We start from the raw sequence: 72,089 nt of genomic DNA on the forward strand, positions 1-72,089 counted from the left end.
GCAGCTCCGTTTTGCCATTTTTACTTTAGCCTCTCAAGTACATGCTCCAAGAAACAATACAAGAATACCTTTTCTGAGCTTGTGCATATCATGCAGCTTAGCCATCTCTCCCTCACCAGCTCATATGAGTTTTTTTTGAGTAGCTGATACTAATTAAGTGATACTTGATTGTCTGGTGAAGAAAGAGATCTTATTTACTGGATTCCTGTGCTCTGGCATGACACTGACAGAGTGTCATCTGATGTGGTCTGGAATCCCTTTATATTACCAGTGCCATTGTAGCTACATTGTCTATTGCAGGATCAATCCCTGTGTTGCTAGCAGTTGGTGGTGTACACAGTCCTCTGTCATGCCCAGCAAATCTATGTTTGCAACACAACTTAATGCAATGTCCTTTCCCCTTTCTCAGATCCTGGAGGGGCTCTTTTGTTGCCCATTGCTTGCTTAAGTACAGGATGTAAAATCATAAAAAAAAAATTGTTCTCTGCAGAGGACTGAGGCTTTCAGGGAGGCCTGTAGTTGATAAGTCAAACTCTCAAACAGCCCCCTGGAACGAGTGCTGGCATTGCTCACTCAGCCTGTCTGCATGCCCTATATGACTGTTTTCACTCACAAAGAATACTGCAGGCAACCTTGATCATCCTCTGAACATTTGTTGATAGACACCCTCTTTCTTATCCTTGTGCAGAGCTGCTCTGCTTGCAGGTCTCCAGCACTGTTGCAGTACTGGGCTGAAGGTAGCAAACAGATGTCTTAAACATTTGACATCAAGAATGGTATCTGTGCAAGGTCTGACACAGAAACCCCTCTCCCCTTATAATAAGTATCTTTGTATTTTGCTTTTTGCCATATGTGTGAAGCTCTCCTGCATGTAGGCCTCTCTTGTATCTTCTTTCCAGCTCTGATACAGCAGAGGACAGACGACACAGAAAATCAAAGACCTGCTGAGAGTATGTGATGCTTCCAGGATGTTTACTGCAGGTCAGGCTGTCTAGGAGAAGGAGTAGCTGCTAGGCTCATGAGTTTGGTACACTATAGCAATGGAAATGTTCTTGTGTTATATGGGCTTACATGAACTGATTGTTAAAAGAAACATCTTTGGCCCTAGAGCTGATACCTTGGACAAGAGGGATTCAAACTGCTTTTGCGATTTAATTTGCAGTCCCCTGGTATGTGTATTATTCCCAGTACAGTACAAATGAGTGCATCCAGCTCAGTCTGTTTTTCTAACTAAAATATTATTTTTCTTTTCCCAGTTCAAGAAGGCCCTGAACTACAGAATCAAAGAATGCTTTGGGTTGGAAAGGACCTTTAAAGGTCATTTAGTTCAGCCTCTCTGCAGTGAGCAGGGACATCTGCAACTAGATCAGGTTGCGTAGAGTCCCATCTAATCTGACCTTGAATGCTACCAGGTGTGGGACATCTACCACCGCTCTGGGCAACCTTTACCAGTGTTTTATCATGCTTTTGTTTATCTCTGGTCTGAATCTACCCCTTTTTAGTGTATTAGTATGAACTTGCCCTTGTCTTCTACTTTTCCTGGTGTAACCATTGCTGGCCAATGGCAGGGACAAGGCTCAGGGCTGGGTAATACTGATGTGACCTGGGATCATTACTCTTTATATATGCACAGGTGACAACTGAAGCATTTAGCAGGGTTCACAAATGCATTTGTGGGAGCTTTGGGAGGGACTGAAGAAGGATGTATCAGAGGATGGATTCCGAAAACCTTGTCTGCAGAGTCAAGGGTACCTAAAGGGCTGGTCTCTCCTCTGTGGGTTTTAGCTGCAGGAATTCAGGGTGAGCAAGTTCCTAAACATTCTTGTTACTTTCCTTGCTTAAAATTAGGTAAGGGAAGGCCTGCTTTAGCCCTTGATCGTCTCACTGAAATTGCCATAGGTCACTCTGAGGACTAGCGCTGGTGTCAGGAACAAAGTTCAAAGGGTTGCACAAAGTTACCTCTGGCCCTTTTCCCCATGCATCAATTACAGCTGAGACAAAGTCCAGAAGCAGTCCCTGTTTGCTGTTTCACACAGCTGGGATGCTGGCACACGACAGCATTTTGCATATGCTGATTTAAGTGGTGGAAAAATTATTTGCACAAAAATCTTCCCTTTCTCTTAGACAAAGCATTTTTCTCCCCACATTTTGTTGGCACAATCCCATTCCTATCTGTTATTGGGCCAAAACATCCTCCTAGTCAGCATATTTTTCATTCATGGATAAAGCTTTCTTTGGAACTTATTTTAAGAAGCTCAGTGTTAGAGGCAGATTTTTCTCCCAGTTAAATTAGTAAAAAAACTCTCACTGCTTTGCCTTTAAGACAAATTGAGACTCTGGTGACAATGGGGACATTTTTAGAGGGGTTATGATGACCATGGACAAGGTTTTGTTGCTTTTACCTTTCAAAAGAGAACTGTTTTAGGTGGACGAACAATTAGAATATTTGTCTCTTTAAACAAATGGTTCTTGGAGCCTGCACGGAGAGGCAGTCTTCCTTGCTGCGGCTGTGAGGCTACTCAGAGCCTCCAATAAATCAGCATGCAGGAACTGAGAGCTCTGTCCTTGAAGAGATGCACAGTGACCTTGCTTATGCTTACTCTGGAGGAATAACCAGAGGAAATGCAGGAGCCCAAATAGTGAGTGGTGTATGACTAAAGGCACTGCATTCTGCATGCAAATGCTATGGTACTGAAGGCACGGTACGACTGGCACACTGCTTCATAAAAGCAGCTTTCCTGCTAGCCTGACCAGATTGCTGCTGCTGTTTTTTTTTTTTTTGCAGGGGACTGAATGAAATCCTCATGATCGTTACGTGCTTGTTCAATAATAGCACACCCCAGTCACGTCTCCTTGCAAGCACATTTTGTTGGAATCACTGAGCAGAAGCAAAGAAGAGCTGACGACTATGTGTTTCCAACGCAGGTTGCCGGAACCCTGTCTTTGCCATTGGCTGCAGTTTTCTGGTTTATTTGCAGCTTCCCCCATCTGGAATATGAAAATGGGATTGAAGTAGATAATTGCTAGCAGCGGGTTTTCAAGAGAGGCTTAGAGGGAACAGAATGCCTCTCACACAGCACAGGCTGCCGGCACTGAAAGAGCTCTGAGAGATGATTTTAGATGTTACCCACGTCTGAATCTCCTGGAAACTTTACCATGGAAGCGAGCAATTGCGCACAATCCTGGAGCTAACATCCAAAAGGGGCAAGGAAGGGGCAGCAGGGCCAAACAATGGGATACCTTGTCCTTGGATTGCTCACAGAAAAGCCAGCAAGCATTCCCCTCTACTTCCCAGCAAAAAGGGCATGAAGGTGACAATGAACTGATTTTTCCTCAGTGGAGCTTCAGTGGCTTTTAAGAAGGATGGGATACACTGACCCTTCGTCGAGCAGGGATTTGCTGGGAAACAGAACTTTGTTCTTCATATTCATCTGCGCCTTTGCTGTGGTCACCTTGCTGCAGCAGATTCTCTATGGGAGAAACTATCTCAAAAGGTAAGGGGGATTTGAGGGAATAGGAAAAGTTGTTTGATTAGACAATGGAGACAGAGACCCAGCCATACGATTATAACAGTTCAAAGTGCTTCTTCCTGTTAAGTTGACAATATTAATACCTTGTCAATCCAGGAAGGTGCATCCAGCATCTGTAATGTCTGTTAGATTATTAATAAAGGATAATGTTAGGCAGAATACATTGATTTATGTGTTTATTATATTGTGTTTTAGTATCACCTATTGTAAAAATCTGGGTCTTTCTTGACTTATACTAGACTGACTTGTACCATCCTAGTATTTACTCCTGATCAAACCCTGCCATATAGGCTTTTCACCCTATGTAAGTTCAAGCTGAAATGGCTTGAGAGGTTGAATTAAGGTAGCACACTCATCACCTAAACTTTAACAGCTTTAGAAACAAACATGTGGATGCAGGTCCTAAAATGAAAGTGGCAATATTTGTATTCCAAATAACAGAGAGAGCACTTCATTTTTCACTGCTATATTCTCATGAATTACTGCTGAGACTGCTTTCGTATAGAGTACATCAGTCTTTGATCTCAAAGTGGTACTGCTCTTTTTACAGCAGACATCAGTGGGGATCCTCAAGTGTTTAACCTTGACCTATGCAGAGTTTATTTTACTTTAATCTAGCTTGAGGTGTTATGGCTTGAATGATTTTATAGAGGGTAAAGTCTCTCTTACTTTCCTTGAGGTAAGTGGATTTCAGTAGTGTAGGCAACTGCTGTGGAATTTTATACTGTAATTTATCATCATTTTACCAGGAGAGATCAATGTTTTGGTTCCTGTCTGTTTTGCAGCTCATGTAGTTGTTTGCCTTGTGCCAAGAGCAAGCAAAATGCTGATAAATCAGCAAATGTTTTGCTGGGGGTGGGGGGAACAGCAAGCACGATATTAATATGTATAGACAGGAGTGTTGTAGTTTATTCACAAAACAATTTGTATGCCTTGACTAGCAGTGAGGCCTTGGCTGGGGGACTCTAATTTTGGGCACCTCACTTCCAGAAAGATGTGGCTTAGCTGGGAAGAGCCAGGGAAAAGCATCAAGCATGAGCAAAGGTGCAGCAAACTTGTGTTTGTTTGGCGTGGAGAAAATTGAGGAGAGAACTGTCTTGAAATACCCAAAACTGTTTCTGACAAGAGAAGGGTAATGAACATAATCTCTTTGTAAAGACTCATGACACAACAAGAATCCACGGACTCAAGCTGCAACAGGAAAGATTCTAATTTAAGCATGAAGGGAAACTTTTAAAGGAAAAGGCTACTCCAGGAGGTATAAAACTTCCATCTTTGGGTGCTTCAGGAACCTGGTAGGTAGACAAGGGTAGTACTGAGCTGTCTTGATGTGTTAAGAGGGTGACTTTATGACCAGTTGTTCTCATCGACCCTTACTTTCTCAGGTTTTCCCATTTGTCCTGGAAGCCTTGCAGCCCTACCAGTGCTTGGTTTTCTAAGTTGAAATGACTGCAACAGGATTAGAGAAATGAGAAATAAATCCCTAGTATAAACTGAAATTAAAAATAGCAATGCAAAGATAAAATGATGAGAAGATACAATTATAACTCTTCCAGTGAATGAGGAATGAAAAAAGAATGATGTCCAATTCTCAGGCTTGCAAGGACGGTCTGGTTCTGAGTACTCTCCCATCAAAGGGGCTCAAGCTAGGAGATGCTTGTGTTAGAAGCTGATGCTATCTGTGAGGTTCCTTGAACATCTCATTGCTTGGATCTCCAGAGACCCCGGTGGAGCTGCTGGTTTTGGAGAGCATCCTTGCAGAAGAGAAGTGGGATATTTATAGCTTTGATGCTGCTTGCCAAGCTGGAGCTTTGGGATGCTACCTAAAGCTAAAGCCATTTTCTTGCCGGGATTCAACATGCTGCTTTTTTTATGATAGCCTTTGCTTACCTCTCAACACCTGCAACAGTTACAGGCCGCTGAGCCTCTTGCCAAGACAGCAGGAAGAAATGCCCTGGTGTATTTAGAGAAACATGAAAATTGCCCTGAAGTACCATTCCAGTAAATGTACAATGCTTTTAAGCCTAAATATAACACAGAAATAGAATGTTTCTTTTTGAGAAAATAGTGGAAATGGGCAAAGGCCAGCAAGGCAGGGGGAACTGACCTGGATATTAGGAGGAAGTTCTTCACAGAGAGGTTGATTGCCCATTGGAATGGGCTGCCCAGGGAGGTGGTGGAGTCGCCGTCCCTGGAGATGTTCAAGAGAAGACTGGATGAGGCACTTAGTGCCATGGTCTAGTTGATTGGATAGGGCTGGGTGATAGGTTGGACTGGATGATCTTGGAGGTCTGTTCAAACCTGCTTGATTCTATGATTCTATGACCTAAACCAAGCAGCTCGGTCACAACACACCATAGACCAGGGACTATTCCCAATAAGTGGATGGACAAGGGCATCCTTTTCTGGGAGAAAGATGGAAAAACTGGCTGGCTGGCTGTAAGTTGTGCCATGCCACTTACCCTTACAAGTGGGAAATGGGCTAGTTTTGTTGCCATAAAGCCCCACATGAAGGTCTCCATGGAGGGTGCCATGGAGACTCATCATCCTGTATTTGCCCACTATGCTTCTAAATCCTGGCTATGGGGATAGCCAGACTGCAAACAGGAGAGAATGCTCCAGGAAAGAAATTCTGCTCAGTGAAATTTGGTAACAGGTCCAGACTTTGAGCAAGTCCTCTCCTTCTCCCTAATGAGCTCCTGGCATTGCTGGAAGAAAGGGAGAATGCAAAGATTGAATGATCCAGCTATTCACATATTTTTCAACCACTATATAAAGTTTTCTTCTCCTTCCCCTGCTATTTTGTACCACGTCATTGGAAAGCAGAATCCTGCCCTCCTTCTCTTTCCTTTTTCAGTTTTCCCCCAAGTGTGATGGATGGGGCCAATGGTTCGTACCTGTAGAAGCTAAAACCTTAGTGAGAGAGTTAAACTGAGAGCTAGAGAATGACATCAGGAAGCTCTGGTCTCTGTAGCTGCTGATCCTGAGTAAAAAGGATGATGAAATGAAATATAATTAAGGGACTTCAATACAGATCTCTGGGGTAATTATTTTTATTTTAGGATTAATGTGATGATTAAAAATCTGCTGCATTGATCTGCTAAAGTAGGTTAAATGCTCTGGACTTCTGCTTAAATCCAGAGCTGCCACTTGCTTTTGTATTGTCTCATCTTTCCAATGCTTGGCTTTCAGCTGAATTTTCTTTTGAATCAGATGCTCAGTCTTTTTTGTGAGCTCTTGTTTCGCCAGCAGGGAATAATCCTGGATTACATCAGGAAACTGTCACTACAGTGAAAGATGTTGAAGTAGTCCCTGTTTTTGTCTCTCAGTCTGTAGCATAGGAAAGATCAATAGGACAGTCCTTGCCTGCTTTGGCAAGGAAAAAATACCAGAGCAATAATTTGCTATGTACCAATATTCTATTGGCAGGAAATTCACTAGATACTGATTTTTTTAACAGCCTGACTTTTCCACAGAGTGAGAGTCAGCCAAAGGGAATCTGCTCCTTTAAAACTAATTTATATATTTTTAATTTTATCCAAGTGAGGACACATTTTCAAAGCTATTCAAAACTTTTATACAAAAATTATGCTGGAGTCTGTCAGAGTGGACATGTACAATAACTTAAAACACAGCAAGAAACAGCAAATGTTCCTATTCAGACAGCCTGCATTACTTAAAAACATTATATCTTTTAAATTAGAACAAAACATCTCTCCTATGTATGTCTACCCAATAATTAATATCAGACTCTCATAACTTGATGTTATACCACCATTTTTGGTGTTTCTGAAGCGGATTTTATTTACAATTGCAATTCAGTCTTCAGATATCTTCACCGCTTTCCTTATCTCCAAAAGAAAGATAGCTTATGATTATTTTTTTCACCACATGGCTAACTAAGGAATAAAGCCACAGAAAATACTGCTGCACTATGCCGTGAGAGATCAACAAGATCATCTCTTAGAATCGTTCAGGTTGGAAAAGATCTTTACGGTCATTGAGTCCAAGCATTGCTAAATCTGACACTAAACCATGTCGCTCAGCACTCCATTTACATGTCTTTTAAATACCTCCAGGGCTGGTGACTCCACCATTTCCCTGGACAGCCTGTTGCACTGCTTGACAACCATTTTGGCAAGAAATGAGCTACTTACATATCTTACATCTCACTTATACCAGCAACAGTAGTAGTTGTGACATGGACATTGAGGCTGCATGTGACCTGAGTTGTATTTTGTTCTAAGCTGGGCTCTTGAGGAACTAAAAGCAACTCATGTTGGTTGAGGGCTGCTCTGTGTTCCTCTGGACTGTTCATAACACCCTCTGAAGATACTAACCATAACCTAGGACCATCTATTCCAGTGTCTTAAATACTTAAAAATACTTAAAGTGCTTTGAAATACATACGAAGTGTACTGAAGTGTCTTTCCATTTAAAATTTTTTCCCAAGAGATGTAATTTGAAGGTCACTTAGTGAGTGTCTCTAATGCATAGATTTGTGTCCCTTCCATTTGTAACCAGAGTGAAATACTATCCCATGAGTCACCTCTCTGAATCCCTGATGAGGAGGCAGAACAGGTTTTTGGTTATGGTCAGTTTTCTTCAGAAGAGAAGAGCACTAGAAATGTAATGAGATAGCAAAGTCTTGAAATTATATGCACCAGTATGCATGTGCATGGGTGTAGTCATTACCTTAAAGGATCTAGTCTGGCATAGCAGAAGACGCTGAGACTCCATCCTTGCTGTTCTTGACACAGGGTATTCTCAAGAGCATTTCAAGGGGATGGGGACTGGAGTGCTGACATTGCCACCAAACTAACCTTGCAAAGAGAAGTTGCTAAACCAGCTCCCCGAGAGGTTAGAGGAGCTCTGGAGCCTGTGCTGGGTGAAAACTCAGGAGAGAGATGGCAGCAGGGCAGAAAGGCAGAGGAAACGGGGAGCTGAGAGATTAATTCAGATGCCCACAGTCATCCCCTGCTGGTCATCCCATTTTGCTTCTCGTTGGTACTGTTGCTTGCTTTAATGTGAAGTGCTTCTGCCTCTCTGCATCAAATAAAAGGAGGGACCTCACAGGTACGTGGCATGTGAGTGAGAACTCTGTAAGAATTGGCAAACAATTGCAGTTTTATTGCAAGCTGCCACAGAGACTTTTGTTGTGAAATGTGTCCCAGAACCAAAATCTTGCTTTCTGCTACTTGGAGGTTTTTTCTGAGTCTTAATTCCAATTTCCTTTTAAAGAAGAGCATGAAGTGACTAAAGTTTTAGTAGCAAAGCATGAGGGTATGTTATTGCCACTCTTGCAGTCCCTGGCAGTGCTGTCTGTGGCTCTGATGCAGAAAACAGGCAGTTTGATGCCCTGCTCCCTCCAAATTTGCTTTATTCCTAGAATTGCTGTCTTGCACCTCTGCTGTTATGATGGCAAAACCACTTGCTGATCTAGCCTATGAGCTGCCAGTCCTTCTCTGTTCTTCAGATTACTGTAAATAGCAATAATGGAAGTCAATTCAGTATTTTACGTGTCCAAATTGCATTATCCTGACTGTGTTATTCCCTAGTGTGTTACACCATGGTCCTTCCTGAACTCAAACTGCAGGGAGTGTGGGTCACTACTATAGACATTTGCCCCTTTTGCTCTGCTCTGGTGACCCTGCAGCCCTAAATCAATTCACACAAGCCTACCTTGCAAAGGACTTGTTGGTTTTCCTAGGATTTGAATCATACTGGGCCATAGCTCTGCAGAAGCTTCTTGCCCTGGAGTAACAGATGTCCTGCTTACCAGCCAAAATGTTTCCACCATCTTCACTCATTAATACAGAGACAGCTAAATGCCAATTCACATAACAACCCAGTAGCAGTTTGTTTCAGCCTCATTTTGTTGTGGGGGGTTCTAGGACTGCTTCTGTCCGTGAAAACAGCTCTTTTTGACTGTTTGGCTGAGTGTCTTGGCTAACTCTGCTTTCTGCACTTTGCATGGATCTGTTGCTTTTGTGTGACAGGATAATGGCTGGATTTTGCCAGTGCACAGTACTCCACACCCCATAATCAACCCCCTTTAATCTGAAGTGATTTAAACCCAGTGATGTTCCTTTAAAAAACATATTTCTTAGAACCTGTCATTAACATACCGTATGTAGTTTTGAAAAAAAAAAAAAGACCTATCTCCTTGCCCTCTGTGTGGAGTATTTGTGGAGTTTTAGACTGAATATTAGGAAAAAATTCTTCACCTAAAGGGTTGTCTGGTGCTGGAGCAGGCTGCCCAGGGAAGTTGTGGAGTTGCCATCCCTGGAGGTGCTTAAAAGACATGGGGATCTGCTGAGGGACATGGTTTAGTGGTGGACTTGGCAGTTTTGGGTCAGCAGTTGGACCAAATGATCTTAAAGATCTCTTCCAACCTGAATGATTCTACATGCATGGGCAGACATAAAGCTCAATCTTACCTGCCTTTACAGAAAGCCAAACCCAGAACACAATCTTCATCTCTTGAGTTGTGCTATACCTCTGCCCCCACAGCCCCAGCTGTGGGTGACTGCTGACCTTCATGGCCCATGTTGCAGCCCTCCCATTAATTCAGTCTTTTATTTTTGACCTGATTGGATTTCCCTGATTGTTCTTCTTGCTGGATTTGGTTCAGACATAATCACTGTGCAGAGCTTTGTATTTTTTTAATTTCCTTGGACCTCATTCTTATCCTTGATTGCTTTTTCGTTTCATTTATCATTTTTTAATTCAAGTGTGTTCATTGTTCAGCAGTCCGTACTTTCCTTAGGCTAACTGTGGACTTAACCTCTCATTTCTTTGAGACATCCTTGCCCTCTGTTGCTCGCATCCATTTTGATTTTTTCATCAGGCCCACAGATAGTCACTGTCCTTCCATATTCTCTTTATTTAGCTAGTTTTATGTTTTAGTTCTCATAATGAAAACCTTAAAAGCAGTATCTATCTCTGGTAGTTTCATAGCACTTTCCAAATACAGCCAAAGAAAGGCTTTTCACACCACTGTCTGAAAATCTCGGGCAATCCACAGTTTGGAAGTCTTGCACAAATGGCAGGATGAAGTTTTGAGCATGGAGAGAGGAAATACTGCCTGCTTCTGTGGCTGATAATGGGTACAGACACATTGACTCTAAATGTCATTTTGTTCATCGCCTTCAGCATGAGTTCTCAGTGCAGATGGGGCTCTGTAGGTATGTTTGAGCTACCAGCTCAAGTGTCAGAATTTGCTGGTACCTTAAATTATTTGGGATTTTCTATAAGTCTCTGTGCCTGAGGCTTTATTGGTCTTTTTTCTTGAAAGCAGCCTGACTCACTGTCAGCTCATTCTGTTGTGGATTTTGTGTTGCTCCTAATTATTACAAGTAGTAATATTTTGAATAATATGAATCATTATTACAAATATATTATCTATTACTCCTTGGATGTTTATCTTCCAGACACAAATGAGAAAAGGAAAGATTGTATTGCTGCTTTGAAAAGTATCCTTGATGTCCTTGACATCCTAGTCAATGCTTTGTCCTGTTTAAGCAGATTAGCTGAGTGTTGCTGCTGAGTCTGTTTTATCTTTCCTGGGAAGGGATTTTAGACAGGTTTTCCTGACACTACATGTGAATATCTGATGCAAGGTTAAACACAAATGTGAAATGTGCTACATGAAACATTTTTCTATGTAATAGTGGTTCTAATCCAGAAGCTTCCCACCTATGTTTCCAATTTTCCTCTTTGTGCTAGTCAAAATATACTCCTCCACTACTTTATTACTACCATTTCCCTCTAACATGCAGAGCCAAGCTTGTCTCTTGTATAACGCTATATGACCACATGTATGGTGTAAACTGAAGTGCCCATTTCTCACATCCTCATCCATATTTTCCTTTTCATGGGACCCATATTATTTCATTTCTTCCTTTGCTGTGAATATACCACTCCTGCTCTTCCATACATATCCATACATTTTCAAAACCTTTTCTAATGATCTTCTTCCCAAAAGAGATCAAGCAACCAGTCCAGTGGTTACCTACTGTCAGCTGGCTTGCAAAGCTATAGGTCCCTGAGACAAAGATTGGTCACTGTAAATGCAGTCAGTAGACGTGTGTATGTAAGTGCATCTGGACTAAAACTTGCATTTTACAAATTTTACTGGACAAATAAGTATTTTTCTGCAGTAGACTGCTCACATTCCCCTCTACTTCCACTGAAGCAAACACAACTTCTATTATGGACTCACATAAGCATCCTGCTGAATCACAGAATCACAGAATGTTAGGGGCTGGAAGGGACCTTGAAAGATCATCTAGTCCACCTCCCTGTGTAGACCAGGATCACCTTTACTAGGTTACACAGGAATGCAACCTGGCAGGTTTTGAATACCTTGAGAGAGGGAGACTCCGCAACCCCCCTCCCCAGCCCGTTCCAGTGTTCTGTCACCCTTACAGTGAAAAAAATTTCCTCAGGTTTCCATGGAACGTCTTATGCCTCAACTTCCACCCATTGCCCCTTGTGCTGTCATTGAGCATCACCAAGAGGAGCCTGGCTTCATCCTCTTGGCACTCACTCTTTACATATTTATAAGCATTAATGAGGTCACCCCTCAGTCTCCTCCTCCAAGCTTGAAGAGCCCCATCTCCCTCAGTCTGTCCTCGAAAGGAAGATGTTGCACTCCCTTAATTATTTTTGTGGCTCTGTGCCGAACTCTTTTAAGCAGTTCCCTGTCCTTCTTGAACTGAGGGGCCCAGAACTGGGCACAATATTCCAAATGCAGCCTCACCAGGGCAGAGAACAGGGGGAGGAGAACTTCTGTCAGCCTGCTAACCACAGCCATTCTAATACCCCCCGAATGGCATTGGCCTTCTTGGCCACAAGAGCACATTGCTGGCTTATGGTCAACCTTCCATCCCCTAGGACCTCCAGGTCCTTTTTCCCTTCACTGCTCTCCAACAGGTCAAGAGGGTGGGGTGCTGCAGTGCAGTCATGTCACCCCTTTGCTACGTCTGATACATGGAGTTGTTGTTTCCCAGGTGCAAGACTCTTGCCCTTATTGAAATCTATTAAATTTCTGTCCAAGTCTGGCTGAATGGCAGCACAGCCCTCCGGTGTGTCAGCCACTCCACCCAGTTTGGTGTCATCAGCAAACCTGCTGACAGTGCACTCTGTTCCCTCATCCTGGTCTTTGATGAATATATGGAACAGCACTGCTCCCAGTATTGACTCCTGACTCCAGTAGATACAGGCCTCCAACTAGACTCTGTCCCACTGACGACAACTTTCTGACTTCTTTCCTTCAACCACTTCACAATCCACTGCACTGCCGATCACTCAGACCACGCTGCCTCAGCTTAGCTGCAAGGATGCTGTGGGAGACGGTGTCAAATGCATTACAATGAAATACATTCATTTGCCCCAGAAAGGTTTTCTTTGTGCTATGACTGGTAGGGTTTTGATGATGGATTCTTCACTGGAAGACGTCAATGCACACATGGTTTTTTTTCTGGCATTGTAACACAGGTGAATTGGACCTGGGTTGGTTGCTTTCTTCCATTTGTTCTGTGCCTTTCTAGATTGCTTGTATATTTATTTCAAAATGGAGTGGAGTTTTAAAAGTGCTGTTAAACTATTCAGTAAGCATTTGCCTTTCTCTTGTCATCTAACTTACTGTCTTCAGAAGCTGTCTGGGCTTCTTGTCAGGAAAGGGCTAGTGTGCCTCAACTCTGCTGGATTAGATTTGATCTCAATGTCTGATTGTTACCTAATGGATGCTTTACTCCTTTTGAGCCCTTCTGATGCCTTTTCAAGTGCAGTTTAAATAAACTTGCTATTTCTGGCCTGCATAAAGAAAGAAAAAAGAGTCCTTGTCTTTTTCTCCGCAACTCCTTCCTGTTACCTCTGTTCAGTGCCATGCTTGTCTTCATTTGTGCAGCTGTCTTTTGTATTGGAGACTCCCGATCTACCCTATTCTTATCTAGCCTTCTCTTAATTTCTGATCCATTTTAGTGAGTGTTTTCAACCACTCTCATCTGCAGGTCATTTGTGCATACCAGTGTTTTAATTTTATTTTCCATCCACCCTGTGGACACAGTGAGTCATAGTTTCCATGTTTTGCAGAAAGAAAGAACTGGAGCTTCCGCAAGATTAACCATCTGTGACATCCCTGTTAGTAGGCCAGGGCCATCATTTTTCATTTTCAAAGGGAGAAGAATGATCAATTAACACTGAAATCTTAATTTCCTCCTTTCAAGGACACAAGAATTATGAAATGGGGGAACTGAGGTACAATGAAATTCAGTGATTTCTCACTGACTTCAGGAAACCTATTCATGGTTTGAACTGTCTGTCAGGTACTGTGTATGGCTTCTGTGGTTGGGTACTATGTAACAATATAATGCAGCACCATGACCAGGCTTGTGGAAGTATGGTTATAAAATTATTAATGATGTATATAGAATTACTGTATATACTGTAAGCTTGTAATTGAACAGGAGGCAGAGTCAGAAAGGCTGGTCTTGCTGTCACCTCTTAAATGGCTTCTTTGATAGTGAGAATGCACACAGAGAGGGAAAATGAAAACTGGTAAAAAGAAAAAATGGGAAAAGTGAAAACAAATAAGCAAGGAAACTCCTGGGGACATTCACATCTCCCTTTCACCCCTTCAGAGAAGGAGCCTGTGGAGATATGGTTTGAGTCAATGACCTTAAAGGTGATCTTTCCAGCTTAAACGATTCTGTGGTTCTATGACTCCTGTGCTTCCCTTTGCTTGACCATCTGTGGTAGGTCAGCAAGCTGACTCAGATTTTGGCTTAGCTTCTCCAATATAAAATGACAGTGGTTTCTGTCTGGTTTTGCTTTTGGGTTTAGTCTGCCTCTACTAGGTGCAGGATAGGGATACTGTTAACTGTCACCTTGACAGAGAAGTGAAAATAGCCTACTGGCTGGAACTAAATGAGCTGAGCTGGTTATTTTTGCAGAATGGGTTGATGCTGGAGTGGCAGGTGCTCTTCTATGCTCTCTCTTTGCACTGCCTGCATGATGCCCCTGTTGCCATTCAGTCCTTGTTACTCACAGGTGCAGATCACTGTGTTACTCATCCGCTTGCATTGAACTGCTCTTCTGTCTTGAAAGCACACGGGTCTCTTCTGAATAAATTCTGTTATGTACACGGTCATGGCCTTGCTCTCTGGTCAGAGCTCAGACAGGACTGACAGCATGGCTTAACGTATTTTGTGTCTTCCTTATTTGTTAGCTGTAGAATAGCTCCCGTTCAAGTCTCTCCTTCTTGTCTGAGATGAATTTTCGTCTTGCCTTTGTGCTTCAGAAAGGCAATGAGATGCTTCTGAGGTGGGATCTCAGTGTGATGGCAGCACAGATATGAAGCTTCTTGCTGCGGTGCATCCACTTGTTCATTCTTGCCTTACAGTTCAAAAACCTCATAACTATTTGGCGTCCTCTGCTACCACTTGTGCAGTAGTCATTTCATGTTTGGATTGCAGCAAAAGGCTTTTTCCTTTGCTTCCTGCTGCTTCTTGACAGCTGGTCTTGACAAACTCTTTAGAATTACTGCCTCTTTGTTAATTTTCTGGGGTTTTTTCACCCCCTCACACTATTCTTATATTACAATAGTGTTAATTTGACCACATACTGATTCAACGTTTACAGTTTCCAATTAGGATCAAAGTATTGCTTTGACATTTACCTGAAACTCAAGGTCTTTCTCTAATTCAAGGTACAACATTGCTTGTACTCTTATTTCTTAGAGAAAGGTCTTAGATTAGTGACGTCCCAAAACCTTGGTAAGAAACATTCCTACAGTGAATGGACAAAACACAGCATCTCCTCACTAAGAGTGTTTCTGGGTATTACATTTTTAATAAAGCCATCATCAGTATCATGCATTAGGGAAATGTGCTAATTTTAGAATGAAATAACATTAAGGGAAGTGGAGAAAATGGCAAAGTCCCCCCATTGGCAATTGTTGGTAATGTTCCCAGGCTTAAAATAGCTTTGCTTTTCTTTAAAACTCTTTGACATGAACTGAATTACATAGGAGACATTTATGTCTACATCTTTTCCTCTGCTTTCTTTCTTGTCTTTTAATCTTTAATCTATTTTTCAGTTCTGCATCTTTTTTCTCTTCCATTTCTGTCTTTCCTTCCTGCCTGTGCTTTTCTATTGCAGTTCTGATTCGCAGAACCTGACTGTACCTATTCTCTGTTTACTTGTTTAAATGTTGCCAGTACTGAGAATGAACGTGTTAAAATATAACTACAGCAATATGACAAAGAAATAAACTGATAGAGTAGTTCAAGTCTCTTCTCTGTTTTCTCAGGCTGTTTGCAAATTTGGCTGACAGATTTTATGAGCTTATGATTCATAACTGAGAGGAGTAGAAAATTTTATATTATTTTAAGTGAAAATATCCCAACTCAAGGCTGATTGAAATAAATGGTAAAATTCTCAGTAATCTTGTTAGAAACAGAATTAATTTAGATCAGTGTTTTTAAATGTCTCATCCTTGATTTCTAATATTACAACCCATTTGTTATTTATGGGAGTTGTTCTTACTAAGAGGTTTATGGTAGCATCACTTCAGAAACTGCAGAGCAGCAGCTTGGTCTCAGTCTTGCAGATTCATGGTGTGACTTGTAGTCCTCTAAATTTGTGTAATGTTGCTTCAGTAGTGTGTTTTGTGTACATGCAAGTCTATGTCTTTTTAACTTCTGGAAGAACCGTGGAAGAGCAGTGTGTGGTCCCCTTCCCCTGTCTGATTTATGGTCAGACACTTACCTTGCTCCTGACCCTAAGCTAAGCTTGCAACTTTGTCCTTACCAGGTGGAAGTGTCATACCCAGACCCTTGCATGCCCATGTCAGTTATTTTTGTATCTCAGTTAGATCCCCTATTCTGCTATTTCAAAGCTAAGTATTTTAAGCTGTTCCTCTTAGGACATATCTCCCATTCCTCAGTCTTAGTCTTCTTGATCTCCTCTTGGACCTAATCCAGAATGTGCATGTCCTCCTTCAAACTTGGTGCCTCAGCTGCAGTACACACTGTTCCCAGAAAAGCGTTGATGAGAGGAGGGCAAGAAAGAGTGGTTTTATGATTTCTTTTGCTTTGTGCACAAATTCACCCCCCTTGGCTTTTGAGCATTTTCTTAGTTTTCCTTTCAGCTATTACCTGAGGAAAGAAGATGTGCAAAGGGAAAGGACCATGCTGAATGTTTTAATTCTTCATTTCTTGTACCTGATTATTTGCTATGCTTCAGGAGACTTCATCTCTGAAGGACACACTGACACCAGCTATTTATCTAGATTAATACTCTATATTTCAGTTTGCAAGTAAATACCAAAGCCCAAAATACCTGTTTAAAATCCAGTTGTGAAGTGCAGTTCTGACTTGATTTTCTCACACTTCTTCACTCTCTCCCCGTGTATCATTCAGTGCTGCCTTTAGCAATTAAAACGTATTTTTAAGGCCATATATTTAGATGACTTTTTACAAAGCATACAAATTCAGAAGATACATGTTTCCATACCAGTTACACTGTGGCAAAAAATGTGATGGACTGTGCTACATGGGAGAGAATCACAACTGTTTATTTCAACGAGCCTAAAAGTGAGTAATTTTCTCATGTTTTCTTCACACCAATATTCTACTTGAAAGTCATACCTTGGACAGCCCCAGCTAATTAAAATGTGTCAGAGCAACATAAAAGTTACAGGAGTCCCTGACACGCCACAGCACTGCATTACCCTATGTCCACGATAGCATAATGTATACACCCTTTGATGTGTAATCTCCACAGTACCTCTGTCCAATCCCTTACATCATCTGACTATAAGATGTAATATCATCGCTACTGTGTTTATGGCAATCAGCATAGTCACTTCCACTTGTTTTAATTTTTTTTTTTAACAGGACAATTGCATCCATTAATTTAAATAAAAAGAAATTGGAATGGGTCTCCTATAAGCAAAAATTTGGCTTCTATATTTGGAATATTCTCATCTTTATACTTAAAAAAGTTTTTCTTTGAAAAAGCAAAATTTCAGTACTGGAGAACATACAAGAAATGAAAACGCGTTTGAAAGATTTGGAGGAAGCTTCTTCCATATTGTTATAGTGATTTTATCCCACATTTTCTGGTGAGAGGAAGCTTGGGAGGGGATGGGGCAGCTTAGGAGGCTAGCTCCCTACATACTTCAGGATTCATTCTCCCCCAAAATGCTTTTACCAAAAAGTCTGTTTTCAATAAAAAACAAACCAGCAAGTAAACAACAGCAACAAAATCAGAAAGATAATAGGCCTGAACCATACAAGAATAAACTTCTTAAATTCTTGGAAAATGTCTTGGGTTTAGGCTAGAAAAAGCATTTGTGGTGGCACGCACCGTACTTTAACTAGGTGGTGGTAACCTTAGGTGGTGGATGTCCACAACACAAGCAACCCTGCGTTCCCTGTACTGCTGAAGGAGGCATAGTTTGTGGGATGGATCAGTTCACCCTACGGTGAAGGCCAGTCTTTGATCAGATGAATCTTTCCCTATATTAACTCTACAGAGCCAATCTCTACTGAGTTTTAAGAATGAAGACAATTAGCTCATGTGGAAATGCCTGCACTGTAGATACTTGAAGTTAGACAAGGTTATCTTTAAAGAACTATGACAACAAGAAGTGGTGTGCACACACTTCCACTGTACAGAACAAATAAACTCCTACTATATGTTTTAGAGCTGTTTGGAGCTGCTACCTTTTTCTGCTACAAGAAGCAAAGAGGCCTTATTTTAATGCTCCATGTTGTTTCTTCTTAATTTCCTGGGCTTGTAACCAATGCCAGTTAGACTAGAGGATGGATGTGGTCTAAGAGATTCTCCAGTTCTTGTAACAAGCCCGTGGACCAGGAAAACTGGGGGGGAGTCTTGGATGCCCTTTCTTTCAGACAAAGTGCGCTGGCAAGTTGCTTCCTGGCTGTACCTGCACAGCTCAGCCAGGAAGTTAACTTCACTATTGGCAGCACCAATGTTCACAAGTCAGCTGCCAGGCTTCTGAAATCATGAAATTGGTTTAGAGTGGAGAAGACTAAAAATAACTATCTGCAAGATTCTTTTTCATTGACGTTCAAGCTAAGGAAAGGATTTGACTTCTGTTGTCAAATGTTTCTTCAGACTCATCTTTTAAATGCACGTAAGACTTATGCACAATTACAGGTGTGTTTTCCAGCAAGTGTCTTGGGGTTTGTGACAAATTTGTGGAAGTTTAGAAAGCAAGGATTTGTGATGACTGTGATATGCATTGGCTTAAAAAATATCATCTTCCCAAGCAGGGAAAATAAGCAGTATAGTGTGACTTGGGAAAGTCATCAAATGACAAATCCTTTGGTAGCATGGCCAATAAATTAGAGTAAGGACATAGTGTCCAGCACATTTAACCATTGCTGGAGATGTGAAATTGAGGTTTGGAGGTTTTACTTCTTTAGTCCGGCAGTTTTCCACAGAAGTCTCTATCATTTTACACTCCTGTCTCTGGGAATTAAATTTCAACCTTGCTCCACACATGTATGTTGTTTATGGGCGTGGATGATTACTGGCCTTCCAATTTGGTTGGAGAGTCTAGTGTTGTTTTCAGTCACAAACTTGTAGAGTCTATGGGAACTGGAAAATATGGTTTCCACTAGTAAGATGATGTCTTGTCGTTCTTGGTGTCTTCTTACCATTTCGATGAATGTGTTGTAGTCATGTTTCTGTGTAAGAAAAAGGACATGAGAACTCATGCTCATAGATTTAACCTAATGAATGATATCAAATTTCAACTGCCTCGTTTTCTTGCTAGAGGGCTGCAGTTTAGCTGGCAGAATGGAGAGGAGTTGGCAAATTGGACCACCACCTTTAATGTCACGGATGACGGAGCAGTGAAGAGTGGCAGTGACACAGGCACCAGGTACCAACATTGGAGGGAATGAATACAGAGATATCTCTCTCTCTGTGAACCACAAATGTGGGTACAGGATGTATGGAAAATGAAATGCAGTTTTCTTTGGCTCCTTGGTACTCCCCATGGTACAGCATATGTCAGGGATTCCCAAGTGTCATGCTGCTTTCCCCCTTCAAGGCCTTGGGGCCATTTTGGAATACACTGTGAGCATCCAAGCAATATGCAGAGGGGTGACTTCTGTGCCTTGGTCTCTCCTATTTCCGTTCTACACCAATGCTATGGGAGAGTGGAACTTGGGTGGGAAATATCCCAACATTACACTATCAATGTACACAGAGCAAACTGGAGAAACTGGCACAAACTTTCTTTGTAACAAAATAGGGACTCAAAAAACCCATGGTCTAACTGAAGTCTTTCAAGGGCCTAGCAGGGAAAGTGTGCTTTCAAGACGAGCAGAATATTTCCTTTATTTACACTATTTTGATAATGTGAGAAGCAATGATTGACTTATTAATAGTAGGGTCTTTTTGATTGATGTATCTCAAGGGTCATGAGAAACTGTGTGCATAGTCAGGAAGCTGGCTGCAGTTCTGCCTAAAGACCTCCAACCCTATCACAGTTGATCTGCATAAATCCAGGTAGTGGTGTAGGGCAAATATTTGGGGTATCTTTCTGTAACCTCAGCTGTAGAGGATAAAATTCCTGAATTATGTGTAGTTTCAAGTTCAATAAGTAGGAAAGAAATTTTAGAAAAAATAGTTATACCTATGTATAAATAAAAGTGGTTTTTTAATACTGTCATTGTGATAACTGTACAGCTACAGTTACAGCTACAGCTGTGGGCCTGATAGCATTTCAAAGGCAAGCAGAAGTACAAAGTCTGGCCTGCCAAAAATCATCCTGTACCAATGAACTGCAGCAATGCTGCGATTCCTGCTAAGCTGTTCCCTGTAATGCAATCCTGTATGAATACCACTGCCACTTGGCTGGTTTGACTAGTTAAGATTCTGTGTAAAAAGAACCAACTTAAGCTGCAGATTTTCTCTCAGAGCAAGTGTAAAATGGTTCTTTCTATGTATGCATCTGTGTATGTGTCTGTGCATCTCTCTATATGTACTTTTGTTGCTTTTTTAAGCGTATGCATCTGTAGTCTGTATATGCAATAATCAATCTTCAGTTTAAGCATATGGCATATGAAAAACCTGAATGTGGCACAAACACAGATATCTTCTTGAAGATATGACAAAATCATTAAATACAGATTTAGACACTTAACATAGGCAATTGAACCGTCACTGGTTGCAGAATGAGGAACCAAAACCCTTGACTGCAAAATCATAGAATCATAGAACGGTAGGGATTGGAAGGGACCTCCAGAGATCATCAAGTCCAACTCCCCTGCCAGATCAGGATCACCTAGGGCAGGTCATACAGGAACATGTCCTTGTGGGTCTTGAAAGTCTCCAGAGAAGGAGGCTCTACAGCCTCTCTGAGTAGTAGCATCACAGCAAAGAAGTTTTTCCTATGTTGGGGTAGAACTTCCTGGGTTCCAGTTTGTATCCATTGCTCTTTGTCCTATCACAGGACACCACTGCAAAGAGACTGGCCCCTTCTTCTTGATACCCACCCCTTAAGGTAGTTATAAACACTAATAAGATCCCCTCTCATTCTTCTCCAGGCTAAACAGCTTCAGGTTCTCTCAGTCTTTACCTGTGTAACACTTAGATGTCAGCTTATGCAAGGTCTCATAGCCGAGACACCAATCAGCATCTGTGTTTTGCTAACCCCAGTAAGTGGAACTACTTGCGAGGCACTGAGTGGCAGTGCTATTCTCAATCTGTTTAGCCTCTTCAAAGACAAAGTGCTTTTTATACAAACAGACTCAAACTGCACAAGTTAGGTATAAATTTCAAGGGTTATTATGTCAATAAAAGATACAAGTTAGAAATATGAAGCTGAAAGATGGAGATTTTGAATTAAGGATGTCCAGCTGCAACATATATTGTAAGTGTGATACAGTTATTTATCCATTTGTCTACTGTCTGAAAGCCGAGAATATAGCAAAATAAGAAAGAACTGTATAAACATCGAGGTGGAACTGGAGGTGAGAATGTTTAATGAGTAACTGCAAAACCATGTCATAAATTGTTTACTATTTACCTTTGATCACCTTTCTTACTGTTATCACTAGACATCTCCTGAGAGTCTTAATCTGACACCCAACTTCAGGCTGTTGATATAAACTGAAAATAAACCTTCCTCTAATGAATAATTCTTTCCACCAAACAGAATGCTTGAAGACTACATTTTACTGACCTGATTTTACTTGTCTGTATTTATGGGTCTCCAGGGAGATGTCTAAAGTGCACAAAACTAATTCTGTGTCAGCAGATGCACAGTAAATACCTTTCACTGTGTGGCTCTGCAGTTTATTGTGTGTTATCACCTCCTTGTGAAAGGTTTGGTGTTTAAAGTTGTTAATTGAAACAGATATTAATATATTATTTATATATATAGAAATGTTTATCACATACGTGGTATCAGCTCATATATTCTATAGCTACTCTTGATTTTTAATCATGTAACTTTAACATCTAACTGTAACAACATGTTGTTGAGACATTGACAACTCATTTTGAGGAATGGTTTATTAATTGAAAATTAAGAACTTCCAAAGCAAAGGCACAGTAAGAGAATAAGTTCATTTGAGTTGTGAGACAGCCAAACTTCTCAAGAGTAGTGGCCATGTCAAAACCAATGAACAGTGAAGATTAAACAAAACCAATGAACAGTGAAGATTAAACATTGCTTGAAAAGGTTCAAGTAGGACAGAAATGAAGAATGTTGTGTTACCTAATTTCAGTTAAAACTGATTCAGACTTTAACTAATGTGGGAAGTTAGAAGTGTAGCTTACAACTGGAATGTTTTTTGCTGTCCAGGGGAGTTCATTAGACAGTTTCAGAAGAGAGCTCCACTGTGCCAGAGTAACCAAGCTAACCAAGGCTTTTAATCCCAGTGTCAGACATTTTGTCAGATTTTGTAGAAGAACCAGTCCATGGAGATAAAATCTAGTACCATGACCTCAGCTCAGTATGTGGCACAATTGAGAATGTGGATCATGTTTGTGGCATCTAATATTGTTGTGGGTAGATGCCTAACAGGGATCTCTCTTTGCTGTGGGCTTTTTGGGCAGCAAAAGCTTAATTTCAATGCATATTGCACTGCACTTCTAGGGAGTACAGAAGTTGTAAATACTTTCAAGGAGCAAAAGTGAAACACTTTAACAGTCCCTAAAGCCATGTGCATGTGTGCTTTCAACCAAAAGAGGACTAGATTGGCTGCAGGCTCTTTGAAGTACCTACTCAGATGCAGTGCCAAATGCTGGGGTTTTTTGATACTTCTGTATCAGCGATTACTCTGGTTTCTACCTTTTGCTTTTCATCTTGTGCTAAGTATTATAAATCTTACAGCATCCTTGTGGGGAATCAGGTAAAAGATTCTATCTGCTGCTGGTTATAAATAGTATATACAAATACTTCTGGAGCTCAGATTCCTCTATTCTCCTTTTAATATGTTTTGCAACTTACAAAGATTGTGATTCTTAATGCTTAAAGCATTTTCTTTGCCAAGAAGGTGCCTTAATGATACAATGATCTGTCTGCTATATCAGTTGTGTTATGGTGTTCTGTGGCACCTTTAGTCTGTCTGAAGATAAGGTTCACTGTAGGACTTTGGCAGTGAGACCACAAAATCACTTGATGGGTGAGAGAAGATGTGCTTTTTCTATTCGTGGGCCTGTCAGTTTGTACACTGAATTCTCCAGTGTGACAAAGTTGGAGCTTTGGCCCCAGTGGATACAAAATAGAGAGTATGATCAGTTGGATTCATCAAATACTCATTTTACAATAATGAATAAAAGGGCTTGAGCCATCTGACCTCATTGGCCAGACAGCAGCTGAGGATGTTCCTTAAGTTGGAATGCTGAACAGCTTGTACAAAGATACAAAAATCCTAAGAGCCACAAGGAAAAGAAAGCCATTGCTTGCAATGATAAACTATGTGCTGGTTTGGGGCCAGACAGATCGTCTCTTGCCCCGAAAAGGGACAAAAGAATGAGACTCACACAAACGGATTGGAGAGTGATGAAAAGTTTAAATGGAAAAGCAATTGGTGAAACTACAGAGAACTACAAGCTACAAAGCATAGTGACAAAGAGTATCCCAAAGCATACAGAACCCCTCACAGAATTCCCAAAGCTTCCCAATCCTTCCCTTCTTCCCACCTGAGGGTAAACCCAAACCCCCCAGGGCTCTTTCTTCCCCCTCCCACTGCTAGGTGAGTCTCAGGCTGGCCAGGTCTGAGACTGCCCCCCCCCCCCTCCATTCTCCTCCTGGCATTAGGCCTAGCCAGGCCTAAGAGGCCTTGAGGATACTCCCCCGGCATTACCCGATAAGAGAGGACATCTCCCGTGGGAGCAGAGAGGGAAGAAAGAGGAAGAGAATGACTCTGCAGATGGCCTTATAGGGTGCAGGACTTATGGGTAGAAATACGTCGTTTCCTGTGTCCACCCCTGTGGGTGGGCACCCAGGACACCAGAGGTGTATCTCATGCAGCAGTGGCAGGGGGCACCCAGCCTAAACTGCCACAAACTAGAATGTGGGGTTTGAGATGTTACTGATGTATAAGTGTTGTCATGTGTTGTTTTGTGCCTCTGAGGTGATCATATGGGTAACAACATCAGCAGCTTATTTAAAATAGAGTGATGGGAATAGGCTTGATTAAAACAGCCAAACAGAAGTTTATTGAAATTGCAGGAGTTCTGAAATGACCTTGATACAATAAGACTTCCTGCAGGATGTAGCTTGGACCTCGTTATGTCATTTAGGGCTATTTCTGCTTTAGCTCCTGCTGCTACACTCCCAGCTGTCGCAGTAGAGCTGTATTGGGTACTATGTTAGACTGGAATTTTAGAGAGACTTGGATCCCAGATAAGTGTACAGTTGAGAAGGGAACAATGTGGCATTGCAGGAGTGAATGTCTTGTCAATTCACACTCTTAATGTGATACTGGGCAACAGAGCCAAGCAATCCCAAATGATCCGTGTGCTGAGACATGAAGACAGGAGATCACAATTAGAGTGGCAGTGAACAGCCAGTGCCAGGTTGTCCAGGAGCTTTTATAGTCGTGATGAAAAGCATATCCTCAGGATATCACAGCCATCATCTTAACTGTACAGATGTGTAAGCTGTCTGTGAAATCATGAGACCAGATCAAATAAGGAATCCAGAAGAGGGGCAGCTGTCAGATATTGTAGATGGATGTGCGTGCTTTTCTAAGATACAAAGAGCTATTGATGAACTGCTTTTAAAGAACAGAAATGCAAAAGCCACTGTGGAAGATCAAACGTACATATTTAGGGCTGATTCATGAAAGCACTTTTGTTCTTTCTAATTTGGAGAATAGGCAAGATATCTTGGGAAATTGCCCTTGTCTTAATGGATGAGCATTTCTGATGCTATATATTATCAAAGGGCTGAAATCTTGTGATGCTGTAAAGAAACAAATCTAGCCAAACATTTCAATATATGCTAAGTCTGTGATCAAGAGGTTCATGAGTTAATAGCTTTTTAACTCAGCTACATGAATCTCTTGGGAAGAATGAGTTCCAGTACCTGATTTTTATTTGATTACTCTTGTTTTTCTAGGAAGAAAACCATCCTTGAACTAAAGAAACCATTTCTATCTTTAGCTTTGAGGCATCAGATACTACTTTTTCTTGCTATACTGTATTGGAATGTTTCCTGCCACTAGTAATTGCTTCCTGGTACAACGTCTCCTTACTTAGTCACCATATGTTTAGATTAAGATTCATACACCTCTCAAACCTTTTAGAACTCACATAGTTTCTGCTAGCATCTCAAGTCCCCAAAGATGAAACAAATGCCACAAGGGTCTGAAGATCCCATATTGGCATTGTGAGATGAACATGAGTGCCTGCGTGCTTCATGGAGTGTGCTCTGACACCCTCACAAAGTTCCAGAGAAGGTAGGGTGAATCTTGACCTGAGGTTGGTCATGGATCTGACCATACTGATGAGTGCAGGCACTGCTAATTGGACAGTTCGCTTAATAACTATTTAGCCTGTGGGGCTTGGTTCATTTATTCTCATTTCTCAGTAACTGGATAATGTGTATTTTGGGAAAGATCTTTGCTTTTCCTGCAGGGTAGGTGGCATCCTTCCTGTGATACTCTGCTCTCTCACAGTGTAAGTGCTGCAGCCTCACTGCGAATGAGTGCAGCACTGCAGGAATGAGTGAAATGAAATGGAAGGCAGCCTGTGCAGGAAAAAATGGTCTTCTTTAAAAGATGCCTGACAATTACACTCAATTAGATTTTAAAACATTTGTTCAATACATCAGACAAATTAGGGCCTCAATCCAAGTGCCACTTGAAGCCAGGATTGAAGTCTCAGGCTTAATTCATGTAGCACTATCAAGAAAAGCTTGGTTTTGATCAAAGCAGGAGCAGCCCAACTGATCTGATCAAAGACCTTAGAGTTAGCTGGTGGACTGGGAAACCAAATTATGTCTCACTAAGTGAGCTTAGTAAGCTGCTCAGCTGGAAGTGAGGTTGCAATAGCAAGCATGAAGGCTAGAAAAGATGAAAGACTTGGTTAGTGAAAAATGGAAAGTTAGAGTAAATAGCATATCATTTCTGGGTATTAAAAAAGGCCATAAGAAAGGGTACTTTCTAGAGCAGTTGCAGCTTGTGTCTTGTTCAAATACAGGATTTGATTCTGGAAAAATGGAAGGCTACAAATGACCTGAATGGACACAGTGCAGTGAGCTGCATGCTGTTTGTGGTACCCCAGGAAAACACAATCCCATGTTTGTTGTGATTCAGTTGTTGTTTTGTTCCCTATTGTAAAGAATCATGAATTCCTGTGTGGATTTTCCCCTAGACTTGTGACCTTTGAAGGATAAAAATTACGTAGATGTCAGCAGGGGAAACAAAGGCAACGCAAGGAGAGGACATTCTGGCAGTGACATTTCAACTCTGTTTTACGTGTATGAAACATGACTTGTGAAGCCCTTTTCTGTAGCAAAGGAGCAGCTTTGTCAGGTTTGTTACTTGTCACTAACCCAGAGCATAAATCAAAACAAACTGCACTACATCCTTGCTGCTTACCTGGATATCAGACTGCGAAAGATGATGGGGAGGACAGTTTCCATTTGTGCTAATTAAGCTTTCTGACAGGCAAATGTATCTTCATTTTAGAGGGAACTACATGGTTTGGAGTGGGAGTTAATAGGCAGAAGCAGCACTCAGAGCCCAGGGAGTGGGTGAGACTGATGCTTCCTCTGGGAGAGCATGAGGGACTGGTCTCCAAACACTCTCAGTAGGACCTGACCCTGCTGAACGGAGGAGCTGAGTTTAAAGGACATCTGTGGGGGTTGAGGGAACCCATGTGCCTTATGCTATAGCCCCGTGTTGTGCACAAGCTGTATTCTGGGAAAGCACAGCTTGGAACGCTTCTGTGGGAAGAGGTTGGCCGGTGCTTCAGGGAGCTGCCTCTGCTAATTTGCTTCGATGTCTGTAGCATCAGGGGGATTGCTGTGAGGCCAATAAATAGGATGAACATGCCTGGGAGAAAGAAAGGAAGCAGGGGTTTTTTGTTGTTGGTTTTTGTTTGGTTGGGGTTCTTTTGTTTCGGTTTTTTTTAGTCTATTTACCAGAGACTGTCTTACAAATGCCTTAATTCTGTGGTAGCATCATTAATGTTTGCAACCTAAGTGCTGCACCATCAGTGACATTAACACTAAGGAGGCTTAGTGCATGACTGTCTGCTTCAAATGTATTTCAGGTCTTACAAATGACAGCCCAGATGATGATTATTCAGTGGCTCAGGCACACTAAGCTGGTTTCAGTCAAGCTCACCTCATATCCAAGCAGCGTCTTCTCCCTACTTGGTGCAGAAGTGACACTGCTGGCAATGTCCCTTGCCTTCACTGCAGGAGACACGTGTCCCATCAGCAGTGTGTCATCCGTCCTGTTTCACAGGTTCTTCCTCTGCACTTCCAGAAAGTGTCAAATGGTGAATTCAACACTCACATTGACTTTGCTGGAAAAGGTATTGTAAAAGTCAGATATGTGCAGGACAGGCATGTGCTTTCTAAAGCTGTAGGTTAATGCAGTAACTGCTACAAATGCAGTGCTACCTTGTGAATTTCCTTTCAGATCCACAAGTATTTTATTTTTCACCTAATCCTTCCTTCCTGGTGTTTCTACCTCTTTGGTGACATATCCTTTTTTGTTTCTATTTTTGGTTTGTGGATTATTTGAACTGGATGATCTATAAGAAACCTTTCAACCCATTCTATGATTCTGTGATTGGTTGAACAGGCAATAATCAAAGGTAATTTCTGGAACTCAGGAAATTTAATCACTGTTTCATAAACTACATGTTTGTCTCCAGTGCCACAGGCTGAAGCCAGCTTTCCCCTACTGCAGCACTCCCACATGATAGTGTGTGCTATTTGACATCTGAGCTGCAGTTCTCTAACTTAGCAGCAGAGCCAGAAGCACACAGGAAAGATAAAAGTACATGTTAATCTGCATTTTTGCTGTTCTTATCTGTCCTGAGGAACATACAAGGTACCGAAATGCAGTGTTAGGTGAAAGGCAGGGATGAAGCTTACAGCCGTTGCTGTCCCCACTTATGCCCAAAGAGATAGCAGTGTGATGTAACATGCTGAGCATTGCCTGGAGATGTATACCTGCCTCTAGTTATTGTGTTTAACCTGCATGTTCAGGATCCAAGTCTTGTCTGACTCAAGGAACCAAAGTAAAGAATGGATAGACACCAAGCTATGTGGTGTGGCTGATGTGCTGGAGGAAAGGGATACCATCCAGAGGGACCTTGACAGTCTTGAAAGGTGGGCTTGCGTGAACCTCATGAAGTTCAGCAAGGCCATGTGCAATGTGCTGCACATGGGCTGAGGCAATCCAAAGCACCTATGCAGACTGGGTGATGAGTGGGTTGAGAGCAGCCCTAAGGAGAAGGACTTTGGGGTATTGGTTGACCCAACCTGACACTGTGCACTCACAATCCAGAGAGACGATTCCATATTGGGCTGTATCAAAAGCAGTATGGCCAACAGGTCAAGGGAGGTGATTCTCCCCTTCTGCTCTGGTGAGACCCTACCTGCAGTGCTCCGTTCAGCTCTGGAGTCCTCAGCACAGGAAAGACTTGGACCTGTTGGATTGGGTCCAGAGGATGGCCACAAAGATAGTCAGGGAGCTGGAGCACCTCTCCTATGAGGATAGGGTGAGAGAGCTGGAGAAGAGAAGGCTCTGGGGAGACCTTATCATATCTTTCCAGTACTTAAAGAGGGCCTAAAGGAAAGATGGACAGGGACTGTTTTACAGGGAATGTAGCGTTAGGACTGCAGGGATAAGAGTTTTAAACTGAAAGAGGGCAGATTCAGGTAAGATATTAGAAATAAAGTCTTTACTGTGTGGGTGGTGAGACGGTGGCACAGGTTGCCTAGAGAATTTGTAAGTACCTGCTCCCTGGAAGCGTTCAAGACCAGGTTGGATGGGCCTTTAAGTAATCCAGTCTAGTGAAAAGTATGCCTTGCTGTGTCAGGGAGGTTGTAACTAGTTGGTCTTTAAGGAACCTTTCAACTCAAGCCTTTCTATATTCCATGTTGCAAAATATAGTAAGAAAAATGAGAATCAAAAGGTTGTCTGGACTAATAGCCAGAGAAGGTATCTGCAGCCCCATAAAGTTCTGTGACCAGCAAGAAGTCCTATGTTGTTAAGCTCCATGGAGAGAGATTTCAGTTTACTTTGGGAAATTTTTTCTGGAGTACATTCACACAGGGCTTTGGCCTTGTGCAACCAGGTAGACTCTTAATCCATTTTCAGTGGAAGAAAATTTCAAGTTACTGAGCTTCAGCTCAACAAGCCAAGAATGCAGGTCATGTGCCAGTGCAATGAGCTACTCTTTAGTACAGGCTGAATGTCTGGTTGAATAATTGTGTTAGAAGAAGAGCCCAGGCCTTTTGGTGAGAGACCAGATGAAGGTTCCTATTTGTTGACTTTACTTCCCTTCTGGTGGGTTAGGAAGTCTTTTCAGAGATCTGTCACTGAACATTAAGTGCTTTCAATACATAATTTCCTCTACAGTACTCATAGAAATGTATTGTTGCCTTGAAGATCATGCAATTACATTTCCAGATTATCACATATTTTAAACATTGCTGAGCTATTGTGGTTTTTTTCTGTCATTATTCAGTTTATTTCTTTATAAGGAATTTATGGTGTTCTCCTCCTCCCACTGTATAGGCATGGGCTTCCTACTTTCAGTCTCAATGCTTGTGCCCCTCACTGGATCACAGAAGTGATTGAATTGGGATTTGGCAAAGCTGAAGTGGTGAAAGCCTCAGGGAGAGGTGAAGGAGATACTTCCTAAAACAGCATTTGGCAGGACAGAAATGTTCCCAGTAGGTAGCAGATTGCTTTGGGAGATTCTTGGATTTTTTTGCTGTCACATCCTGTAGTCCTTTTCTCCCTGCTATGGGTTTTTCTCTTCTCTACTTTATCACATTCGTTTTTGAATGTACATCACACCAAAAGTCAGAAACTGATTGCTTTTAGATGCCTGTGGCCTTCAGAGGACCTGTTGGAGATACCTGGACATCTTGTTTCTTGGATACTTGCCCTCTTCTTACAGTTTTCCTGGGAGGTGTGAATGCTCAGTAGTTCTCCAGAACAGATCAAAATTTGAATCCTCTAGAATTCACTATAAACATGAGCAAATAAGGAAGCTAACAAGGCTTTCCTGCTTAGGGATTCAGAACTGAACATTCAGGTCAAACATGAAATTTGGTGTTGTTTTAAAATGACACAAGCCCTAGGTATTACATTTCCAATAATGGTTTTAAATAAAGCTCTTCCAGGAATCTTGTATTTTTATTTCATATTGAAAATTCAATAGATAGTTTGAAGTGCAGCCTCACGAATTCTGAGATGTTAAAGTACCATCAAAATAACTTGCTCTAGCCTTGATTATCATACCAACTCCTCCAAGCCATCTCCTCTCTTTCTTCATTATACCTATAACTGCTGTAGGGATATGCACAGTTCTTAGACTTAGGTTTTAATACAGACTTCTGATGATGAGTGGGTGAAACTGATGCAGCTTGGGTTATACCCTGAATCCTTTTTGTCACTTCAGTACAGTCTCATTGAATTCACTGGGACTTTTGTCTCCTTACCATCAATAGGCACTACAGTATTTTGTTTTCCCTTCACTCCAGCATGGTGGCTAAGGAGGGGAACTTAAACAAAAAAAGTAAATATTGATGTCTATACTTTAATTAAGAATGGCGCTATCATTTGTGCTGTGTCTAGACATTAAAATCCTTTAATTCACAAAACCATATGAAATTTTTTGAAGAAAAAAAAAAAAAGGAGCAGCTTCCCTTGCTCTCCAAATATACCAGAAAAGTAAATCCCAAAGACAAACTCAGTTTTCAGAGACCTATGTAATAGTCTCTACAGAGAAGATGCAACCTCCAGCAATTTACTTTCCACCTAAAAGTGAAGACTAAGGTCCTGTTTTTTAAACTTTTAGCACATTCAGATACCCAAAAGATGGGAACAGTGTTCCTTAAGTGATCTGTGCTTTCCCCCTGGCTTTCAGGAGTAGCTGTCATGTGCTTACTGCTGTAAAAGGTAGTTGGTCTTGTCAGTAACTACAGGATAGATGAATTGTTTTATGGGTGGGCCAACTGGACATGGCTGGCTGTTCTAGAATCAGCAGTGGCATCTGTGTTTTCCTATGTGCCAGGTGGTATGGTCTCATGCTAGGCATAAATAGTAGATAACAGTGTAAGGCAGACTTCTGTTGATGTGTAAGACTGTTCTAGTCTAAGCCTTATTTAGAATATTTTTTTCTTGTTCTTCTTCAGGTATTTTGAGTTTTATGAAGGGCCTTTGGAATACAACTCAACCAAATGCCTGGAATTACGGCAGGACATCATTGAGGTGAAGGTATTGTCTATGTAAGTATAAATGAATGCTTGCAAAAAAAGGATAATTTTCAGGCAGGATGAAAATAACTTACAATGAAATTGTCGAAAGATGCAAGGCTCAAGAGATCCTACCAATAGTGACCTGATCAAGGATTCCTTCTCTGCGTGTGAGTACTGATATGTGAACTTGATCTGAGTTCCATTTGCAAAAATTTGATGCGTTTCATGCACATTGAGGCATCTTGGTCAGGTCTAGTATCCCTGTTTGGAATTAAATACAGTATTTGTAATAGTATTTGTAATATTATTTTCCAGGGAATTGAAAACTAAGAACAGCCAAACTGACTTACAGCTCGTGTCTATATAGCTTAAGGCTTTATCATTGACAGCAGCCAGTAGTAAAGTCTGAGAAATGAAGCAGAAGAGCAGTCCTTTCTGGTAACAAATACAGGTGTGAGGACGTGCTGAGTGATAGGTGGTAACTAGACTACAGTACTCAGAGTGGACAACGGACCTCACCGTTTGTTTAGATCTTTTTTGAGCCCACTAATACTTTTGACCTCCTCAGTCAGCAGTGAGTTTCACAACTTAATAACATTCAGTAAAAAGTAGGAAAATGTGATTCTGAGAAACAGTAAAATTATCTGTGATTTGTCTTTTGTGAGTCCTACGTGTACATCAGGAAAAAGTGAGGTTATCAATGGAACTCATTTGATAGAGCATAGCAAGGTGTTTTTAGTTTGCATTTTTAACATTGCTCTGAATTTAGGTACTTAGATTATGCCTAATCTCTTACTGTATCTAAAACCAGTGGTTTAGTAATCTTAGCAACAATCCATAGGGTTTATTGAGGTCTGTAAATCTCACAAGAACCTCTTGTTGATAGTGTAGCTATAAAGTGCATAGCATTAAGCAATCAAGGCTACAGAAAACACAATTTGCTGCTCCATGATTTTGAACATCTCCCTCACTGACTTTATGCACAGAAAATGTAGGTTATGTCCGTGTCTTCCATATTTGGTCCTGCATGAAGGATACATGAGTAACAACTTTGCACTGCTTGCTGACTTGCAGTGCTTAGAAATAAATAGAAGGGGTGAGAATGTCACACTTCTGTCAATGTTATGCTGAAGATGGGGAGTTTTAAATGCTTTTCTGCATACTTATCAGATGGTACAGAGAACTTCTCATTTCTCTTCATGTTGCCACGTGGCACATAGAAGATAGTGGATTCCTGCTCAGCTGGATAGAGTTCTTATTCTTATGATAGATGCCATTTGACACTAAGTGCTTTTACTATGCTGGGCTCTTCTCATGTGCTTGCTTCTAATGTGTTACATTTCTTAAGTCAGCCCTTATGGTAATGGAAGATTTCCAAGGTAATGCAATCTGGTGGGCTGTGGAAAGTACAATATGACCTAATTCCTTCCACTAACTTCCACAGCCTGGGAAACCTTAAGTTCTACTTACTTTAAATATATAATTATCTTAACAGTATTTGCTTTGTTCAGACATTCAAACCCCTCAAGCCTGAAGTGAACTCATTAAGACCTATGATTCTCAAGGAAATCTTAGACTTCAAAATGTCTTAGTCAGATTATGACATAGGTCTAGACATTTGCATATCCCTAACTCCAGGTGTTTGCAAGGTCTTCATTGTCTCTGTTCTCCAATTACAGGAGAAGGTAGAAGTGACTGGGATTGATGTCACTAAACTGTATCATCCTGTATCAGTCTGGTAGAAATAGGAGAGTATTTTAGATTTTTTATATATATATATATATATATATATATATATATATATATATATATATATAAAAGTATATTTATTAACAAAGGGGGATGGAGACATCCTTAAGTAAAGAGCTTTCCATGTCCACTTACTGTCATAGATGCTTATCCCTGCATGTGTGCTCTTGCAGTTTATAACATTTATTTACCCGCACTGCTGTTCTATAGGATCTCATGAATTCAGACAACCTCGCCAAGACGCAATGGTAGTTGGCCAAATTATCTAAAACATTCTCTTTTCAAGTACTCTTGTGTGCTGGGCTGTTCTTTCAGGTGCAACTTTCCATCCGCCTACCCCCAGAGCCCCTGTAGCTGGCAGAGACTCATTAGCTTCTTCAGCAGACAATGGAGAGACTGGTGCAGTAGATGCTTCTTGCTCAATATTACATTTTTTATCCTGAAGAAATGGAGAATGCCTATCAGGGAATAGAAATCTGTCCCAAACATCCATCACTACCTGCATATACATAGCTTGGAGTTGCTGTATGTGAGCAAAAGAAAGAAATAAAAATGACAAATTTTGCACTGGCTAGACTGACTGCTTTGCCTTATCAAAAGCCTACTGCCTATGCTTGTTGCAGCTGTATTAAGAAATTAAGCCCTTGTAAATAAAGTAAATAAAGTGAATTTTTATTTCTTTCTTTTTTTTTTGTCTTTTAGGGTGAAACAAACAGAATTGTTTGACAGATGGAAGAGCCTACAGATGTGCAAATGGGAGATGAATGTCACAGAAGCTAATTTGTTCAAGTAAGAATGGTCCTCATCCTGAATAAGATTTAATTTAGAGTTTAGTTTCCTGCGGAGAGATCAAACCCTTGCATGGGCAGAAAGAGTAAGCGTTATAGCACTGATACTGTTGGAATACCATGCTTTTGAATAACTATGGACTTTTCTACCTTAAAAAGATCAATAGCAATGGTGAAAGAGAGCTCTTCTTGCATGTGGAACAATCTGTCAAGGAAAGGTCAGGAATTTGGTGTAGGGAAGACTTCTGGATACGATTCAGGCAGAAGTGAGGATGGAGCCAAGACTTAGGACTACACCTAGTACATCACCCTGTGTTTCAACCAATGTTGAAACTGGATTTTTTCTGTGATGCATTAGGTACTATCAGTGTGTGTACTTCAATGTGCAAAGAGCCCATTGAAGTATGGAGGCAATCACAGAGCAGGGATCAATAACAAAGGGCTATCTAAAGACTGTCAGAATGACCATCACTCCCTCTTAGGCCACCTAAACTAGCACGTTAAGCAAAGACCCCCTCTCTGTCCTAGGCAGTGCATAGAGAGAAAGAAGAGGTTAAAGTTTCCTGTCCATCCTGACTGATGAAGAAGCTCCTGCTGGCACCTAGATGTAACCTCACCTTTGTTATCTGGTTCCATGAGCAGCAGTCATGCTAGTCATGGAAAAACTAGAAGTTCAAAGTCTGTTTCACTTTTGTCTTATGCGACAGAGAGACCTCAGTGTGTAAATGTGTGGGGAAACTGTAGTCCCTTAAAATCAGACCAGAGCCTGAGTTTGGAGGTAGATTAGTAAGAGGCTGAAAAGTAGTGTTATAATAACACTGACCTATGGGATTTTGAACTTTGCCTGTTCTGGACTATCAGCTGAAATGGGGAGTTAAATGGCAGATACTTAACCAGCAATGTGAGAGGAAGCATAAAAATCACACTTGCTTTTGTAGCTGGAAATTAAGGAAAAAACATTTCTTTGACTGTCTTCCTCCATCAGATAGCAGACATGTGCAGTAAGGAATGTGCTTCTGGAAAACCAGTAGGACATTAGATTAAAGAACAACATCTCTTTTGATTCCTTAGTGCAGAACTAATTAAAGAGTATTTTTTTCATATCTCAAATATGACAGTTCCATCCCACTACCTTCTTGTGATCAATGATTTTTTTTTGCACCAGAACAAGAGGACACAGTCTCAAGCTGCGCCAGGGGAGGTTTAGGCTCGAGGTGAGGAGAAAGTTCTTCACAGAGAGAGTTGTTAGCCATTGGAATGGGCTGCAGAGGGAGGTGGTGGAGTCACCATCCCTGGAGGTGTTCAAGAGGGGACTGGATGTGGCACTTGGTGACATGGCTTAGTAATCATGAGGCCTTGGGTGACAGGTTGGAGTTTGATGATCCTTGAGGTCTTTTCCAACCTTATTGATTCTGTGATTCTGTGATTTTTTTATTAGAAATTATTCATTGGCTTACTCAGGTCTAATCATCATATTGTGTCATTGTAAGTGAGATAAGTGAAATAATGAAACAGTAAAATGTTTGCAAAATAATGTATGTCTTTCTGATGCTTGTACTAAAGCCTGTAAAGATTACTTTATTCTTCCTAGTCATAATGAGGCCACATACCCCAGAGGTAAGGTCTTTAAGTTTGGTTATTTGAAAGCCATTTGCCTTCATCTTCATGTTTGTGCATTTGCCACGATACATATTTTTCATTTAAGGCATAAGATGCAGTTACTGAGAAAAAAATCTGACTCTGGAGTAAGAGTAAGCTGAAGTTGGGGCTTTCAGTTCCACCAATGAAAGGACAAAAACATTCACGGAAATGTTGGGATATAAGAATAGACCCCTATTTGGAAAGTTGCTTTTCCTGTTTAAATTTTATATGAAATTTATGGTAGGGGGATAAGAACTGAATGCTTTTTCTCTCACTCTGTGAATCTCATTTTTGAGATTTCAAACCTGGTTTTGTTTGCATTAGAACACCTGCCATTTTATCCCAGGAACAAACTGAATTTTGTCCTTTTGTCTGAGTTTTTGAGGTTGGAGTCATAGTAAGTCTGTCTGGCACCCACCTGTTGGGGCCACATCATATTCCAGATGCACATATGTAAGGTCAAAGCGGAACTAAGACCTTTAAAATTTTTTTGGTAATCAAAGTACTCTATGCTCCACAGTAGCTTGGTAAATGTACTAGTGTCTTCAGGTATGGCAGTCTTGAAGTTCCTGCCCTGTCAAGCTTCCATGTACACAGAAGAATAGTTCAACCTCTACATTTCCTGCACAGTGATGAGTAAATAATTTACAAAAAAAGTGAAAGACCTCTAAGGCAGAGAAGGACTAACTGATTAGGATACTTTCCCCATGGTGCTGGGGGCAGAAGCCCAGCTTTGGGGTCTGGAGCAGGGCAGAATTTACACATGCAGGCTAGAAGAGACAGGTACAGGCATCTCATTTTTTATCTTTTTGTTTGTTTGTTTGTTTTTTGTTCTGTTTTACCTGAAGTTCATCAATCAAGGAAAATTTACCAAATGTGAAATTTTCTAGAGGAAAATCCAGTAAACCACCATTTGACTCCTCCTACAGCAAAAATATTTCTTTTTTTTTTGCTGAAAACCACGTTTCTAGGAGTAATAGTAATTCAAAATCCTAAAGATCCTGGATCTTACTTGTATGTCTTTCATTCTACAGGTCTACTTTGTCAAGATGTTGCAATGCCCCTGCCTTTCTGTTCACCACACAGAAAAACACTCCCTTGGGAACTAAACTGAAATATGAAGTGGATACTAGTGGAATCTTCCATATCAACCAAGAAATTTTCAAAATGTTTCCGAAGGTACCGCTGCCTCTGCCCATTTGCAGAATCCACTTTACTCTGCTTATTATCCTATAGCCAAGCATTTAGTTGGGCATTTCTATAAACTTCATTCCTTAGACTTGGAAATTTTTTTTTTTATAGCATATTTTAGCTGATTATTCTATTGTCTGCTGGTCATCTACAAGGCTCTTCTCACTTGCTCCCTGTGACAGGACAAGGAGCAATGGATGTAAGCTGCAGTACAGGAGGTTCCACCTCAACACAAGGGAGAACTTCTTTACTGTAAGGGTCACAGACCACTTGGAACTGGCTCCCCAGAGAGGTTGTGGAGTCTCCTTCTCTGGAGACTTTCAAGGCCTGTCTGGATGCATTCCACTGTGACCTGAGCTAGATTGTATGGTCCTGCTCTGGCAGGGGGGTTGGACTTGATGACCTCTTTGGGTCCCTTCCAACCCCTGACATCCTATGGTCCTGTGATCTGCTGTAGTATGCAATACATGATTTTTTTTTTAGCCTATGGAATATGATTGACCTAGCAGCAAAGTGGCTAATGAAATAACTTAGGTAAGCTGAATAAAAGAGGCACTTGCTGATCAGAACTTTGTAAAAGTACAATTCTGACATACAATAAATCAAACATATAGGGTATGTCTGCATTTTAGGGGCGTGATGATTTTATGATTCATATTCACTATGACTAGTTTTATAATTATTTATGTTCACAGCTTATCTGTCAACAGGCTGCACAATTAAAAAATATATTAATCATAATGATTATTCAAAACCTTTTCAGCAAATGATCTTTGACCTGAGGATCTTTCAAAGTTAGAACCAGTAGGAAATTGCCAGTGCTGGGAATATGTGGGAATATGATGTGCAGAAATGGGCTTATGTGACTACTGATTTATCATGGAGCACACCTCTGGAATTTGAAGTGGCATATTTGGAGGGAGGAACTGAAATTTATCCCTTTCAGAAAGTCAGAAAAATACTCAAGTACTTAGATTTGTGTCATTAGAGCTAACTGTTTTTAATCAGTTTGCCTTCTGAGCACTACTAAAAGGTTGGGTTGTGCTATTACCTAAATGTGCACAGGAGCATCTGGGGCAGAGCAGGGAAAGGCTCAGATCCAGCACTTTGACATCTGCAGACATGAAAGGAATTGGTACATCCAAGTCCAAGGGTATAATCCCCAAAACCCTGCCTGATTGTGTGGATGAATGCATGAATGACTAGACACCTAGACTTTTGCTAGGAGTGTCCTGTAGCTTCTGTTGGATTTATTCATGTGTGGCTTGAGGATAGCAAGTGTCATTTCATACCAAAGTGCTTTTGGAATTCACTGGGCCTACACCCAGTACACTTAACGTGGCCAAAGTCGTCTTCTGCCTAGAAGCAGGGATGCAGCACGATGAATGTAGGAAATGAAGGGCTGAAAGCACAGGAGCAAGACTATAAGGGCAAGAGCATTGTGCTAAGTGTGGAGACCTGGCTCGTGATCTCTCTTTCAGGACTGATGAGGCATTTTGTGTTTAAGAAACTACTGGATGAACAGACGACTCTGTTGCCTCTCTGTTAAAGCAGCTGCTGCTTTTCTGAGGCAGGGGTAATTGCGTGGCCTTTTGCCTTGTAGCTTAGGAGTGCTGTGGAAAGATCCTGAGAATAATCACCTAGAAATGTCATGTCACTTTTGCATCTCTCTGTAGTCTGCAGTATGAAATTATTGATAAAATATGTATGTACCAAAAAGAGCACTCTCATGCTTACATAAGCACATCTTTACATATTCATACGGTGTACTGTGGCTCAGTTCTCACCCTAATGGCCCACTTCTGTTGCTGGAAATGTGACTTTCACTCACTCTGGCCTCAGCAGCAGCTCCATGTCTGCATACGAAGACAGAATTTTGCCTAAAGATGAGTGACGATGCATCCTACACATGTCCAAAAAAGTGCCTGATCAAAGGCTGCAGGTGCTGCTGCTAGTACAAGTGCTAATTAATAATCATCAATAGTATTAGTATAATTTGTGGTAACAAGCACTAAAATTTGAGCTAGGTTCTACTAAAGAGCTGTAGTGTGCAGTCTAACTTGGAGAGACTTTGTGAGTTTTACTAGCTGCTCTGGAGCTGTGCAGGACATCAGAGCCTGAGGAGCAAGCAGTTTGCAGGCAGCTGGGAAGGCAGTGCCCAGGTATGCTAATTTTATGGTTCATGCTCTCATGTGGAAATCTGAAGGGAAAGCAGGTTTCTAAAATTACTTCTTCTATTGCTAAGTCTGCACAAAACCATGGTATTGCTTTTTCTTCCCCTCTGAGTTATTGCCCATACTATCTCTAATTGCGCAGAAAACAATCACATCCATTTATGTACACCATGGGAATACTGCAAGCCAGAACCAGTGTCAACTTCCTCTGATTAGTGCATCTGCAGCAAGATGCAGCTGCACAAAAAGGAGAAAAAGTGAAAAAAGAGACTTGTTGCCTCCATGTTTTAGGATATTTAACTGTTTCCTTGCTGTGACGTTGCAGGATATGCCGTACCACCGCTCCCAGTTTAAGAAATGTGCAGTGGTTGGGAATGGAGGAATTCTTAAGAACAGCAGATGTGGACGCGAGATTGACAGCGCAGACTTTGTGTTTCGGTAATCATCATAGCACCTATTTTCTTTTTGCCCCTTTTAATGACAAACAAAGGATTGAAAAGCTCTTTCATACGGAAACGTGAGTTTTGCCTAACTGGCTTTGTGAAGCTTGCTTCTTGGAAAAAAGCAATGTTTAGTTAAAACCACCTGACTGTATATTATTTATTTTAATATTATACTTTGAGGAATTATTCTTCTCTAATTCAATGTGGATAATCGTTGACTTATTGAGAAAGTTTAATGTCCTCTTTCAAGACATCTGCCGTCATTCAGGTTGTCAGTATATCCTTCCCTGGGCATCATCGTGTAAGCAGTGTCCTGAGAATATGGCCATGGTTTTCTGGGGCAGTTCTGAACCAGAGGTACAACCTCTGTGGTGTGACAGCCATCAGGCCATATGTTAATAGCTCCATCCTGCTCAGTGCATCTGCCTTGGAGATGTGTTTCTGTAGGAGTACAGAGTTCAAGTGCTTGATAAGGGGAGTTACAACAATCAGTGCTGTAGACTCCAGGGTGTGTGGAGTCACCTGAACAGCTTTGAGAGATCTTCGTATTGTGCTTCCCACCATATTTGGAGCTATCCAGGTTTTGCATAGATTGGGATGCCCCATGTTTGTGTCTCTGGATAATGGAGTTTAGCAGCATTTTTGTTATCCTTAATACAGATATGAAAGATTTTTTTATTATTTATATGCATGACTAATCCCTCTCTAAATCCTGTTAAGCTCTTTGCCTGGGTCATGGCATATGACAGCTGGCTCACAGATCCATGACCTGTTCTTTAAAAAATAAGATCTTTTTACTTCTGTTGCCCTATTTTCTGATCTTGGGTACGCTACTGTCGGTTTAGAATAACTGTACATAAATCAATTAATTCCTCTGATTTCATACCACCAAGGATTAGATTGGATTGTGGGTCATTGCATTCTTAATTTAATTTGGCATCAAAAGAGAAATAATTTTTTTCCTGTTCATTATTTTTAGACCCTTGTGTCTGCCTCTTGTGCCTGCTTTATAGAAAAGTGTTGTCTTAGTTTGAATTTTTTAAACTGTCCAGGCTTCACAAATTTGCTTCTTAAAGCCTAGGGTATCCCATATACATGAAATAATTCTTGTAGATTCCCTTCTATTGTGACAGCTGACGGTATGGTGGAAAGGAGCAATACATCTTATGTGTGGAGATGAGAAGCTGTTGAGTGGGAGTGGAAATACAGGCAGAAAATGTCATTATTTATGTGTAAGAACTTCCAGCAGTGGTACCTTTTTATCACTGTAACTCTTCCTTCAACTGTACCAAAGCTGATTAAAAAGAGCAGATCAGATCACTACAAATGAACTGCATTTACGAGTAGTTATTGTCGGTCTCCATCTACCGGCCGCAGTAGAGAGCTGTGTTGGAGCATTGAGTGCAGTTAAGAGATGGGACTTCTCTGCAGGGATGTATTTTTGGAGTCTTAGGACAGAAGTACAGTTTGTGCAGATTGTATAATTTTTATAAGGACTTGTCTTTTCAACAAATTCATCTTTCTTAATCCTGGTGAGAGTTTACTGCTCCAAAATACTGAAGCTGAGTATTTGAAAACCTTTATTCAAGTGTAATCTAATGGGCACGATGCCCAGTGCTGTGCGCAGCTCATGATGCTGGAGGACTTCAGAAGGGCATTACATGACCTAGCACAGAAAAGTTCCGGAAATAATATTGCCCAGAGGAAGGATGAGGTGGATAAAAAACATTTCTCTGACCTGATAAAGAGGGGCTCTTGAGGGCAGATATGAACCTCCTGAGTCTGAGAAGGACTTTGGAGGATTTTTGTGCATTCTTTTGCTCCCTGCCTTGCCTTCTCCCTGTGACTGAGAAATTGTGCTGACGGCTGAACTGTACCATTATGAAAACATTGAGCATTGCTTACTCTAAGTACCTTCACAGTTCCCTACTATTCAGCCTTGATCTTCAGAAATACAGAGCTGTTCGGGAATTAGGCACAGCAGTATTGTTGAGATGTGGAGATCTTTGCAGCGAGGTTTTTATTGAGGCTTGCAAATCACTTCAAAAAGTCTTCAAAATGTCAAAATATATCTAACGCTATCTTAAACTGAATGTAAAATTTGTTACAAGGGCACTTAGTGTTGCCTCTGAATGCTGAAGCCTTTTTTTCATGTGGGTTTCCTATGGAAGAGAAGTTTGTATGAAGACTTGTATGTGTGTTTCAGTAACTTCAGCATCTCTTGAGGGATGCTCTAAATTTTGTGAGATGATGAATCTAGATCAAGGCCAAGGTGAGTGGAGGCTGCGCAAAGTCTAGGTTTAAAAATCTTCACAAGTTGCTCCTAACAGCTTTGACATCTGATGAATCTGTGCAGTTAGCTGCTCTTACACTGCATTGGGTGGTACTTATAAAGGGAAAAGAAAGAGAAGCAGATGGTTTTGGATTAATTAGGACTGGACCAATTTGTCTCTTGTGGAGACAATTTCCCCTAAATTCTCCTGGGTATAAATGAAAGCACATTAAAGGAAATGTTATAGTTGATCTGTTAATTATTGAATACAGCTCAGCCATAGCTGAGGAAATCTTTGCTTTTGTGGGCTGATTGTCCTTGAAACTTCATCCCCTTTCTCATCCTAAACTGCTAAATTAAATAGCTGAATTGCTATTAAGGAAGCAAAATGAGCAAATATTGGCTGCATCTGCAAGAAGGGGCCAGCTCTGATAAACTCAGGGAAGAAGAGAGGTCTTCTTCCCACAGTTCTTAAGAGCTCATTACTTCAATTCATAGTTTGGGCATCACCATGTTTCATACAATTTTTAAATCCTCAGTTTGTTTTTTGTTGCTTGGAAGTAGTGCTTAGATCAGTTCTACTTACTAGTCCTCAAAAGGTGCAAGGAATTGTTTAACTTTCTTAAAAATTTCTTTCCTTTATAGATGCAATTTGCCACCTATATCTGAGAAATACTTCACGGACGTTGGGGTAAAGACGGATGTCGTTACTGTCAATCCCAGTATAATTACTGAGAGGTCATTTCTGGTTTTTGTGTTTTCATCTCTATTGCTTTTCAAAATCTACCTTTCATTAATTCTAACTGTTCCAGAGAATTTTCTTCCCAGTACTGATTTCAGCTGACACTGTGAATCGTACATTTATTTCTGAGTTGAAATTCAATATATGGAGTCAGTGTCAACTTGTAAATCTGGGCAAATGTCTTAGAAACACTCAGGGTGAAAGCAACTCAATCCTACCCTAAGTGCTTAAATAAGTAATTGTCATATGCTGAAATAACTGCAGTCTTTTTAAAATGCTAGTTAAGCTTTATGGTTGGGATCGAGTAGGTGATTTTAATTTAATATTTGTTAATACCTTAAAACCACCATGCTTACAGGTTTGGGGCTTTCCTTTCGTGCTGAGGGAATGGATTTCTTTTCTCAACTAACATAAAGTCATTTGCTTGCATTTTAGATTTCTTTCAAATATTAGAGTTAGATAATTGCTCTGCTTAGATGTATTCTGCTTGTTTTACACAGTTCTGTACTGCATAGTGCATTGTATAGCTGCCCAAACCTTGGAAAAACAACATACTTCTCATAATAAAATGAGAAGTGAGACATGATCAGATCTGTCTACAGAGTTTGTTCACTGTTTAATGAATGTAGTACCAAAAGAGATAATAATCTAAATGTAATTCCTCTTCTTAATTGAAACGTATTTAAATTACCTCTGTGTCAGGAATATTTCAGTGAAGACTCATTGGAGGTTTCTTGTCTGCTGAGTTCAGCCTGAGTCTGTCCTAGTCTGACCATCATTTGCAATCCTTTTCCTTTCAGGTTTCATAAGCTGGAGAAATGGAGGAAACCCTTCTATGATGTGCTCCAGGTCTATGAGAATGCTTCTGTGCTGCTGCCAGCTTTCTACAACACTCGCAATACAGACGTCTCCATCCGGGTCAAATATGTCCTGGATGATTTTGAATCTCAGCAAGCTGTTTATTACTTTCATCCTCAGTATCTCATCAATGTCTCACGCTACTGGCTTGGGCTAGGGGTGCGGGCCAAGCGGATTAGCACTGGGTTGATCTTGGTGACTGCTGCCCTGGAGCTCTGTGAAGAGGTCCACCTTTTTGGCTTTTGGGCCTTCCCCATGAACCCCTCAGGGATTTTTATAACTCACCACTACTATGACAATGTGAAGCCTCGCCCTGGTTTTCATGCTATGCCCTCAGAAATCTTCAACTTCCTGCACATGCACAGCAAGGGGATCCTGCGGGTCCATACTGGGACCTGCAGCTGCTGTTAGCAGGGATGCTTCTTTCTCTGACACAAAAGTGCAACAGGAACTCCATGCCTGTATACAATGTAGGGGGTTTTATTACATCCTAAGATTATGCAATAATTGTTTGATATAAATTTCCTCAAGGCATTGCATCCTATAGGATTTAGGATACCAGCATCTTTTCTGATAGCAGAGTTGGATCCGTAGCAGTGCAGGGGAAACAAAACTCCTCTGTCCCAGGGTATACACTGCCCTAGAAAGCAAGTCAGATAAGAAGCACATTTCCAATAGGTTTAGGAACAAACAGAGCACATTAATAGAGTTATCATTTCACTATAAAGAAGAGCACCACATTTTTGAGAAGAACCAGTGCTGGAGAATTTTAGCAAAGACTGTATGATTTTACATAGGTTTCTGAATCAAGTACCTTGTGTCATTGCCAGATTTTATTGAAAGCAGTCTTCTCTGGCATTTGGAGTTTTGAAATACTCTTTAGCATTATAGTTTTAAGAGGAAGTGTGTATCTTGAGGTGTTTGTTCTGTAATGCTACAAAGTACTGGTGAAAAATAGCAAACAGATGTGATAGGAATAAACCAGATCACTTTAAGAACTTTCTCAGCTAGGATAGCAAAGAATGTTAAACTCCCATTCACAGCAACAAGTAATTGTGTTGATCATGGTGTGCAGTTGTTGTAGAGTTTCTTTATTCTTCTTTCTCATGTCTTATATATCTGGCTTCCTCTGCTTATCACATTTTCTTTCCCATTGTCTGTAATGCTTACTGCTTTCCTCCTAGCTTACACATGAGTAATGTGTGTGCTTCTTCCTACAGTGAACATCTCAGCTTCAGACTGGAGTCCTTGTTGAGGAAACATGCTCCTTCACACTTTGCAAGCTTTAATTAGGCTCAGTAGCAAGGAGATTACATATTTATATTTTCTGAGTTGAATTTTTGGTTTAAAATATCACAGCTTAATCTAGAAAAAAGCATTTTCTCTTTGAGTCTTAGTTAAGACTTTGTAAAAGTATCTGAATGTTGATTCACTGTTGTGCAGGTTAAATGCTTTCAGGTATTTCTGATGCGTACTCTCTGGAAATGAAGTTAAAATACAGTGAATATACTTTTCAGCTTGGATTATGATGCCTGTTTTAAAATTATACATCTGAAGATGTCACATGTCGTAATGTGACGTTTTTGTGTGTTTAGAATGTTGTTAGGATAGTAAAAGGGCTAGTGTACTCTTTAAAAGGTTGACAGTGTAACTCTGTTAGTTATGCCAAGCTTAATTTTTCACCTGATACAATTGAATTGGCAAGATCCTGATGCAGAAAAGATGCCACATACTGTTTTGGCTGCTGAAGCGTGGTGTACTAGGCTGTTGATATATGCCCTTTCCTACTGGCATGGCTGCATATACAGGAGGGTGAGGTTTGCTATCTCAGCTTTGCTGGCTGGCATAGTTAAGTGAACAAAGTTTCTTCATTTAACTTCTTAGTCTGAAGCACTTGGACTGTTGTCCAGTGTCTTGTCTTGTCTTGTCTTAGGTTACCAGATCAAGGATTTGGAGTACTAGTTCTAGATGAGGGATAGTTATTTTCACTTTCTTTTTTTTTTCTCTCGGGTGAGTTTAAATCCGAATATGAACTTGGGATTCAATTTTGTAATGCATGAATGCACAAAGCTTATTTTAAAAACCTCTGTGCTATGTTGGGACCTGTAAAAGTTGCTCATACTATAGACAAAATGATCTAAAAGAAGGTGAAGCACCATGGTCACCATTTCAAAAGTCCCTGCTGACCAGCAGTGATCTGGGTGGTATGTGAGTGTATGTCCTTAACTTTACACAAGACTACAGAGGTCTGATTACTTTAAAAGCCACCTACATGCCTGACAAATTTGTCAGAGCTCACTTGGGAAATACCTGCCAGGGACAGGTGAAGGACCTGTGCTTAAGCTTTATACATTCGTGTTGTTGTGCTTTTGGTCTTAGACTTATGCTGTGTGTTAATCAGAACCACCTTGTATCAGCTAGCTGTGAAATGTGCAGCACACTAAAAATGAACCTGCAGATGAAATGGTTTCCTTGACTTAATATGCAAAAGAGATCTTTCTTTGTTGTGTTTTGTAAATTTATGTGCGAAGGGCTTTGATATTGAAGTGCTGTAATGAAAGTGCTATTTAGAGAGCAATGTGACCCTATGGGTTGGCCATCTTGCTGTGCATTAAGCTTTATGATAACAGGAATGATGCTGAAGCCAGTACCTAGAGCCCTTGCTCTTTATTCTGCCTGAGTATGGGACTAGTAGTGACTTCAGTCTTGCTTTGCTGCTGCTGCTTTGCTAAGGTTACCTTCTTTAGTAAAGAGTGTTTCCTTAATATGGTGACTGAAGTGAACAAAAGCAACTGAAAGGAGTCTGATACTTCAAAAAAAGATGGGAAAGCACTTGAGAAGCACCCATATGTTGGAAAGAAAGAGTGCAAATCCCTCTTTTTAGTTGGAAAAAAAATCCTTTTGGACTTTTTGGATAGGAAAAAGAATAAGCAAAGCTGTAATTACAATTCAGCTGTAACTACAGCATCACAGACATTTCCTTTCCTTTGTTTGCTTCCTATAAATCAGCAATGTAAATCCACCTAGTCTATGCTGTAATAAGTGCAGTTTTACTGTGTTTAGATTTTGATTGGTTATAAATCAATAGCTACTATATTTTTTTCATGATTTTAAAATGTGTGTGCGGGATACTCACACATATGTACCAAAGGCCCAATCTTGCCACGTTTATCTGAAAAGAGCTCCCATCCAAGTGGATGGGCATTTTATTTGTGTAGGGACTGCAGAAACAGGCCCAAACATATCTGTGAAGATATACATAGGTATATAGTTAGATATGAGGAGCAATTTGCAAGCCAGAAGAATACTTTAAAGAAGTATGTATAAAAAGTAATCTTTGAAGTGAAATGCATGTTTCAATGTGTTTACTTTCTGATTTTTTTTTTTGGTGTTGCTGAAAAGATGATTGAAAAATGATGGCATTTGTCATAAATGCCATATACAGAATCTTGTTGTTGTTTGTTTGGTTTTTTTTCCCCAGAAGGTACTTTTTGGCCTCCTTACTGACCACTGGGCACTGAAAAATTGTATTTCTGCTGCCATACCACAGCATTCGTAGGGCCAAGTGGAAATGGCATGTTCGTATCTTGCAGGAGGAAGAGGATGGACCCTGCCTGCTTTTCTGTTTTCCATGGGTAGCAAGTGAATACTGCCCAGGAGACTGTCAACACAGAGGTCACTACCAGTGCAATGCCACAGTGGGGTCATTGGCCAGCCTGAACTTCTGCCTGTCAGACTGAAGGGCTGTTGAATAAAGAAGGACTCTCCTTGTTTTCTGTCATCATTGTTTTGTGTACTGAGCATAAGAAAATATTCTTTTAACATCAAGAGTTTGTCTGAGTTTGAGGCTATCTTGTTTTCCCTTCTCCCATATGGTCAAAGCTCCAAAAGTCCAATCTTAAACTTCTTTGAATAATGGGATATCTGAGTGGTAAGAAGTGACTGTCAGGAAGCCAAGTGCTTTTGCTGCACAGTTAGTGCAAGTAAAGCTTGTGCATTGCATGCTGTTCTTTCCAACAGGAAAGGTTGCAAACTCCAGAGAAATCCCCTGATACAAAGATTTGATCTGCCCAAGGGAAAACATGGTCAGCTGTCTGATACCATATCCTGAGCTCAAGCTGTAATCCCAGCTCTGTTGCTGAGGATATGAAATCTGAGACAGTGAGAGAGAAAATTATAATATCCTGGTTTAATCCCCAACTCCCGTGTTATATAGGAGAATCTCTTCAGAAGTTCCTGAGATCTCAGTGCATGTGTGTAAGTAGGACTGCTTCTCCTTTATTGTCAGATCAACAGAAGAGGCTTATAAATCTGCCAGTGCTTTCATCAAAGGGAGGAAGTGTTTAGTCAAAATAGTTTAGCTGCTTGCTTTTGATTTATGAAATCTGACTTGCTGTTGGACAGAATGGATTAAATGGTGATAGAGTCATTAAAATATTTTAGCATATTTCCTGTAATTGCAGTAGAGTTGTCAAAGCCAGCTCATGATTGCAAAGGGAGCGCCATGCTGTGGCAGCCTATCCAGCTGCCATCTCAGGGAAGAGGGGGCACCATGGTGAGTAGGCCTGTTGTCACCTGGAAAAGCAGTGTGGAGGAAATGGAGGAGATTGCACCTGCAGCTCTGGTCCAGACCCTTTGGCACTGTGGAATAACATGACAGAGATGATGCATGAAGCTTCACAGCTTGCAGTAGTTAGGAGTAGCTCCTCTGCTACCCAACAAAAGCTGCTCCTTTGATGATAAATTAAAAGTGATGTTCACTTGGGATCACAGAATCATAGAATGGTTTGGGTTGAAATGGACCTTAAAGATCATCTTATTCCAATCCCCCTGCTGTGGGTAAGGACCATGTTCAAAGGTCCATCCAAACTGGCCTTGAATGGATGGCTAGATGTAGTAGATGGAAGGAAATCAACTCTGGGTAGGGCTGGTGAATCAGTAGAAATTTTGCTCAGACCTTGAAGGCAAAAAAAGTGGAAGTGATGCAAGTACATGGGCACCCTGCCCATGCTTGGCTTTCTGTGGCAGGAAGGAGCAATTTCTAGTTTGCACATAAGGCAATCTGAGGTAGATAAAACCATGTTCAATTGAGACACGGAGTGAGGGAGAATTTCTCCTTTTTAGAATTCTGAGGCATCGTGGCTTGTCAGCAAAGCTCTGATTGCAGAGAGGACAAGCTTGGGTAGTGAAAGTGGAGAATTCTGAAATGGTCCTTTCCCCCTATCTTGCTTGCATCTGAGAGTGCAAAGAACTTTGGAGCCCTTACAAATACATGAAGAAGGAAACAGCAAAATGCAGTAATTCCTAAGGGCCAGATTCCCTGGGAAGTTCTAGAGTGAGCTGAGGTTTAGGGCCTTTTCCAAAACCTATGGAAGTCTGGGAAAAACTCAGTGTACTTTAGAGCAAGCCTTCAGAAACAGACCCTGATTACGAGCAGGAGAAGTGGCCTCTTGTTTCTTGGTCAGTTGATTTCAAACACATTTTTTAATATATTGTAGATATGACACAGTATCAATACTGTAGTTTTAATCGTGTGCATAAAGAACAAACTTACCTGGAAGCAGAAATGTTGTGACTGTCACTTAACTTCCAGATTTTGACACTTTTCATTTTTCAAACTCATCTATGCAAAGCATTTCATCATGGTAGTGTAAATCTCCATACAAAATCACAAACTCTCTGTACCTGACTCTATGTATGCAGATCACATGCCTTGAGAAGAGAGTTTTTCTGCTTACTTTAAAATACAAGTGTGGAATGAATCAGTGATATGAATGCGTTCAAGGTGGGATTCAGCCTGTTCCCTTTGAAGCCAACACAGTGTTTGCCTTTGGCTTCAACAGGAAAAAATACTAGGTCCAGTGCTTGTAAGTCAAGCCAATAACCTGCATCTCCTAACCCTCCCCTCCTAGACTATTACCATTTTATGTTTTATTATCATCCTGTCTAGTGTGGGTGAGGCTGCTGGGCATCCCTGTGTTGTTTGCATGATATTAAAATATCAACAAACAATTGTAATTAGGTCCTTTTTTAAATAAGGGAAGCCCAAATGTATGCTATGTGTTAGAAAGGGAGAGCTTGAACCCCAGGCCATGAGCATCACAAAGCCCTGAGCATCTGGGAAACACCAGAAATGAAGGACTGGGCCATGATGAAAAATGTAAGAGAGAGACAAATCTGCCTCAGTGCTTCAAGGATTGAAAACTGTAAATATGTTACCAACATGTCTGACTTTCCCTTTAGAAGCCATAAATGTTCTTGGTGTTTGATCTTTGAGTAACTGATGTACATTTTTAACTGTACAATTCACTGTAAAATGTGTTAGCATGTAAAATGATGACAAGCCAGCAAAAATCAGATTACTGTGCTGGCTAGTTCTCAAAATGTCTGTTCTGTCTGAAACTGTCTGATGGACCGTGACACTGAAGTATCTCCAGTACCCCATACAGCTCTGGTTATTACCTGGTTGGTTTTACCTATCTGGAAACACTGGAGCAAAACTGTGTGTCTTCATGCTAGGGGATCTTGGGCTTTTACGAAAATAAAGCTTGATTCATGTTTATTACTTCTGTAAGGGGATAATGGTGGGGGTGGAGAAATCCAAGCAGAGGCATGGTAGTTTCATGCTGATGTTAATCCTTTGTGTCCATTGACTCACCTTTCTTTTTTCAACCTCCCACCCTGTGATTTTTGCTTACTGATTCTGTAGCTGTATTATAGTTGTAATAGAAAGCCTATCAATTGATGTAAGCCATAACTAAAGCAGTAATCAGGGTATTTTTTTGGTCTGTGTCACTGTGTTTGAAAGATGATTTAATTCTATTGAATAAACCACTTTAACAGTTTTATGGGAAAGGCAATCCTTGTGCTTTTGAACTCATTTTATGTTTTCTACTGTTCTGTGTCTCTGAACAGAGAGAGTTGGAAGCTTAGCTGACAGAAACTGGATCATATAACTAGAGAATACCACTGTAGAATTCTATAATGATATAACATTTATATATATATATATATACACACATGTACACACACATGTATAAAGTATATATATAGGGCTATATGATTATATAAATAAAAAAATTAGTGTTTTGATCATTGGACATTCAGTGGTGCATTCTGGATTGCAGCCTACAAAATACATGGGCACAGTAAGATAATTTATTACTAGAAGTAGCAATCTGTGTACAGACAAGCTTTGAATTACAGAGCCATAGGATTGTTTCAGTTGGAAAAGATCTTTAAGATCTTTTAGTCCAGCCATTATCTAACTGTACCAGGTCTGGTGTCCCTTGCACCACATCTATGTGTATTTTCCACACCTCCAGGAATGATGATTCAACTGCCTCCCTGGGGAGCCTGTTCCAGTGTTTGATAACCTTTCAATGAAGAAGTTTCTTCTAACATCGAATCTAAGCCTCCCCTGGTGGAATTTGAGGCCATTTCCTTTGGTTCTATCACTTGTTACTAGGAGGAAGAGACCAACAGACACTACATTCTCCTTTCAGGTCATTGTAGAGAGCCAGGTCTCCCCTGAGCTTTGTCTTCCCCAGGCTTAACAACCTCAGTTCTCTCAGATGATTGTCGTAATACCTGTTCTCCAGACTCTTCACCAGCTTTGTTGCCTTTCTCTGGACGTGCTTCAACACCTCAATGCCTTTACTGTAGTGACAGTCCCAAAAGTGAACACAGTACTCAAGGTGTGGCCTTACTTATGCTGAATACAGGAAAACAATCACTTCATTAGCCCTGCTGGACACACTATTCCTAATAAGAACAGCTAGGATACTGTTGGCCTTCTTGCCCACCTGGGCACACTGCTTGCTTGTGTTCTGATAGCTGTCAACCAGCATCCTCAGGTCTTTTTCCACCAGGCAACTTGCCAGCTATTCTGCCCCAAGCCTGTGGTGTTCCATGGGGTGGGTGTGACCCAAGTGCAGGACTTAGCACTTTGCTTTATTAAATCTCATACAATTGGCATTGGTCCATTGATCCAGCCTGTCAAGATCTCTCTGCAGAGCCTTCCTACCCTCAAGCAGATCAACACTGTCATCTGCAAACTTACTGAGTGTTCACTCAATCCTCTCATCCACATAACTGATATTAAAGAGGACTGACCCCAGCCCTGAACTCTTGGGAATACCACTTGTGACCAGATTTACTGAAGTCATGGGAATGTAACCCTAACCCTAACCCTTTCTCTTATCCACTAAGCAGGTCACCTTGTCATAAAAGGAGATCAGGTTTGTTAAGCAGGACCTGCCCTTCCTGAACCCATGCTGACTGTGCCTTAACACCTGGTTGCCCTGCAGATGCTACATGCACTCAAGGTGATCTGCTCCATGACCTTCCCTGGCACCAAGGTCAGACTGAGAAGTCTGTAGTTCCCCAAGTACTCCTTCTGGACTTTCTTGTAGATGGGTGTCATATTTGCCAGCCTCCAAATAACTGTGACCTCCCTGGATATCCAGGATTGCTGGTAGATGCTGGAAAGTGGCTTGGTGAGCACTTCTGCCAGCTCCATCCATACCTTTGAGTGTATGCCCCATAGACTTGTGTATGTGTAAGTGGTCACTAACCAACTTAAGTTGGATTATGCGGGCTTCACTCTGCTCCTGTCTTCTGGTTCATGGTGCTGGGTATCCAGTGAACAAGTGGTCTTCTACTAAAGACTGAGGCAAAGAAGGTGTTGAGTACCTCAGCTTTTTCCTCATCCTTGACCATCATGTTCTCCCCTGAATCCAATAAGGGAAGGAGATTCTCCTTTGTCCTTTTGCTGCTAATATATTTGCAGGATTTCCTGTTCTCTTTCACAGATGAAGCCAAATTAATTTCCAGATGGGCTTTGGCCCTTCTAATTTTCTCCCTGCGTAGCATTATAACAACTTTATATGGTGCCCCTTCAACCAGTGATCACAGACTCTGCTCTTTAAGCAGCAGCCACAACTCTGTGTTCAGCCAGGCCAGCCGCCTTCCCTCATCTTTCAGCACATGGGGATAGCCTATTCCTGTGCCTGTAACACTTTCTTCTTGAACAGTGTCCAAACTTCCTGTACTACTTGGCTCCTCAGGACAGCCTCCCAAAGGCTGTCCACCAGTCTCTGAATCAGGCCAAGGTGTCCCCACTGGACATCCCAGGTGGCAGTTCTGCTGACCGCCCTCTTCTCCAGCAACTGAGAACTCTTACCATTTCATGCTCACTGTGCCCAGGATGAGCCCCAGCTGTTGCATCTTCCCTGAGTCTTTCTCTGTTCACAAAGAGCAGGTCCAGCCTGGCACCTTCCATAGATGGCTCCCTCACCAGCTGTGTTGGAAAATTGTCTAGGGACTAGTCTCTGGGACTGCTCTCTGCTGTATTGTATTTCATGAAAATGAAAAGCTTCTGCAATCCTTCAGGTCTACCTTTCTAAGAGCTTTGTCCTCTACTGTCCTCGCCCTTTGCATAAGTCTGGTCCATCTAACATAGCCACAGGCTTACAAGTCTACACTTCCATCCATATTCTCAGGAAAATTAAAATGTAAAACAGTATTTGTGTAAATGTAGAATAGAAGATGAAGCAACCTTTTTTTTTTTTTTTGAAAGTGGGTATTTTCCCGTGGCATCCTGTTGTTCCTAAATTATGCTCTGAAATTGGAGTAGATAGTAGAAATAATATAATCTTGGTATTAGCACTGGTACAAGAACAGTGTAGATGACTTTGAAGATGCAGAGAAGTGGTGAATGCTGGAAGAACCAGTTCTTATTCTTGCTGACATTAAAACTGATGGATATACTTCCTTCCTCCAGCTGCTTGTGATTATTGTTAGTGATTATTCAATCAAGAGGAGGAAACAAGTGGAGAGGGAAAAATGAATAGACAAATTGGCACTGGGTGGTATAATTGCTGTCTATCAGAGTGAAAATTGCTCAGCTAAGCAAGCAATCAAAGAATGGTTCATTTCCTAAAGACTGCAGCATCTGTCATTTTCCATTGTGGCTTTGCAGTCTTTCCTCTGAGAAAGTCTCAGTAAAAAAAACAGTCAATTGCAGAGATGTTTCATCACAGTCTGTCTCTGACAGTGCACAGGAGTGGATACTTAAGTAATGAGCAGAAGAAATGGGGAAAGTAATGAATGGCCCTTCTGCTGGTATTGCAGTACCTTCAAACTGGTATTGCCCATTTGTTGTCCTCAGCAATGCCATGTACCACCAAGTGTCAGATTTTAGCTCTGCACTTCTGTGATGAAGTGATTCCTTTTGCTTTTGTGAGCTGCTGCTTTCTCCCAAACACACCCAGAAAGATGTATTTGGGTTGTGGAACCAGGGTAGATAAGGACTTCACAGAATCACAGAAACATTCAGGTTGGAAAAGACCCTCAGGATCTTCAGGTCCAACTGATAACCATACTCTGCAAGGTTCACCTCTAAACCATATCCCCAAGCACCACATCCAAATGACCTTTAAACACATCCAGGGTTGATGACTCAACCACCTCCCTGGGCAGCCCACTCTTTCTGTGAAAAAAAAAAAAAATTCCTAATGGCCCTTATTCCATCACAGACACAACCTCTTGGCATAAAAGCTTTCTGAACATCTCTTTTTTTTTCATTATTTATTCACTCCTTTTTTTTACCCTTTCCAGCTCTAGAGCTGCCCTGAGCACTGATTAGCAGGGTCACAACAACCCCGTGCAATGCTATGGGCTTGGGGAGGAGTGAATGGTAAGCTGCCCAGCAGAGAAAAATCTGGGGCTGAACACCAGCCAGCAGTGTGCTTGGGTGGTCAAGAAGGTGAGAAGTATCATGGCTTGTACCAGGAACAGTGTGGCCAGCAGGACTAGGGAAGTGATTGTCACCTGTGCTGGGCACTGGTGGAGCCCCTCACCACAACAAGGACACTGAGGTGCTGACGTGGGTCCAAAGAAGGGCAGTGAAGCTGATGACAGGTCTGGATAACAAGTCTTCTGAGGATCATCTGAGCAAACTGGGGTTATTTAGCCTGGAGAAGAAGAAGAGACCTGGCTCTCTACAACTTACCTGAAAGGAGGTTATAGTGAGGTGGGTGTGGTGTCTTTTCTCTAGTAACAAGCAATAGGACAAGAGAAAACAGCCTCAAATTCCACCAGGTGAAGTTTGGATTGGACACTGGGAAAACTGTCTTCACCAAAAAGGTTGTCAAGCCCTGGAACAGGCTGCTCAGGGGAATGGTGGACATGTAGATGTGGCGGTAAGGGATATAGCTTAGTGGTGGACTTGGCAGTGCTGGTTAATGGTTTCTTGCTGCAAGGCTTCAGCAAGCCCTACCATTGGGTCTGGTTAGAAGAATTTAAATCCATAAAGCAGCTATTATCCCTCACAGGGAGGAAAAATATATCATTACACGTGTTTAACTGCTGATATGGGCAACATTTCAGGTGGATAAGGCACCGTGGTTATGAGGATGTCAATGATTAATCTTCCTAAAGGTAGAAACTCAGATCTCACTATTGTTTTTTTACACCTGGAAAGTATTCAGTTAGCAAGTTTGGGTATTAACTAAGAATTAATTTGTTGAAGGTGGGCTGTAGGAAACAGATGGCTATATAGACCTCAGAGACAGCAATACAGACCCCAAACCCTACCACTGAATCAACACAAATGCTACAGAGGGTGTCTAACTAGCTGGCTGCTAGTGACTGTGATGGCCCTAAGAAGATAGCTCAAGGCAGAAAGACAGAGTCAAAAAACAGAGCTCTGAAATAATTAACAGAGTAATTATTTTCTTGCTCTGCTTTTGAATAAGTGACATCCACATCCTTCAGCTGACTCAGAGTTTGTTTATTGCCTAAGCCTACAGTTTAACCCATAGGTACAGTCTTTTTCTCTCTTGGATGTGTCAGATACCATAGAATTCCATAATGCTTTTGGTTGGAAGAGACCTTTAAAGGTCATCTCGTCCAACCCTCCTGCAGTGAGCAGGGACATAGGATCACAGAATTGTTCTGGTTGGAAAAATTCATCAAGTCCCATCAACCTAATACCACCATTGTTATTAAACCATGTCCCAAAGGGCCGTGTCCACGTTTCTCCACCACCTCCCTGGGCAACCACTTTCAGTGCCTAACTGTTCTTTCCACAAAGAATTTTTTCCTAATCTAAACCTTGGCACAATTTTAGACCATTTTCTCTCATCCTGTCACCTGACACTTGAGAGAAAAGACTGACCTCCAACTCACTACAACCTCCTTCAGGTACTTGTAGTGAGCAATGAGGTCTCCCCTCAACCCCCTCTTCTCCAGACTAACCAAACAAAGTTCCTATTGCTTGTAAGACCTGTCCTACAGGCCCTTCACCAGCTTTGTAGCCCTTCTCTGGACACACTCAAGCAAATCAGTGTCCTTCTTGTAGTGGGGCCCCCAAAACTAAACACAGTATTCAAGGGGAGGCCTCACAAGTGCCAAGCACAGGGGCATGAGCGCTTCCCTAGCCCTGCTTGCCACACTGTTCCTGAAATAGGCCAGGATGATACTGGCCTTCTTGGCCACCTGAGCACACTGCTGGCTCGTGTTCAGACTCCTGTCAACCAACACCCCCAGGTCATTTTCCACCAGGCAACTTTCCAGCCTCTCTGCCTCAATCCTGTAGCCTTCCATGGGATTGATGTGACCCAAGTGCAGGACTCAGCACTTGGCTTTGTTAAATCTCATACAACTGGCATTGGCCCTGTGGTGGGTGGAAAATTCCGCCCCAACATTAAATTGCCAACCCAGCCCAGCTGGAAGCAAATGAAGCTGTGTTTACAAGCCAAACTACAATCTACAACAAAATGCAATGAATATGTACAAAATATACAGTATTAACAATATTGACAGGTATTTACAATTTACAAACAGCACAAGAACCCTCCTGGGCAAAAAACAGGGGAAGCTAGTAGCTTCCCACTCCCTGCCCCACTCCCTACACCCCTGGATTCAAAAGGCACAAGAGAAAAGAGCAGTGAGTTATTTTGTTAGGATGCTCAGCCAAAACAAAGAACACAGTCAAGGTCAAGCAGAAGCAAGTCAGTGTCTCCCAGAGCGAGGAAGCCAGAAGAGAGAAAGCTAACTTACACCACCAGCCTTATGTTTGTAATCCATCCAATGGGATTCTTTAGAACTTATCATTGTTTCCCATTGCACACCCAATGATGATTTATTTACTTTCTACCACTTTCTGTTCAAAATCCGTGGAAAAAATTAACAGTACAGCCTAAAACTACCAGAGGCCTGTTGATCCAGCCTGCCAAGATCGCTCTGCAGGACCTTCCTACCCTCCAGCAACTCCCACCCAATTTAGTGTCACCTGCAAGCTTACTGAGGGTGCCCTCAATCCTCTCATACAGATCATTGTTTAAGATATTAAAGAGCTCAGGCCCCAGTCCCTGAGCTCTGGGGAACAACACTTGTGACTGGCTGCCAACCGTATTGAACTCCATTTACCACCACTCACTGGGCCCAGACACCCAGCCAGTTTTTCACCCAGAAGACCGTTTACCCATCCAGGCCAGGAGCAGCCAGTTTCTCCAGCAGAATATATCTGTGACAGTGTTAAAGGCTTTACTGAAGTCATGTGAATGTAAATACCATCCACAGACTTTCCCTCACCCACTAAGTAGATTACCTTGTCGTAGGTGTCAAGTTCATTAAGTCAGGACCTGACTGGGCCTGATCATCTGGTTGCCCTGTAGATTCTGCATAATGGCCTTCAATATGACCTGCTCCATGACCTTCCCTAGCAGAGAGGCTGGACTGACAAGTCTGTAATTTATCTGGTCCTCCTTCTTCCAGCCCTTCTTGTAGACAGATTGGTGACACATTTGCCAATCTCCAGTCAGCTGGGACCTTCCCACTTAGCTATAGGACTGCTGCTAAATAATAGAGAGTGGCTTAGTGATCAATTCTGCCAGCTCCATCCCTTGTGTGGATGCCATCCAGCCCCACAGACTTATGTATCTGTAAGTGGTGCAGGAGGTCACTAACCAACTCCTGATGGGCTATGGAGGCTCCATTCTGCTCCCCATCCCTATCTTCCAGCTCAGGGGGCTGGGTATCCAGTGAACAACTGATCTTACTACTAAAGACTGATGCAAAGAAGTTATTGAGTACCTGAGCCATTTCCTTATCCTTGACCAGTATGTTCTCCCCTGCATCCAACAGAGGACAGAGACTTTTCTTTGTCCTCCTTTTGTTGCTAATATATTTGTAGAAGTATTTCCTCTTCTCTTTGACAGCTGAAGTCAAATTAATTTCCAGTTGGGGTTTGGCCCTTCTAATTTTCTTTCTGCATAGCCTCATGACAAACTCGTAGTCCCCCTGAGCATCTTCAACTAGAATAGGGACAACTTCAACTAAAACAGGTTGCTCTGAACCCCTTACAACCTGACCTCTTTCCTGCTGACAGAATCAGGTGCTCAGACAGAAGATTGCTGGCCTCAGCTCACCTACCACCAGACAAAGTCTTGCAGATGAACACATTGATTCAAAGACAGGTGTGTGGTGAAGACTCCAGAGCTGGGCACAGCAGTGCTGGTGCATTCTTGTCATCATGGAGTAGAGGGTCAGGATCCTCTTCCTCATTCTGCTGGCCATGCTGGTTTTGATGCAGTTCAGGATGCAATTGTCTTTCTGGGTTGCAAGTGGACGCTGCCAGCTCATGTCCAGCTTTCCATCCATCAGGATTCCCAAGTCCTCCTCAGCAGAGCTGCTTTCATTTCACAAAGCTGCAAAAGCCAACAGGGAGTGATTTCAGCTCTTCGTCACTACCTTTGTTTTATATTTCATTGCAAATAGAATTTGTATGAAATGAACAAATGAACTTTTCAATCACTTGTGGAGGTGAAATTGGAGGTCCAGTGATCTTTTCTGCCTAGAGCTGTAGAAAAATGTTCTCCCTTGTTGCTGACATCATCTCTCCAGGTGCACACACCTCTCTGCCTGCAGCCTCCAGCCTCCACGAACTTGCGGCTGATAGGGACAGATTTACTCATTCCATTCCTTGCCTGCAAAATCTCTGCCTCTGACTAAACCTGACAGGGACTTATCAAAAGAGGTGAAAGGTTGGCAGTGGCAAAGGTTTCCTCTTGGCAGTGGCAAAGGTTTCCTGGAGAGCCGCAGAATCCTCTGCTGCAGTGGGTCAGAAATCAGGTTGTAGAGAAGTCTTTTTTTGGGGGTAGCTGTTCATCAGGGGAAGGGCAGAGGGCTCTTGTACAGTGTTTATCCTGGTTCCTAGGATTTGTGATTGCATTTTGAGACCTTCAGACATGCTGATACATGAAGGTTCTCCCAGGTGCAAGGTTTTCTGCCAGGACAGGTTTAAACTCGTAGAAAGAACATGACAAAACTAATCTACAATATTTCTCTGGGCTTTCTTTTGCTTGTTCTTCAAGGAATAGATCTTCTCAGATCAGCCATGCCCATTGTACTGTCAGTTTTAGCAGTCTTTCTGCCTTGCTGGATTTGGGGTTACTTTTGGGGAAATAAAAGTTCATCTTTTTCCCAGAGGAGATGAAGGAAATGATGTCACAGTGTCTGAGCCAGTGCCTGAAATTTCACAGGAGTATATTCATCTCACTGTTTGTTTGCTTAGCTGTACTCAGTAAAATTGTAGCCTGCAATGAGGTCAAGCAGGCAAATGACTTTTTCAGCCAGTGGAAGTTAATCTTGGTAACATCCATGATTCCAAGCACGTTAATTCCCTTGAGAACTACTGAGGCATTGATGAGGTCTAATAATTTTACAAACAGTTTGCCATCTTAGCCACTAAATCCAAATGTCATCAGACTATAAAATAAAATACTAGGGTCCTCATGCTGTGCTCTTCAGATGCTTCCATGCACATGGAAGTATGGCATATGCCTCCCTTACACTTGGAAAGATTAATGGCATTTTCTACGTCCTGTGTAGGTGTTCCACAAATTGCTGTGTGCTCAGAATATTTTTGTTTGTTTCAGAAATGTCTCCTCAATCACATCTTTAATAAATCTCTTGGAAATTTTGTTTCATGTGGCAACGTTTGATAAAGGCTATGCAACAGTGATGGATTCCAGTCTCTCACTTTGTGGAAAACTGACTGAGTAGACTCTTTGAAGGATGGTGAGAATGGAAATCAACCACCATCACACTTCCTGTTTTCTAAGGAGTATCATTTATGGAGACTTGGAGCTATCTTTGCAACCAAAGAAGATGGTCTCCTTTTCTGCTCCAATTCTGTTGGTCCAGGTATCCCATAGATAAAACTGGTTGAAGACAACATATTTTGGAGAAAAGATAGCCATGTCTCTAAAACATCAAGGTATTCTGACTGAATATTTTTCTCTGTTTACCTTACATGCTCATGTCCCTTGCGTGGTGGGACCCAGGTTTCCCACAAGCAGAGTAGACATGTAGGGTGAGGGTGACTTTTTCCCCCATCCACCCCACGTGTGTGGAGTCCCCTCATAACCAGGTAGTTCAACATAGTCCTCACAGGGTTCTCAGCCCTCTCTCCTTCTGAGATTTAGGGTGGATGACACGTGCAGCCACAGCCCCTTGAGGGGAATATAGTGTGGTGCAAACAGCTTTGTCCACCACCTTGCTTCTCCCACTGAAGCAGAATGAATCTCACTGTTCCTCCTGAGTTTTTCTGGGAATCTTGTCTGATTTCTCTACAAGGTAATATAGAAGTGGTGAGGGTTCCCTCCTTGCTCTGCTGGACCACGTAATTCTAGAAAAACTTTGATACACAGCAATCTCAGGCTGCTGTTTATGGCCTGGGAAATCTCTCTGCTTCTCTGTCTTTGGGCATGACAGCCTTGTCTCTAAATTAGTCAGACAAGGATTTGACAGATGTAAGATCTGCTGGATGAGGAATTGTCTGGATGGCCTCACTCGAAAAGCTGCTTTCAATGCCTCAGCATCCGAGTGGAGACAAATGATACGTAGCCATCCTCAAGGATTATCATCTTTGTTGATAAGAGGGACAGTAGGATTGAGTGCATGCTCAGCAAGTTTGCTGATGACACCAGGCTGTGCAATGCAGTCACACAGAGAGTCACACACACACAGATTCAACCAGGTTGGAAAAGACCTCAGAGGTCATCAAGTCCAGCCTATTACCTAACATCCCATGACAACTAAACCATGGCTTCAAGTGCCACATCCAATCTTTTTTTGAACACCTTCAGGGACGGTGACTCCACCACCTCCCTGGGCAGCACATTCCAATGATCAATTACTCTTTCTGTAAAGAACTTTCTCCTCACCTTTAGCCTACACTTCCCCCGGCACAGCTTGAGACTGTGTCCTCTCATTCTGTCACTGTTTGCCTGGGAGAAGAGACCAACCCCCACCTGGCCACAACCTCTTTTCAGGTAGTTGTAGAGAGCAATAAGGTCTCCCCTGAGCCTCCTCTTCTCCAGCCTAAACAACCCCAGCTCCCTCAGCCTCTCCTCACAGGACTTGTGCTCCAGACCCCTCACCAGCTTTGTTGCCCTTCTCTGGACACGTTCAAGCAGCTCAACATCTTTCTTGAACTGAGGGGCCCAGAACTGGACACAGGACTCAAGATGTGGCTTGACCAGTGTTAAGTACAGGGGTACAATGACTTCCCTGTTCCTGCTGGCCACACTATTTCTGATACAGGCCAGGATGCCATTGGCGTTCTTGGCCACCTGGGCACACTGCTGGCTCATGTTCAGCCTACTGTCAACGAGCACCCCCAGGTCCCTTTCTGCCTGGCTGCTCTACAGCCTCTCTGTCCCTAGCCTGTAGTACTGCATGGAGTTGTTGTGGCCAACGTGTAGAACCTGGCACTTGGACATGTGGAATGGACTGTGCCCATCTGACCAGCCTGTCAAGGTCCCTCTACCAGATCCACACCTGCCCCCAGCTTGGTGTCATCTGCAAACTTACTGATGTTGGACTCGATATCCTTATCCAGATCATCAATAAAGATATTAAACAGGATTAGGCCTAACACTGATCCCTGGGGCACACCACTAGTGACTGGCCTCCAACTGGATGTGGCACCATTCACCACCATTTTCAGTCTCCACTGTGGAGGGAAGGGATGACATTCAGAGGGACTTTGACAGGCCTGAAAGTTGAATCCATGCAAACCTCGTGAAGTTCAACAAAGCTAAGTCCAAGGTCCTGCACGCAGGTCAGGGCAATGCCTGATACCAATACGGGCTGGAGGATGAGGGGATTCAGAGCAGCCCTGAGTAGAAGAACTTGGTGGTACTGGTGGATATGCCAGCAATGTCTGTTTGCAGCCCAGAAGGCTGGCCACAAACTGGCCTGCATTAAAAGCAGTGTGGCCAGCCACAGCACTCTGTGTCTGCACAGGCTTCATATTCTGTAAAACAAACCTGCTGGTATCACTTTATTTAGCCTGCTAGCAGAACTAAATATATACATGCCACTGTAGGAGGAAATTGTGCCTCTCTACAGGCTGAAAACATCTGAAACACATCCAGGACTGTTTTGTGAGCTGTGGAGCTGAGGAAAATTACCTTATTGTGATTTTAGGGATAGTGATGGGTAGATTTTTTTTTTTTAAGTGCAGAAGTAGGTTTATTCCATATTAGATCTTGTATGACTGACTCATCAGAGAGAGATGCTACGGATGCTTATATGAACAGAAGAGGTCAAATCATATTTCGAAACTGCCATATTAGACAGCAGAGATTCTCCACCTAGGTTGAGATTTCTCCTCTTTGCAAGTTCTCTAATAGAATAGAAGCACAAATATATGTGCAGTAATGCCACAATAGGTCTTTATTTGTCTAAAATATTCTATAAACTATATAGGAGGAGATTGTCCCTAGGAGCAGTGACTTACTCTCAATGTTGACTGAAATTAACACAGGAGTTGGCAGAGGGGAGGGACTGACAGACACAGACCTGTCTGTAAGAAATCATGTCAACAGGCAATTTTGACCCCAAAATATGAAGTACTTGCCTGATAAATACTCTGCTTCCTTGGCATTTTTTTATTCCAGTCAGTCTGCAAACACTTGGCCAGGCTGATGCTAGAAGAAGACGTTGGTAAGACATATACAAATGTAACTTGACGATTTGGTTGGAAAAGCAGCAAGCATCTGCCTCCTTATAAACTCTTATTAAAGTTTTGGGGTTAGTTTTCAATCAGCTTTCCAAGTGCTGACTGTCTTTTGCAGAGTCCTTAATGCACTGAGCTCTCACTGCTGTAGAGCTTTGTGTCACGACTTGTTTCCATTTCTGCACTAATTTTGACTGTCTCTAGTGCAAGTTCTTTGTAAATAATGGTAAGCTTTTGATTGAAAAATGTATTGTTATGATTAGCAAACTTTGTAGATGCATGAACAAAAGATTTAATTTCTGGGGATTAATTAGCAATTTTTTAATCTATTAGCCTTTTTATTGCCAGTTTTGTACTAATAATCAGCAGGAAAAGCAAACAAAATGCCTTCATCGAGTAACCAATTTTTTTTTTTTACAGTAGATACTTCAGAAGGCATTAAAATACTTTTGCCATCCTTCCTTATCCTAGCCAATATTATTTTGATTTTAAAAAAAATTCTATTACATAATTCTATACCATGATCATTGTTATTTAAAGGAGCTTGCTATGAAAACCAGGTATTTGTTAATCCAATGATAAATCACATAGTCTTAGATGAGTCTGTTAGCCTTGACCATTACTTTTTTAAGCCAAGACATGCTCTTTGCACAAGAAGACTGAATTTGGCTCATCTCAGAACGTGAAGTTTCACAATTTTTGAATGGCAAAAGAGATCTCTGCCAAGTAGCAAATGCCTTTGTCCAAACCTGAGATCAAGGTCTTGCTTGTTGGATGTTAAGAAGAAGTTCTTTACTGAGGGTAGTTGTAACAAGTTGGCCAGGGAGGTGGTGGTGGCCCCATCCCTTGAGACATTCAAGGTCAGGCTTGATAGGGCTCTGAGCAACATAATCTAGCTGCAGATGTCCCTGCTTACTGCAGGGGGTTGGACTAGGTGACCTTTAAAGATCTCTTCCAACCCAATGCATGATTCTATGATTTGTTTACCATCTGAGAAAGAGCCACAAGTGGTACAGCCCTGACAAATGAAGAGGTGAGAACTCTTTGGCCATTGATCTCCAACAGCTTGAGTAGCATTAATGAAATTAGCTGTATACTACCTATATTCTCAGTTTATGGAATGGAAAAAAACAGAGACAGAAAAACAAGTGAGTCTGCACCTCCTGCAAAAACCAACCAACAATATTTCTCTCCTAATTTGGGGCATCTCCAGTGTAGAGCCCCTCACCAGGGCTGTGTTTGCAGGAACATACCCTAAATGTACCACCTTAGTCCAGGTGTTGGTTCTGTTCTTTCAAAACAACATCAGACTGACTGCACTTTTCCTGAACACCCTCCTTTCTTTCTTCTCTGCATCACCTGGATGGACCAGACCTAAACAGGGATCACATCCTCTGCCTGGCCAAGGCTGAGTTAGGTTTTGTTTTCTCTGAAATATGAACTCACATACTTAAAGAAATCTAGTTCAAACAAACAAACAAACAAACAAACAAACAAACAAACAAACAAACCAACCCAAGATTGGGCTGACTTTACACTTGAGGCAGTCTCCTGTTTTGCATAACTAGAAGAACAAAGTGAATATCTATCTGGTGGGTAACACTGTAATTTAGAAAGGGCTTTCATCCCAGCAGAGCAAGCTTGTGTTGCAGAGCATGTGTGATCATGATACGGCCTCTGATATTGGGACGTAATTGCTTTTCTAATATCCATGTATTATTTACACTATGCTACCAGTGCCAAACTCCTTTTGACTTTAGATCTGCTGTTACTGTAATGTGTTTATTAAAGCAATGCCAGGCCAGGCTAACCTCAGTTAATTTTTGTGTAAATGACCCAGCTGAAACCAATAGATTTAGTACTCTAACACCAATGTAAGTGAGACCCAAATCAGGGCTTTGGAGTATTAATTTACTTTATTGACATATCTTGTGGAATGATTATTAAGTACTTCAGGTATTAATGCTGATTCTTTATTTATAACAGAGATATACTCAAAAGTGTCTAACAGAAGGCTATGAGGATGATGAAGGGACTGGAAAATCCGTCTTATGAGGAGAAACTGAGAGATCTGGGGCTGTTTAGTCTGGAAAGGAGAAGATTGGAAGATTGAAAGGGGATCTTATTAATATCTGAAAGGTGGGTGTCAAGAAGAAGGTGCCTTTTCAGTGGTATCCTGATAGTACAAGGGTCAATGGATACAAACTGTAACATAGGAAGGTTCGCTGCAGCATGGAGAAAAACTTCACTGTAAGGGTGACAGAGCACTGGACAAGCTGTCCAGAGAGGTTATGGAGTCTCCTTTAGAGATTTTCAAGACCCATCTGGATGCATTCCTGTGTGACCTGCCCCAGGTGATCCTGCTTTGGCAGGGGGTGTTGGGCTAGATGATCTCCAGAGGTCCCTTTCAACCCCTGCCATTCTACAGTTCTATGATTCTATGCCTTTCATGTTTCATAGGTATTTCTTCAGGAGAAGAGATTGAAGAGAAAACAGAACAAGATGCACACTTACCAAAGATCATATCAACAGTGACTGAGATGTTAGTCTTCAAACTCTCACTACAGTCAGTTAACACTTTTGCAATCTACAGTTCAGAAATCATCCCTTGCAGATTTCAGACTCTGCTTGTCTTTAAAGTGAAATTTCAGGCTGGAGTGAGCTGGAGGGAGTGTGGGAGCTTCACTGTCTTACATCAAACTCAAAATACTGGTCTAGTCAGCTCTCAGTTGCCTCTGGAACGAGGAAACAGGCCTAGCCCGGGCAAAGAAAAGCCTAGGGAAGGAAAACAGAAGAACTGTACAGAGCCATTTCTGGCTATCATTTTTATTTGCATTTTGAGGCTGACAGTCTCCCCTGCTCACAAGCTGTTCATTGCTTTCCTTGCTCTAAGCATGTCTTCCCTTCCTTTATCTTTCACACACGTCCTTCACTGTTCTGTATCTCCATCTGTGCTAATCAGCCCTAAGGCGCACGACAGCAATCACCTCTATCACTGTATGAAGTGCTTGTTTATGGCTTGAGCTAACTAATGCTTGTGTCAGATGGAGGCTACTTAAAAGAAAAATCCATTTTCTGTCTGTATTTGAGAGAATTTGGGATATCATACCCTCTCACAGCACTTGTAGCTCCCTCACCCATCCTGCTCTGACCTTCACATAGTCATTAGCCCATAACTGTGCAGAAGGTCTGACTTTCATGGCATCTTCCCCAAGCCAGTCAGTTGTATTGATTTAGGTGGGTGCACTGCGTTAAATGAAATCAGTGTGGCACTGTTCCTCTGCTCTTTGGTGAGTTCAGCAACTCCAGATTGCAATGGCCTTGTGTGATATTAAGCCTTAAAGGCTGTTCCTTGCCGGAGGCTTCATGCAGAATAATTTGCTCTAGTTTGCTGTTGGCCTGCAACAACAGCCAGATCTTCAGGAAACCATCTCTGTAACTCTTTATATGGTATTTCATTATTTAATTTCAAGTGAAAACTTTTCCTTTTTAATGTGAAAGTGCATCTGGTGAGCTGTGGCCTGAAGAAGAACTGCAGATGGTGCCTTTCGCCCAGGGTTTCTGAATCAGATTTCCCCTAAGACTTCAGAACTTGACCTAATTTTGTTTCTATTGCAAAACAGTGGTGACTTGTCCTTTGGTCAAGTGCAGGTGAAGCTGGCCATCATACATAGCTCTCCCCAGTTGTCCTTTGCTCCCTTGCCCAAGGAGAAAATACTTGGATAAGAGGAAGAAAGTCTGTGTTCAGGTCTGAATACTGAAAAGCAGAAAAGTAACATTAAGTTCCATTTAACTTCAGGATTGGAGATACTCTCAGTTATATATACTCCATCAAGCAAACCTAGTCTGTGCTTTGAGATGAAGATTTTGCTGTTATTTGTGTTGATGTTACAAGTCCAAAAATAAAGTTTTTTCATCCTTTGTATGAAAAGATAAACTAGATCTAGTCTGTAGTAAATGGAGAAAGGCAAAGTGAGTTTAATGGGAGAAATTAAATTCTGGGTGAAGCCTGCAAGGGTAGAACATCTGCTTAATTAGTTATTTATAATTATTATTAGTTATTAATTAGTTATTCCTCCTTTCTCCCCCCATGCTATCATCTCCACATCATCTCTTAGATGCCAATGGCTCTTTGCTGCGTTCATATTTTTTTAAAGCCCTCATTAACTCCAGCTCTCAGCTGATTGCTTTAGCACTTAAATACCTTGACTCAGCCAGTTCCTCTGATGAGAATACCTGAAGAATTTTTTTTTTTTCTCCCAGGGGTCTTTGTTTAGCAATCTGCAACCAGCAGCTGAAGAAGGAAACTAGGTGGTCACATCTAGAACAAGAGCAGTCATCATGTGGTGTGGAAAGAAGCTCCAGTCTGCTAGTGGGTGTACTGGTAGGGTAATGATTTTAACTTTTCTGTTGTGTCTGCAGGACTTCTTCCTTCTCTCTAGAAAGTGAGCGACAAGAACATCAGTTTGAGATATATCCAAAATTAATAATGTGACTTCTTTTCTTTCTGCTGTAATCACAGAGGAAAAGCCCCAAACTTTCAGAATCTCTGTAAGGAGAAAGTAGCTAAAATGTGCAGATAACAAGTCTTGAGGATGGAGGCATGCAGCAAAATGCCATAACAGCCTCTGTTTACTTTTATCCTGGTGCCAATATTTGGCAGTTGGGTGAACAACCTAAACTGGCATAGTTTTTTTTTTAAATCTTTTTTTTTTCCCAAAGTCTCACCCCATTGTCCTTTGCAGCAGAAAAGAGAGGACAGAAAAAAACAGTGCTACTCTTTAGCACAGGTAGAAGATAACTGTAAGCACATGTATACATTAGGGAAAGGGTATCAGAGTGTCCTGTTTATTCCTCTGCCAAAGCTCTAGCCCCCAAGAACCTGAATTTACATAAGTTAATAATATGACCTAAAAGCTTACATGATGATTTGATAGCTGATGATTCTAACAAGCTTTCCTAAGACCATAATACTGTGTAGTAGTAATGAGTTTGCAAGGTTAGGCTGAGGAAGTACGAAACTGCAGTTTAAATAAGTAAAGTTTATTGACTAATATTTCAAGTGGAATAACGCAAATTAATGCAGCCTTGAAGATTTGGAGGGGTTGGATTAACTGATCTTTAAAATTCCTTTCCAACCATACTCTGATTCTACAGTCTTACCCTGGTAATGAGGGCTGAACTGTGACGAAAATCTTGGTGATAAAATGGTGAAGGGTGAGAGGCCTCTGCTTTATTTGTGCATGAAATGGTGTGCTTGTAAATCTTAATGATTCAGTCAGAGATACTCTTTCACAAGCTCTTAATTAACTGTATAGTTGACTTATTCTGCTTCATAGGCTCTCATAAAAAGGATTCTTTTTCCTTTATGTGCTGGAGACAACATATTATTGAGCAATGCCCTGTTCTTTGAGCAGCTTTAATGTCACCACTAAAACCTCTGTTTTGGGCTATGGAGTCTGAGGTTTAATTTTTAAAGTACATCTTGGGTGTGCTGCTGCACTGGTACACAAGCAGAGGAGGGATGAGTGCTGGGCGGCCCACTGACCTCCCATGGTAGGTACGGGGCTATGGTCTAGGCTTTCTAAAGTACAATAGTTCTTGGTTAAGCAAAAATGTTAATGCTGAAGTTTGGAGGTGTGGGGGATTTTCATAGCTTAATTTAAGGATTCAACAGAATGCCATATGGTGCTTATCACCTCCAAGGCCATTTTTTTTTTTTTTAATGTGTTTTGAGCATGGCAAGTGGTAATAAGGGAAGATGTGTCCTCAGGCCTGTCCAGAGCTCCTTAGGAGTGCATCAACCTCTCTTCAATGACTGTCATAGTAGGGTCAAATAGGCCCATTACAAACCGAGACAGGCCTTAAGGTGTCTAGACACGGTCCCCCTCTCTCCCCTCCTTCCTGCAAACAGTCAGGACAATGCAGGAAAAGGAACAAAGGGGACAGGACTATGAATGACTGGCAAACAAGTTGTTGACCCAGGGTAAGAGCAGGTGTGCTGACCACTGCTCTCCCAGAAACAAGGCTTTTGTTTCTGCCTTTTTATGGTCATAGCCTGGCAGAATGCCTTTCCACTGGGCAGCTGTATGTTGGCTTCAGCTGTCCCATTGGCCCAAATGGATCTTGGGCAATAGACATATACAGGCTGACTTGTAGCTGCCCTTGCCTTGCTTTGAAGCCTTGCTCTTATGCTTTGCTTAAACCTTGGTCAAGCCTTGTTTGAGCCTGCTTGGACCCATCTTGTATGAAGCTGCCTCGACTTGCCCTACCCTGTCTTGAGCGCCTGGTCCGAAGCCTGGAATGATGCCATGAGCCCATACACATGCAAGCCAGAGAAGCCACGAGCCTCGAAGCCTGATCAGTCTAGCCTGCTTCCCCTTGCCACTAGAATGGTGCCATGCCTCAGTTGACCCAGGACAAGCAAGCGCCCATCACGAGAAGTGTCGTTAATCGCCCGCCGTCTGCTGAAGCCAGATCAGCCTGGGACAACATGGCACCCTTCTTGCTGGCCACCTGCCATGCCAGCGCCATACGAGAGTGCCACAAAAGCCTCTACAGATCATACACAGCAACAGCACTCCCCACTTGGGTGAAACCAGCTCTGAGTAATTAATTCACTACCTCTTGGGCTTAAGGGTTCTTACAGCATCTCCCCACTGCTGTGATTGAGTGGTACCTGCTCCTGGGGACCTTCTCTTTCCATGTTATTTGCAGTTTGCATAGAATTGTTGTATTTGCCCAAAGACTGTATATTCCCATTGTAAATATATATTCCAAACATACAACGATCCTATTTTTGCCTAGTTTTGGCAATTTTTCATATTCATAAAGGGTTTCTAGTATTTTTATTAATACCTATTTGCCATATCATTTGCTGGTTAAGTGCAGTCCCTTAACAGTGACATGAGTAGGCACTATTGGCCTTTGTCTGAAGAAAACATGAGCTGGAGATGGTCTGGGGAATTTTGCCGGAAAACTCTGATTTGAAGAATTGACACAAAGGGCTAAACTTTGTCTTCTGGTTTAACAGCTGAAGTTGTTAAATGGCTCCATATCCAACACTATTATGTGCTGCAAAGAGCATCACACTCCCCACAGAGGAGGCAGTAGTGAACTTCATTCACTATAATATTTAAGGACAGTTTAGTTCACAGAATTGCAGAATGCCAGGAGCTGGAAGGGACCTCAAAAGATCATCTAGCACAACCCCCCTGCCAGAGCAAGATCACCTAGAGCAGATCACACAGGAATGCATCCAGGCAGGTCTTGAATATCTCCAGAGGGAGACTCCACAGCCTCCCTGGGCAGCCTGTTCCAGTGTTCCATCACCCTCACAAAGCAAAAATTTTGCAAAGTTTCCATGGAACTTCCTATGCCTCAACTTCCACCCATTGTCCCTTGTCCTGTCATTGGGCATCGCTGAGAAGAGCCTGGCTCCATCCTCTTGGCACTCTCCCCTTACATATTTATAAACATGAATGAGGTCACCTCTCAGTCTTCTCCTCTCCAAGCTAAAGAGCCCCAGCTCCCTCAGTCTCCACTTGTAAGGAAGATGTTCCACTCATTTAATCATCTTTGTGGCTCTGCTCTGGACTGTCTGTTCTGCTCTGCCCTCTCCTTCTTGAAGTGAGGTGCCCAGAACTGGGCACAATACTTCAATTGTTATTTGGATGTCTGCAAACTCCACTGAGACTGCTGACAGGTTTACAGTGACAGATATAACTGTTTTGACGGAGTGACAAAATTAAGTATCAAGCCAAGCTGCAAAAAGCCACTCCTGGGATGATAATGCTGAGAACCATGAAAATGGCCACAAAAATGATCTGAGGGATGGAACACCACTGCTATGAGAGCAGGCTGGAAGAGCTGAGGTTGTTCAGCCTGAAGAAGAGAAGGCTCTGAAGAGAGCTTTTTGTTCCCTTTCAGTACTTAAAGGGGGCCTATAACAAAGAAGGGGTCAATCATTTTACCAAGGCCTATTTGAACAAAACAAGGGGTGATGGATTTAAACTAAGATAGAGGAGATTCAGACAATATATAAGGGAGACATTTTTTACAGGGAGCATGAATCATTGGAAATGGTTGCTCAGACAGGTGGTAGATGCCCTATCCTGGTAAAGACTCTTAGTAACTTGTTCTAGTTGAAGATGTCCTTTCTCACTTACCTGGCTACAAGGTGTTAGTTTCTGACTGGGTGGGACTGAGAGGATGGGAGCTGCTGTTGTCTAGACCTGGTGAAAACAACACAAAGCATTCCTCATTTTAGGACAGTGGTATTTGGAAATTTTGGCCTTGTGCAATTCCTTTGTGAAGGGCACAGAAAGAAATTTCACAAATGTTTTCTCTGCGAAGAGCTAAAATTCCCAGTCCCCAAGCACTCACAAAGCCCAGCAGTTGAAATCCTGCCTTCATTCAGTCAGGAAGAACTTGCCACTAAGATTTTACCCTGAGGGTCTAATAACATGGTTAGAGTTGATCAGCTGCAAAAGCACATTCTGAAGTGAGCCTTTGCCCCCTAGAAAATGCTGGGAGTTAGATTGCTTTTAGTTGGCTTTGCAGTTAGTTGGCAGAGCTGATATCAGCATGGATTAGGACTTACTTACGACTCCCAGACCAGGGATGTGTGATAATAATGTTTCTGTATTTCATGTCTTCTTGTAAAGGTGCCCTCTATGTTTTGATTTTGTAGCAGGCTGTTTCATGTGTTTGATATGGTATAGCTGCCTTGCTCTTTCATGTCCATCCTTCATGTGCTGTAGCCCACTGCAAAGTCAGTGCTGGGTGAGCTGGGTTTCCTGTCTCTTTCCCTTCTATTTGCATACCTGCTTCACTTGCTCTGTGTCTGTATAAATGTCTGTGTAAATATATATACATACATATACATATATATATATGTGCATATGTGCACATATACAAGCTCTTTTCACTCCTGCCATGTTGTCCCTTTCTCCTCAAGTACAAGTAACTACCATTCTCTTGTTTCTGGAGTTCACCTGTGTAGTAACTCAATGCTTATTTAGGATCATTTAGGTAAGGATTGGCTTAAAACAGTATTTCCATGAGTATAACTCCAAAACTAACAGCATGAAAAGAGAACAACCCCCCCCCCCAAAAAAAAAAACCCCACCCAAAACACCTAACAAACAACCCACCTAAATCATAATTTCTTATTTGTTTTTTGACAGCTGAATACTTATTCTACAAGATTAGTGGAGATTTCAGCCCAAGTACTTCTGCACACACAGTGTGGCAGGGCTTCTACAAAACTTTCTTAGGAGGCTCAGTGGATTAGGGTTTGAGCCAGACTCTCAGTTAGGTGTTTTTGGCTCTTGATCTGCTGATCTTCTGTATATACAGTGACATGAAAATATGGACCTGTTGGGGCAAATCCAGAGGAAGCCATGAAGGGGATGCAATACCTCTAGTATGAGGAAAGGCTGAGAGACTTGGGGTTGTTCAGCCTGGAGAAGAGAAGGCTCCAGGGAGACCTCATAGTGGCTTTTCAATACTTAAAGGGGCCTATGAGAAGGATCGGGAGGGACTCTTTGTCAGGAAGTAGTTATAGGATGAAGGTTCGTGATTTTAAACTGAAAGAGGGGAGATTTACATTGAATATTAGGAAGAAATTCTTCATTGTGAGGATGGTGAAGCAGTGGCACAGATTGCCCAAAGAGGTAGTAGATGCCCTATCCATGGAAGCATTCAAA

At 41.7% G+C, this 72,089-nt stretch overlaps 1 protein-coding gene across 3 annotated transcripts; it reads left to right on the forward strand.

Moving 5' to 3' along the window:
* The first annotated feature begins 3,363 nt into the window (after positions 1 to 3,363).
* On the forward strand, positions 3,364 to 43,757 carry ST8SIA5 (ST8 alpha-N-acetyl-neuraminide alpha-2,8-sialyltransferase 5). 3 transcript variants are annotated; one of them, XM_054397909.1, is made up of 8 exons: positions 3,364 to 3,494; positions 19,345 to 19,452; positions 31,426 to 31,518; positions 33,940 to 34,026; positions 36,701 to 36,845; positions 39,357 to 39,469; positions 42,392 to 42,484; positions 43,289 to 43,757. In XM_054397909.1, the coding sequence occupies exons 1-8, from the start codon at positions 3,364 to 3,366 to the stop codon at positions 43,755 to 43,757; spliced, it is 1,239 nt and encodes a 412-aa protein (XP_054253884.1). The 3 variants fall into 3 exon arrangements, with proteins under 3 accessions (XP_054253884.1, XP_054253885.1, XP_054253886.1); XM_054397910.1 differs by lacking the exon at positions 19,345 to 19,452; XM_054397911.1 differs by lacking the exons at positions 19,345 to 19,452; positions 31,426 to 31,518.
* The last annotated feature ends 28,332 nt before the right edge of the window (positions 43,758 to 72,089 follow it).

The sequence above is a fragment of the Indicator indicator genome, chromosome Z (genome assembly GCF_027791375.1).
Source record: "Indicator indicator isolate 239-I01 chromosome Z, UM_Iind_1.1, whole genome shotgun sequence".
In the NCBI taxonomy this organism is placed as follows: Eukaryota; Metazoa; Chordata; class Aves; order Piciformes; family Indicatoridae; genus Indicator; species Indicator indicator.

Excerpts from the sequence above, each read along its gene's own strand:
- ST8SIA5 (XM_054397909.1), top strand. The coding sequence starts at position 3,364 with ATGGGATACACTGACCCTTCGTCGAGCAGGGATTTGCTGGGAAACAGA. Across the intron at positions 19,453-31,425 it reads GGCAGTGACACAGGCACCAG|GTATTTTGAGTTTTATGAAG; the intron begins GTACCAACATTG and ends GTTCTTCTTCAG. Across the intron at positions 39,470-42,391 it reads AGCGCAGACTTTGTGTTTCG|ATGCAATTTGCCACCTATAT; the intron begins GTAATCATCATA and ends TTTCCTTTATAG.